This window comes from Ambystoma mexicanum, chromosome 3q (genome assembly GCF_040938575.1).
Source record: "Ambystoma mexicanum isolate Mex_15411 chromosome 3q, UKY_AmexF1_1, whole genome shotgun sequence".
NCBI classification, from domain to species: Eukaryota; Metazoa; Chordata; class Amphibia; order Caudata; family Ambystomatidae; genus Ambystoma; species Ambystoma mexicanum.
The window spans coordinates 437,099,642-437,171,730 of record NC_090926.1 but is presented as its reverse complement, the minus strand read 5'-3'; positions in this window follow the sequence as shown (position 1 = coordinate 437,171,730).

Below are 72,089 nucleotides of genomic sequence, written 5' to 3'. Positions count from 1 at the left end.
CGTTCCTAGTGGTGCTCGTCGACGGCGGAGCGTTGGCGTCCTGCAAGGAAGAGGCATGCGGGGCACCTCGCTGACGATAGTTCTGGACCGCAAAGAGAGGATGAAGAACTGTGGCCCAGCAAGGGCGTCGAGTCGTCGGCGTCTCTGTGGTCTCTTAGGTGGTCGGAAACCTACCGGCGGATGCTACTCGGCGCGTCGACGGTCGGGCCTTCTCCAGCCAGATAAAGCAGGTGACGATGCAGATGAGAGCGTCCGATGATCAAAGGAAGTGTTTAGGCAAACGGGAGCACGGCGGCTCCGGTCGGCGGCGGTGGTCATCGACAGTGGCGGACAACAGTCCGGGTGCTTCTCTTAGGGATTCCGCGGCAGTCCCCGTCTCCGGTCGGCAACCTGTCATATGTCTGTCTACCAGGGAGCTTTGGCAAAGATCAGCTGGTGCACAATTGTCCCTCGTAGCTCGGGAAGAGGGTACCTTACCAGGTCCTCTCTGAGTCAGTCCTTGGAGACACAGCAGCTTTCAGATTGTGAAGGAGAGCAACAGCAATTCTTCTCTTCCAGCAGGGCTTCAAGGTCAAGCTTCAGTTACTCCAGTTACTTGTCGTAGTGGACTTCAGCTTCTGAACAATTTCCAGTGGTGAGAGATTCTGTCTCCCATCCACACTGCTATGTCACACTCAGCAGCCAATCATCCAGAGGGGCATTCATGCAGTCAGTCAGCCAATCAGGCATGCAGTGCATTCAGGCCATCCTCCTCCCGCTCAGACACTCACAACAAGGAATGTGGATTGGGACAAGTACCCAGCCATTCAACACTACACACTGCATTCAGGCCAGTTTCAGGAAGGGCTGTCTCAGTCTTTGTCTCTCATACCAGAACCCAGACAACCACAACAAGAAGTGCATATTGGTCACACACTCCATTCACCCAGGTCCCACCCACAGGAGGTATCCACAACATACAGTCACTGGGAAGGCTCCAGCTAGTCTGGCCGGGCCTTCACAACAACACCATATATGGCACTTCCACCCAACAGCTAGTCAGGGGGAAGGGACAGAGTCAGGGCTTCCCAGGACTTTGGGAAAACAAAGTAATAAGTAATAGAAAGCAAGAGGCCACAGGGGCCATCCATCAGGAATCAACTGATCCCAATGGCAGGGCTGGGGTATCCCAAAATGGAGGATACTCTGCGCACCTGTCAAATTCAGTATGGAGCTGCCACCAGCCCATACCCTGCTCTGCGGGCCACCCACAGGTGCCCAAAAACATACACTAGGGGCACAGGGTTGTACCCCCCACCCATGGGTGCCATAAGGGTATCCCACGGGTCCGTTCACCAAACCAAAAGAGAGAGAGCTGCACCGCCAGGAGTCCCACATGAACTCCTGTGCAGAAAACACAACAGAACACACGATAAAAAGCAGTAAAGGACAAGGATACAGAGGTCCTGTCCCCCCGATGCATTTCCAGCATCACAGTACCTTCATCTGTGTACTGCATATCACATGGAAGTCAGTCTCTGTAGTCTGACTTCTACAACATAACATTCAAGAGCGCACATTAAATTGGCTCATAACTTGCGCAAGAGCTCTTAAAAAAATCTGTCTACACATGAAATGTATCAAATGCAGCTGATTTGGGGAAAAATATCTTTGTAAAGAGGTTCTTATTAATTAAACAGATGGTAAAGTATTTTGGTGCAGTTAACGACAGATTAAAAGGAAAATAATCCACCTGGCCACCATTGGACAATTTAGGACTCATCAAGAGGAGTACGTTTTCCAAAGGTGAGATAATTTCCGTTCATGTCAGAGACCTAATATCCTCAACTGTATTTATTTATGTATTTATTTTATTTGTATAGCTTGAAACAATGGCCCGGGGGAATAGAGGCGCTTAGACGAGACAACAGAAAACACTGAAGCAAGCAATAAGAAAGGGGCGAGTCTAACATGAGGAGTACAAGGCGATAATCAGTGAAACAGAACCATTTTTAGCCCACGTTTGAAGACAGCCAGTCTTGCAAAATATGGCGAGGAAGCAAAAGGTTAGCGACTGCACTTAGGAGAGTAGTAGAAGAGTGATCAGCGCACTTCATAGAAAGATGGCAGCCAAAGCAGAAGGGTAAATGGCGCTGAAGAGCTGCATACATTGTTCAGGAGGTCCACAACAATATTTTAGGCACCCAGCCAACTCCCAGGAATTTTCCAAAACATCAAGCATCAACATGTCAACATGTCTTATGTCTGATTCCTCCCCCTGCAGATACATTATCACATACCATACATTAGCGGAGACCATTCTCATTTGTGGATAAACAGGCTTCAGGTTTATTCATTATCATCAAAACAAAGATTTTAAATTTTCACTTCAAATTTTACTTTACATGATATTGCTGCAATCCGCACTCATATATCCTTTGTAACATTACATTGCCCAAATGTCTTAAGCGACCAGCTTACCGTGATAGTTCTTTCACCCTTTTCTTTAGTTCCATAATAGCCGCAACCCCCCAGCCTAGTGTATCATATGTCCTCCCCACCATCGCGTTTTCATGTGGGGTGATAGGAGTGCTGTTATTTGCTTTGCGGGGGAAGTCCAGTTTATTCCATCTCAGTCCATTTGGCACCCGCACCGTCCGGCCTACAGAGGGGCCCATAGTGCACAGTGGGTGATAACCCCCCTTCCCCTTTTAAAACCAGCGACTTTCCTTGGCTCTATTTTGGTTCTACTGCTTGCTTAAAACCTGCCACGCCAGCAATGGGGTATTTGCCCCATGTTGGTTTCCCCATCCTGTGATTTAACATCAGAGTTCGCTCAACATTGTTGGCAAGTTCCACAGAAACAGCTCCATGCCCTTCTCTGACAGGTGCACTCCCTCCTCCAGGTAGTATTTGGGCACTTCTACTTTTATGAGGCTGTGACGTATTCGGGTGAAGCCCATCCCCTTGCAAAATTTGGCCATGGCCTTGTTCAGCTTACTGCTTGTTTTCTCTATCGCTTGGTGTTAGAAGACCCCCTTTCAATTGTACCTTGGTATTATCCCAGACAATACAATTTCAGCATCTCCCATGCGTGCTGATAGCGTCTCAGTGATGCTATCATTTCCGTCAGCAGGTTCCTCCTCCCTAGGCTTGTTAAGTCATTGTCACCCAGGTGGACCCTCACTATCCCTGGTGTCTGGTTCAGCTGCAGAAACAACTCAACGTGTGTCTCCGACTCATCCCACCTCATGCCAGGCTTCCCCCCGACACTTTACCCATAAATTCTGTGCTGTTAGCTCTTCTCATTCCACGATCCATCTCTTGCAAGCCCTTTATACATAGGAGTGTCCCACCCCCCATACAGTCCTTTTTGCCTGCTTCCACCACCCTCTGGGAGTGGAGGGGGAAGAGACACATGACGCTAGCTGCTCACATCTTCCCTAGTCAGACGTAGCTTGTCTGATTTCAAACCTCCCACACCTTTTATCCCCCCCACGTCTAAGCCTGCCCATCATGCTGATGTGGCTGCTCCTGTTCTGAAGGAGTATGCACCAAATGCGTCGCTGTCCAGCCCAAGTCTACCCAAAGCCATTCTCATAACTGCAACTGAAAGCAGCTCAGCGCTGTGCCATCCCAGTGCACTAGCAATAGGGCATCTGTACTGCTCTGAGGCCTCTTCGCTAGATATTCAGCGAGCCCAAACACGGGTCAACATGGCTAGACAGGGTTGCAGTTTAGTGCTATTACCCTGCCTTTCCCCATTTAATCAGCCCTGGTGACTTTGGCATCACTCTTTGTTATGAAGCCTATTCTCCCAACTGCTCTGCGGCAGGGTACTAGCTCACTTACACTTAGTTCCACAAAGAACCCTAGCTAGAAACCTGCCCTGAGCAGGCTGACCTCATACTCTTTGGCATACGTCCTGCAGCACGTCAAGCATTGTCCTGAGCTTGCCACTCCTGCCTCACCCATGCTTTCATGGCCCTGCAGAGGTAATGCCCTCTGATGGAAGCATCTTTCCCTACTAACCTGTGATAAAGCAAAATGGCAGCCAAGTGAGCAGTTGTCCAGTACCTGTTCTTCTTGATGGGCGATGAAAGGTCTTACCAGTTGGTGTGCCTGCTGGTTCTCATCTACAACTTGAAGAAAATGCGTAAATATTTCCCAGCAAACTTTGTCCTTTTTTGCTATGCTGGGTGTGAAGGCCTTCTTGAGCAGCGTTCTTAGCTCTTCCAAACCATGTCCAATAGGTCATGCTGAAATAGTGTCATCTGTTCTTTGACTTTAGGCATCAGCTCCTTGAATTTCATCCACTGCAAATGAGAGAGTATGTCAGCATCGCCATTTTTTGGACCAGGATGTGCCTAGCCCTCACCTCAGCATTTATTGTAAGCAGCGTTGCCTTTAGCAGCCTGAGCACTCTCAGCATTCTTGGGCAAGTAGTGAGCCCTCTGTTGAGAACTTACACCACTGCCAAGTTATTGGACCAAAGAGTCATTGTCTTGTTTTTTAAATTGGCCTCCCACAACAATGAGCAACAATTCTAGTAGTGAGTTGTCGGCTTTGAGCCCTCCCTTGAACCAGCTTTCTGGCCATGGTTGCATTCACCACTCTTCCCCTAGCAATGCCCCGAAGCCAACCCTTTCCTGACGAATCTGTGAATAGTCGTATCTGTCGCTAGTAGCCCGTGGCTCTTTACACATTTGAATCCCATTAAAACCATATAGAAATGTGCTTCATATCCTCATATTCGCTATTACATCGGCCCCTAGATGCATGTGGTGGGTTGCATACTGCAAACCTACTGTTTTCAACACAAGCCTCCTTGTGAATACCTTTCATGCTGGGACCACCTTGCCAGCAAATTTAGCTTTCCGGTCACCGCCTGAATATATCTGAACATTTTATTCTCCATTTTCAGCATGTCTGCAATTGCTGTTTTGAGGGCCCTCAATTTTTAAGCTGGTATTCTAGTTATCCCTTCTACTGAGTCTAGCTCTAATCCTAGAAACATTTACTTGGTTTGTGGGCCAACTGTAGTTTTTTTTTTTTGTTTTTTTTGTCCTGAGCCAGCGGAACCCCCAGCTCTTTTGCAAGTTCTACAAATTCCTCCAACATTAAAATTAATTAATTGGTTCCTGTCCTGCCAATTAAACAGAACTTGTCCAAGTAATTCATGGCATTCCCTGCTGTTACCTTCTGTCTCGATGGCCATCCCATGGCACATCCCATGGGTAAGCATTTGCTGTAGTAGTATTTGTGTTCGAATTTGAAACCAAGTACGTAAAAAATACCCGGCTCTACCGGAAGAAGTCTGAGCACAGATTCAATGTCAGCTTTTGCCAGCATTACCCTGTTTCTGGCAAACCTCACAAAATCTACCAAATCATTAATTGAATCATAGTTCACAGTGCAATTCCCCTTGCAGAGCCAGTCATCGACTGACTCACCAGCCGGAAACTACAGGTGGTGCATAAGCCGAAATTGGCCCTGTTCCTTCTTGGGGACAACCCATGATGGTGATATAATGAGGTTTACAAGTGGAGGCTGCTCGTATGGTCCAGCTGCCCTACCTAGGCTCAACTCCTTCTCAAGGTTTTACCTCACTTCCTGAGGCTGCAGCTTGGCCGATTTTAGATTGTCAGCCTCCTTACTAGTGATGGGACCCCTGTAGATATGCAAAAAATATGGGGAAAACCTTCTCAAATGTACCTTGCACCTTCTCCATTGATCCATTGAGAGAGCTGTTAAGTAGTGCAAGCATTATATTTATTCTGATGGGGGAGGGGGTATGTCGAGCGTTATAACATGGAACATGTTTTGGCTGTTTGGTGGACTTCTTGTTCTAGGCCCTGCTCATTTGTGCTGTCTGTCACATGCTGCTGCACTATCCCCCCACCCCCGCAGTTGCAACTGGCATGCTTGTATCTGCACACCTTGCCAAATGGGCAAAACCCTTGTTCAAATTTCCAGCATTCGGCTTCATTCTTCTGTGTCTACATGTTCTCTCTTTTGCCTGGAAGGGATACTTGGAAGGTGCTTTTTGATTACATTAAGCATCATGTATCCTCTGTTCATTATCCCACAATGCCCCTGTGTCCCCGGGGTACTTCTCGATCATGATCAGTGCAAGCATTTTGAATCCCTATAACCAGTTGTCAGTCAGTCATCCTACTAATTTTCATTGGTGAGAGGACAACATCACTTCACCACCTAAAATTGTAGAATGGATGCTTACATAAATCATACAAAAGTGTATACAAAAGTATATGTGCATGTTCATGATATACTTTCCTGCATGGGCGAGCTGATATTCTCGTGGGTCTCACCTTCTCACATTTGCTTACCTTAAACTGGGACTGAATACTTCACAACCTGGTTTAGGCACTTTCTTCTAGAATTAAGGAATTCTAAGCAAGTGTGAAGTAGGCTCTTCAGCCACACTTTCACCCCATCTGTCTAGCAAGTAGTGATTGGAAAGATCCTGATCCATATGGGAAATCACGAGCAGAAGAGATGCTGATGCTTGTTGTGTGAACACCAATAAAGGGTCTGCAGGAGGGAGCAGATGTGTGACGAATCTAACTCCGGGGCACCAGTGATCCAGGGATGAATATCGGTTTCTAAACATCAATCAACCCACACCTCTAGTACACCACAAGGGATCCGAACAGATTGGAATACAAGTGATTTATAAGACCTTCTTTTCCAATATTGGTAACATGGACGGAACGGCAGACTGATCTCTGCAAGGTCGTGGATCGTTGGTTAGTTGCGCCACAGTGACAATACTATTATTACCCAATGATAAAAGGGACGGTCCCGTCAAGGTTGTATGACAAGATCTACTTTATTATTACTACAACAGACAGTTCAAGCACACTACAAAATACAACCCACCCTGTAAAGGAACACAGAGGACAGAAAGTTTCACGAAGGAAAGGGAAGGACTCTGGATACTGACAGGAGGGTAGTTGGTATTGTAATCAGTCTTACTGTTCAAGGTTATTGGTTTCAACCCCTATAGGTCAAAGGGCCGTAACTGTCTCTAGTGGCCTTCAGGGAAGGACCAGTGGGGCAGAACCACTATGTACCTGGTGCTGAAGAAGTTTGTGGTGCTCGATAGACTTGATGTGGTTCCAGGGCACTTTGCAGCCTTTGAGACAGAGTGTGTGGTGGGAGACAGTTGTGGGTATCAGGCGGCAGGCAGTCCAGCAAGCGAGGCTGGCCTACATGGCAGCTCAGGGAAAAGAATTGTCTCTGTGCTGGTTGATGGATTTGGAATGCTGCTTAAGGCATCTCGGATGGCGTTGGTGACTGCGGCATGACAACAGTCAGCAGTGCAGCTGGATGCAGTTCGAGAACTCAACTGTCTCAAAAATGTCCTTACAAGATGGACGCTGAATGATGCCTGTGTGAGCTCAGGAGAGTGTTTGCAGGCACATGCCTTGATGGGGTGCCTGGACAATTTGCTTAAATCTTTCAGGCTTTGGAAAAGATGTTTGGAGAATGCACTTAGAGCCTCCAGTACATGGGTGAGGTGATTGGGAATCCATTTAGAACTACCAGTCCTCTAGTGGAGTGTTAGGGTAATGCACTTAGATCCACCAGTCCTCCAGTGAGGTGGCTGAGAATCCACTTAGAACCATCGTGCTTTGCGAGTAGTATTTGGGCAAAATCATGTAGATACATCATGCCTTGAATTTGACAATTTGGTGTGCCTTTTTTTTTTTTTTTTTGTAGAAATCCTCCATGACTCAGCTGCGTTTTGCTGACTTGCAACACGTTTGAATTGTCAAATGGAAGTTGCTCACCCACAGAAGCGATACACCCATGGGTTCGGCCTTGTATTTCTTCATAAACCTACAATCACATAAAGAGGCAGCATTCATCCATTTTGCACTTCGCATTATAAACTACTGTACTTTAGAGCAGGAAAATGCGCATACTGTGCTCTAATTTTATGTATGTGCAGTGTCTGAAAACACACTTGTCAGGATGAGAAATGTGTGTTGAAGAGAATGAAACAGTAGAGTGGAAGAGAAGATCTCCTTTCAAAGGGGTTAGAAATAAAAGGAAACATGGACGCGAAGGAAAAGGCAGTGCGGTGCAGGATAAAAACTAATTTGAACTGTGCACAAAATGGCCATTAGCCATTTGGTTGCTCTTTTGACCCTGTCACCCACACACATGCAGTCTCTCTTTTCAGAAAGTCCCGCGGGACTGGGAGCTGATGTGGTGGATAAATGATGTCACCCTGGTCAGGAGGTAACCACTATAATTTAGGTGCAGTCTATTATACACTGCGGTTTGTGGCAGAGAGTTAATGTGTTGCTAATCACTGTAAAATCCGAGCTATCGATGCAAATGAACTTCGTGCCGTCTCCTAGGCACCAGACGCGTTATTGATATGACGGCTATAATTACCAGGCCGTCGCAGGGCTTGACCTGCCGAAGGTCTATGTGGTTCTTCTCTGCAATGATTGGCGAGGGTGGGGTGGGAGCTATTGATATGTCATCTCAGGAGCACCACTGGTAATTAGCCCCTTCTATCTCCTGTATATAGTTGGTGATATTTGTATAGGATGGTCAAAACTAAAGGGGGCATGTGGTGGGCCACAATAGCCTAGGAGGGGCGCAGTTCAGCTTGACATTGAATTCCATGGCTATCAATGAGAGGTGGCCTTCCTCAAGCAGCATCCTTGTGAGCTATGGCAGCTCAGCATCTACAGCAACTTCTCAGCCTCACTGTGTATGCTGATAACCCCTGGTTTGATAAAATTGGAGTACTCCGTAAAGTGGACTTGGAAATATTCACCTCTTAAGGTGGTTGTTACTATTATATCACACCTCTAAAGTCCTCACTTTTGCTTCCTACTTTATATTTCCTCAATCCTTCTTCAAATCCCCATTTAGCCATTAGGCCGGCTCGCAATATATGTATTCAACAGATTCCATTAAACATTCTTCTCACTAGGGTTCAAATCTGCCCATGACTCCCACTTTGCATAATTAGACTCCATCTGAATCCAGTTTATTCCCTAATCTCACAAACCAATTGTGTGTTCTCCTGTGTCCTGATGTGCATTGTTTCAAACCATTCACATCCACACCGACACAGAGGCTTTGGCACCACTTCTAAGGAGGAACCCACTCTAGTCAGGGAGAAGGTGTTTTAGCACAGATGTTCGTACACTGGTGAAAAACCTAGCATGATGGCATCCTAAAACCGCTGAATTAACCCATTGCCTCTGTGACAAACGTCAATGCCAAGAAAGCATGACATTGGTCAATGTTGTGCTTTACAAATTCTACTTAGTATGATAGCCCAGTCCATCCTCACCAGCTCTCCTCTGCAATTCATCGTTTTCTTAGCCATTCTGCTAGGTCTGCACAGCCCTGGTCCTAGGACCACAATCTAGGCAAGCCAAACAGGCAATAGAGGGCTGTCCTCTCTGCTAGATCCTGCAATGTAGCACCAACCGTTACTAACGAGCTATTATGTCAGCATGCAGATGCTATTAATGACATCGACCTAAGTCTCTCTCACTCTGGAACAGGTAAACTTATTTTGAGGATCTATCCACCAAGAGACCTTCAACCATCCTGAACCAGGGAATGATCACTTAACACCATTTTTAATATTTATTTGCAGCCCCAGGTGAAAGTGATACCTGTTTTTGAGACCATTTCCCCTCATTATTTGTTTATCTCTATAGTTCGGTTCTTCTTTTGTGTACTTGCTTAACGTTCCAGTGAGGAATTCGACCATTGGCACGGTGAGTGTGTGTGTGCCCCTTGGCTTTTTACATTTTGTAAATGAAATTGAATGATGTTAGATAAACCTCTGTGCAGGGATAATCTGTGCACATTCTTCCTAAACTCAGCACATGACATACGCATAGACCCATGTATTCTGGGTGGACACAGCCCAGAGACCCAGCCCCCACTGTCAAATTTAGTTGGGATCTGACAGGTGGAGTGCATGATGCATCTCCAGAAGGGGGTGGACCAAGACTTCTCCCTGCCCAGGCCAGTTTAATAAACTAGTAAAGGCTCCTTAGATCTGCCCTGTCCATTTATTGGGCCCTGTCGCTGGTGGCAGCTTTGCATACTAATCAGAAAGTAGTTCAAACAGGCCCACATGGGGCAACGCTACAGAGGATAACAAAGGAGACCAGAAACTCCCAACAACCTTTCATATGCAACTGTGTGAACCTGATGCCAGCTCCCGCCCTCAGTGTCGATTGAAAATGAAATGTAATGTTTGGGACTGCATGTTTACAGCAATCATCCCCACAGCAGGACCCTATTCAGAAGGTACAAGTATGTGGTATGACAGGAGCAGAAAGTCTGGTTTCGCTGCAACTTCAAGGGAAACCTGACACTTTAATCAGGAACAACAGAGAGATCCATGAACCATAGGGACCCTTTGATCCACAACAGACAGGGAGATGGGTGGGGCTTAGTGTTACCTGTTTCCGCCCTTTTACGTTTTCTGTTGCACAGCACTCTGGTTATGAACTCGCACATATTGGAGATTGTTTGAGGGGATTGGTTCATTAAGGTATGCTAGGCCTACACCAGTCACAGTGGGTGATTTTTTTTTTTTTTTTTTTTTAACGAGGGCTGAGACCCCCCTTTTGGTAGATCAACAGAAGACTTTGCAAGGAGTTGCAAGAAGAACTCATGATTAGATCCTGGGTGAAGGTACTGTCTGTCTTGCATCTTCCGCCAGGGAAGGAAGGCCAGGAAATCCTAAGCATTATCACTCCCCTAAACATCTCCCTAAGAACAGAGGGAAATACCAAATCCAGAGAACTCTCCATTAGCTCCCGAACTGATACCCAGCCAGCACACAGCATTCCCTGCTAGGCTCTGCAGCAAGCTTCCTAGGTGGGAAGTGCCAGAGAGTCTCTGAACCTGAAAGCAAGGACAAGGCAGCTGCCTGCAACACTCTCCTTAGCTTTGGGCCATACGCCTTAAAGGTCGACATGAGCCCAGTGAAGAAGCTAGAAGACGTGCATCAAAAAGCATCTAATGATGTCCACCATAAAAGACATTTTCGAGCCGGCCGAGCCAATCGAGCTGCTACTGACTGCACCGCTGACTTGTTACGCCTCAGTCGCTAAAGCCATCCGAGACGCCTCAACCAGTGCTTCAGAACCGCCAACCAGCAGTGAGACAATGATTCTTGACACCTACAAGCACAAGGTACATTGTGGTTATGCCACTCTTGTCCTTCTCCAAAGACCCCTAGTGACATTTTAGGACCCATTGCTCCCTTTGTGGTAAAACCAAGTATCCTAGACCTATGGTGATAATTTACTATTCTGTCTACACTGCTGTCAGTATCCAGAGTGCACCCCTTTTCCCTCTTTGAAACTTTCTACTCTGCATTCATCTACAGGGTGGGTTGTATTTCGTAGTGTGTTAGAAATGTCTGTTGAGATAACAATAAAGTAGATATTTGTATACAACCTTGACTGGAAAGTCCCTTTTATCCATTGGGTAATCATTGTATTTTCGCTGTGTTGCAACCAACCAAAGGTCCACAACCTTTCGGAGGTAAGCATGCCGTTCTGTCCATGTTACCAAAATTGGACAAGGAGGTTTTATAATTTGCTAGAGTTGCCAATTTGTTCAGATCCCTTCTAGTGTACTAGAGGTGTGGGGCTGCTTGGGCTTAGCAACCGATATTTATCCCTGGACCACTGGTGCCCTTGACATTGATTCATCACAGTGACATTGGCACTCTGCTGCTGATCCCCAGTCCTCTAGTGATGTCAGTCCATTATCAGTCTTTGCTGATATGTGTGCTCTGTAACTTCCATTGTGATCTCTACCGATTATTAATTCACCCCATTTTGCCAGATGTTAAAGACTGCAATACACCAATACCCCACAAAAAAGTCCATCAAGAAAGTAAGAGCTAAACTGGACATGAAATATCAATCATTCAAAACCTGGAAGGAGAGTGTAACAGTTGCCCCACTGTTCCAAACATTGCCACTGTTCAATGTGTTTCCGTGGTTCACTATTTCCCATTTTCTGTGAAAAACCACTCCAATAAATGTAAACGATGCCCATTGGTGCAATGCAATGCTTGTAAAGCTATGATACTCGTAAAGTATTCCACTGCCGTCTCTCTTTTCTACCCTTTTACCCTTCCGAATATCTGAAATGTGTGTGTGCACATTTTAGACCACTTTCATTTGTTTAGGAGAGTCACTACTGCAGAAAGCAATGGAACATCCTTTCATTCACTCACAATCTTCCTCTCCAACATACTGGTTTCTCCAATCAAAAATTTACAAATGGTCTCCTGTACTTTACACAGACCTTGATGCACTGTTTCCTAATGTGGGATGTCTTGACCCACTTTTGCTCTGCCATGCGGCATCCCTGTGTTCTGATGGTGCCAGAAATATCAAAATGGCAGCAAAACCCTTGTGCACGCCAAAACCCTTGAAAATTGCGCTTCGCAACACAAAAATATGGCGGCCCAATCTGCCATGCATTTTGTCAGTGGTAGAACAGAGATCTCACTCCTGAAACATGTCACTGGGCTTCACAACCAGTAAAAAAAAATGGAGCACAGAGTGAAAAACAGTTCTTTGCTGAAAGAAATCCAAAATCTTAATTTTAAATCATTTTTTTCTTGGTTGCTGAAACTGCAGGATACCGGTACAAGACACCCTCAAACATCCAATATTCTTGCTGGGAGCTACAATTTATTTAGTTCAAGAAATCATTGTGATATTACAATGTCCTGGAAAGCTGAATTTTTCATAAAAACATCCATAGCAAAAGTTGCCTGCCTGTGGAATCTGTCAAAATCTGGGTGCAGTACCCTCGGCCGCCTAAATGACAGCTGTCGGAAGCCTGCCAAATCAACCTTAAAAATGTATAAGCTGAAAGCAAATGTTTTCAATGTAAATGGCCTGTTACTGAGAGTAACCTATGTTATAATTGTTAATCCCATGGTTTAGAATCCAAAATAAATGTTCTAGCTGCTAGTTTGAAATCACAAGTTGTTTTTAAACCAAGAAAAATGAAACATAAATAACATTTAATTTAAGCCTGACAAATGCCACCCAAACCAGTATAGCAGCTTCCCCCAGAGAGGCTAGGCCTCTCCCTTCTGCTTCCCTCCACCAGGAAATCACACCCAAGTGATGATTATGCAGGGGGAACGAGACAATAGACTTCCTCCAGCTCAAAGGAGTGCCAAGTGTGAAGGGTCATACATGGCCTGGGCCCAGGAGGAACTGGGAGGAGACTGCTTCTGAACTGCAGAGAGACAGAAGGAGGCGGAGACAAACAACCATTTGTTGCTTAACAAGAACAAAAGTCACATTTTAACAAAACTGATAACTTACTGTGTAACATTGTTAAAAACACAAAAACAACAGCATTGTTAATGTAAATATTGGCTGCACATTTTAAAAGGTGCCAGAACTCTGTGACATGTTCTAGGAAGAAACAGTGGAAAATGTGATATTACACACAATGTATTTTTGATAGAAGCATGAAACTTCATATACTTATGACCATGTTCAATGTGCACATTTGTACAACTTTTCTGATAAACCGGACATTGTGTTCCTGATAAAAAGGCCAAAATTCGGTGGAAAGCTGACACAAGATCCTACAGTGATGGGGTTTTGTGGAGTAGCTGCTACTCAAAATATGTAATCTGTATAGGTGATTGTATTAGAGGTTGCATATGTGTAAATATGTATTGTGTCAAAAGTAGATTTTGTGTTCAAGAGGCTAGGGGTGAACTCTAGGCCTCATAAACTCACACTATTAAGGTGACATCCTGTTTCTCTCCTCCTATCAAGGTAGAGAGGAGACTCTGGCCAATCGCCTGGCCAAGGAGCACGCTTAGGCTGAACCAGCACCAGCACCCCTTTATCATAAGCATAAATAGAGACAGCTCAGGACTGGAAAAGGACACACAGATTCACCCACTAAACGATTGCTGGCGGAGCACCCTGCTAGAGAACCATCTATCTTCCTTGCCCCAGACTCCAGAAACTTGGCAAAGCAGAAATGCCCATTCCATTAGCTGAACCATTTTCAGCTAGGCTTTAAATTCCAGAACCAGAATCCCCCAACCTAAGGGGAACATCAAACAAACAGCCGGGCTGTGCTGCCTGCTGAAATAATTATCATCAGAACCAAGAGATCCAAACCAGTCCTGTGCCGAGCTGTGACCAGAACCCTTGCAGACCCGATCCATTCCTGTGCCATGCTGTTAACAGACCCAGTCCATTCCGGTGTGCCCAGCTGTCTATCTCAGACCCAGGTTCCCTTCCCTGACCAGAAATCTTGACGGACCAGAAGCCTGACAGTTCCATTTGAAACATATCTAGTGAGAATCTATAGATAGGACTGTGTCACTAGCATATGTACTGTACATAGTTAATCCCTATCTTAAACCCATCCTCTCTTGTATTCAGAACTGGTAGCGTTAGAAGTATTTTGAATTGTCAGAACTTTTCTTGCACTAAGTTTCTCTCATTTTTTTTCTAAAATCATAAATCATTAGTGTTGTGAACAAATAAATTGAATCCCAGAAAGAAAGTGAGTATCCACCAAGTGAAGGGTCCCTTGCCAGGACTGTGGAGATTTATATGTGGCATTCTCTTTTACTATAGTCATAATCTAGTGTAAGAAATCCCATTTATCATTTAAAAGTGCATTCCCGTTTCCATCTCTGCGCCTATCTTGAAAAAAATGACCTCCACTAAAACATCCATAACTTATTCAGTTTTTATGCTAGAAACAGAATTCCAACTTCCGCTTATAGCTAACATCCTCAGCTTTCCATGGAACGTTTATTTCAGTAATCGGGATTACCGTGCACAGAAAAGTTTGCAGGGAATTTTCATTTAGGGAATTTCTGACACATGTAAAACAGCTTTTGATTGCTCCCAACCTCAGTTTTAAGAGTTCACCTTGTTTCTTAGTATTAAATCATTGCTAGTGTTTGTGTGTAACTACCAAAAGCGGCTCCCATAAGAATTTAAACAATTTCAGCATTTTAAATCATATTTAGTGTTTTACCAATTCCATTCTCAAGATAACTCTAAAACCATTTTGACAGCTTGTCAATCAATTCCGTTTCTCTCTTGTGTTTGCTGGGGGGAAATTGGGATTGATATATTGTTTGAATTTTGCCATTCCTGAAACCTGTTCTCTCCTCCTATCTCTTTACATTGTCTATTGGGGGGTTGAGAGGTGTGCAGGGGGAAATAGTAACCACACTGCTATTTGATTTGAACACACACAAAAAAGTATTGTATTGCTCACTATTGCTCCTGGTGCATTAAAGAGATTGCTTAGTGTTACATGACCCCATTGGTGATTATTGTGTCCCTATTAAACATATTGTGATAGAATACATACATAAATATTTTAACTTTGCAAACCAGCCTGAATCCTGGTTCAGTGTAACCGGGGGGTGGGGGGGCTCCAAGAGAGGGCTGTGATATGAGTGGTACATCGTTCAGAATAAAATAACTTTTAGACACAAATAAATAAGGATTTCAGTTGTGCATTACACACTAGGTGTTGATTTAGGCTAAGTGCCGGATTGAAATCACTTACAGATTGGGGGCTCGTCGTGAGATCCTGAATTAGACATACCACTTGTGACAGTCTAACACAGCGTGCTAACTGACAGGGTACATACACCTTGTTGGGCTACCACACTGTGGTACACTGTAAAAACACCCTTACATAGAAACACTCAAAGGAGTTGGGCCTGTTTTGCAAAGGGAAATACAACCCTGATATAACACAGAAGGAAGTTAATATTTCCGGAATGGCGACCCCAGTGGAAATTAGTATGGCAAAAGAACACCTACTGCACAAACTGTTTGTCAGGAGCAGGATGAGAATGTTTGGCTGCTGGAAATCAAACAGAAAGCCACTGCCACAAAATTAGATAAATGGCAGGATCAGGGTCCATTACACCAGGCACTTAGTGAACTGTATATGGCCCCAAGGGTAAAAGAAGAGCAATGTAAAATTGCCGAAATAGCGGCGTACCTGTACCTTCATATTGGAGAAATACAGGAAAAATATGCCGAAAACCTAGACCTGGCAAAAAGGCAAGTACAATCCCTACAGAAGGCCCACACTGATCTGGACTCTGCAGAGCAAAGGCTACAAAAGAGCCAAGATTCAGAGAGTGAAACCAGACAGTATCTGGCAAAAGTAAAAGAAGATCTGGATCTCCTGCAATAAGAGAAGGTAGAGCAGGATTCCAAATTACTGACACTGCAAAAAGAGTGTCAGGAAAGATTGGACTCTCTACAACAGAGCCAACAAAAGCTGGAACAGCAATTACATTCTAATAGGGCCTGTGCAGGGCAGATAATCACCCTGGAAAATCAGATTGATGAGATAAAAGAAGAAAATAATAAATTAATTCTGAAAGACCTTGAATCCCAAACAGAATTTGATGAAGAGCACCAGAAAGCTGGTGCATTAAAAAGTGACGACCTGGCTGAACAGAAGGGCACTCTAATTCAGGAAAGGGACACCTTAGGCAGGAAGTCAGTTATTTAAAAACCAAGATGGAAGAAAATCACCTGGCCCTTTAGGGACTGGGTGAGCTGAAAATGGACTACGAAAAACTGTTAGAGCACACCAGTGAGGGCGGAAGATGCTCTAACAAAGAATGACCAGGCCAGAAAGGACAGAACTCAGGAGGTGAGCCTCCTGCAGCAAAAGGTGACCCAATGCTCCCAATCAGACAGGAAGCACAGAGAGACAATGAGGCTCTCTGTGAGAAAAATGACAGTCTCCATATACAAATAGCCATGCAGGAACAATTAATAGAGAACAGTAAGGCCTTAATCGAAGAGCAAAAGGGTCTGATTCTTGCATGCTAACAGGGTGTAGGGGCAGAGAAATGAGGTCAGATGGGAGAGGGACACCCCTGAGCATAACCTCAGGAACCCTTGCACCAGAGACTTTAATCTCTTCAATTCCATGGATCCTGCTACCCCCATGTCTACTGGCTCAAAGGAGCCAAGGGCTACAGAGATGGTAGACTTCAACCCAATGGGAAATATGGGGCTAATAGGTCAGCGCCTCCCAGAAATGGATGGGTGGGCAACTATGTATAGGTTCCCAAGTGCTAGGGCCATCTTCTCTGATCAGGGAGACTCCAGTGAGGGGGGAATCAGAGAAATGGATCCTCAGAAATATAACTTACCCAGAGATCAGACAGTAAAATGTGGTGGGGAATTCCATGAGATTAGGCACACTAAGAGCATATTAAAAACCTCTTCCCAGCTAGGACAATGAGGGGGTTACTCAGCCAATCCGGGGGGCAAGGAAGTGTCAGAATACTCTTCTGAGTGCCACAGGACCCAAGGAACTAGGCCCCCACATTCTGCCAGCCATTCTCAGGCTTGCAGAATCCGGGAGAGTCTAGAAGACCAGACAGCCACCTCTGGTAGCAGTGCCTCTGAGTCAGAGGATGAGTGGACCAGGGGACAAGTGGTAAAAAGGCTAACAAGGTCAAGGGGGTCTTTCTCAAGGATCCCCTGAAACAAATAAAAGCTATTAGGAGTGTCATTACACCCTACCACAAAAATGCAAAATATTCAGTTTGGGAGCACCTTGAATTATTTGAACAGATGATGGAAACTTTCCATCTGAAGGACAGCCAAAGCTGTATTCAATATGTAAAGTGGACATTTTCTCATGAGTACTCTAGCTTCTTTGCGGGGCTGGAGGATCAGAACCATTCTAGATGGTCCACCTATATGGCGGCCATCCTGAAACATTTTTCCATTCATAGGAACCCTCAAGAGGCTCGCAAGGCAGCCTACAACTTACAATGTGGGGAAGACCAGGCGCCACAAGAATTTGTTCAGGAATTAAAATGTGCCTTTGCACAGACCACTAGAAGGGTGCACACTGACAGAAAATAATTTGTGAACACCTTCTTTCATGCTCTCCCTATATTATATAAGAACCCAGCTAGTGAGGGACTTTCACGAGAAAAGATCACTAAACTGGGTCATTGAACAAGCAATGCACATCTGTGAGGTGCAGAAGCCATTGGGGAAATAAAAATAGTAGCAAAAGCCCCAAAATAACCAACACCCCTGCTGCTGCTAAGGTGGCAGAGGTGAAGGTTGCCTCCATTTTAGATCTGGAGATGGGGGGCCTAAAAACCTTTGTCACAGAGAATCCAAACAACCCCAAACCCAGAAGGCCCTCGGGCAAATCCCAAGCAGGGAGCCAGGGAGGTAACCTCTCAAATGGGACCCCTAACTCCCTTGACTACATCAGCCCATTCTACAAGGGAAATAGACCCATCCTGGGTTATGTGTGGACTCCTCCAGCCCAAAGGGGTTGAGGGGGTTCAACCAGACAGCAGGAAACCCAGGGAACATCCCACCTTACTTTCCCAAGGAGGGCATCAATCCCCCAAATGCCGACCAAATTTCATTCCCAGGTACCCGCCAAGCTTCAACCCACAAAACAACCCATCCTTTTTCCCCCAATTTCCTGAGCCCAGACAGCCCAATCCGGGAGAGGGGAGGCAAAGGGTGGAGAGGTAGACAAACTTCCCTAACCCAGGGTATTTTACGAGAAGGGATAGTAACCCTTCCCGGGATCAACCCAGGGTAGATCTGAGGACCCCGTACCAGCCAGGGTGGGTGTCCCAACTAGAGTGCCAGGTCCAGAACATGGCACAGGATCTGGGTCGCATGCTGAGGGCTCAACAGAACCCTCAGATGAGCATGGCAGCTCAGAATGCCTCAAATCCAGGGTCTGGTGCTCCAGAACAATGATGGGGGAAGAACCATGACAAACCACCGGTTCCCAGGGAGAAGGCACAATGGGAAGGGGGCGTAAAGCCTTAGAGGAAGCTTCCTTGCCCACTTGTGGAAAGCCCCTGTAAACCCAGGAACCGGAACCAAAATCTCCTGCACCCGAAAGTCTGCAACCCAAGGAGCAGAGGGTGGGTAGGAGAAATAAAGACCATAAAAAGACCCATTTTGAGGAGGAGGTGAAAATCTTCCAGTTTGAAGGAGAGGGATCCTCAGAGGATTGAGGGGAAAGGATCTTCTCCTTTAGGGATGGGGGAACTCCTCCCAAAGAAAAATGGGTCCCAAAGGATCCAAATCCAGACTGGGTAGATGTGGGGACCGAGTTAGAACCTCCCATCATCAAACGCCAGAATGACCAGCACGAAAATCCACTGGTTCAAACCCATGCTGGTGACTGCCTCCAAAAAGGGGGGGCAACCCAGAATCAGAACCAGGGGAACCCAAAACGTCCCCCATAGTTGTCACCCTTTTCTTACAGGTTCCCAAACAAAACCATGCCCAAAAAACATCTCTGTCAGCAAGGAAATTAACCCACCAGTTGGCCAAAAATGTTCATTATCCTTGCCCCCTTCAGGAAAAGGAGGGAAGATTGTATGCCCCGGTCCAAATACAGGGGCAATGTGCTATTTTGGCAATGGTGGACACTGGATCCCAAGCCCCCTTCTGTCAAAAAAGGCCTTTGATCAACTGAATTCGGGAAAGGGGAAGAAATACCAAACTCCTCTCACCTCTCTTCCTGGACAACTTCAGAACTTTGACGGGAAGGAAATTCTGCGGATTTGGACATTTAAGTTGGGCGACACAAGGTGAAGCACCCGGTCATAGTTGTGACTCCAGAGGGCACACCGTGTTTACTAGGGAATGACATCCTGTGTAGGTTGTCTTCCCTCATAGATTATGTAAACATGGTCCTCTGGACCCAGACTAGCCGACCAATAAAATTGAAACAGAGTGTCAACCATGTTAGTTTAAACGGCACATGCCACATGGTTGAACAAAAACCTGACCAAATAGAATTTCACTTCCAGAATAATCAAATCCCAGACGTGACAGTAATTGCAGTAGGACAACAAACTGGTGATGGGGAGTCCTCTCTATTTCTGAAAATCAACCTTCCTTCCAGTCTAAGGTGGCATTCCACACTGGAAGGAAACACTCTGAAATTCTATACAAATTCACAATCAAAAAATCCCATTCCTATATTCGAAAATGATGAGAAATCAGCTCAAAGACTGGCTGGTATTCAGAAAATTGGAGCGCAGTTGTTCATCCCTTTTCAGTTAAATGAAGGGAAGGACTCTGTTCTTGCCCGAGTATGTGTGAGCAACGGTAAGAGCTTCATCAGTGAGGCCATGTTCTGCAAACTCCCAAAAGATCCAGCCATTCCCACATTTAAACTGTTAGAAAAATGGTAAATGGACCTGGAAACACCCAATTCAAACATCTCCTCCCTAGCAGGTGTATGCTCAAAATTTCCATAGGCGACAAGAGCATAGTCCATAATTGTTAGGTTGTGCAAGATGTCCCTGCTGCATTTTATTTAGGAAGTGACATTCTCAATTGCTTTGCCATTAGTTTGGACCTAATAAACTTCAAAGCTTGGTCCCGATTAGTGGGTAATCCCATGGACTTTGATGACCCAGAGAAAGCATTTCGGTTAGCTCAACTGCTGCCATATGCAGTTGAAATTCAGATTGGAGATGAAGTCACCATCCGAGAACGGACACAACAATTCTCACAAAGTAAAAATTAAAAGAGGACTGAAACTGAAAAACCCTGACACCTATGTCCATCTCAATGCACATTTCCAACAGCAAGGGTTGGGGGTAAACCCCACACCACTAGTCAATATAGAACACAACACCATTCCAACAGAGGTGAACAATAGCGACCTAAAGAGTATCACTCTGGCCGCAGGCACCATTATTGGAATGGCGGTTGATGACCGACATTTTTCCATAGATCTAGGTAATGAACTGTTAGGACCAATCCCCATGGACTGTTTTGACAGTGATAGCGATGATAACACAACACCAGACAGGATCTTCACCCGGCATTGGGGGAATTTCCTGGTGTACTCTTGCTGCTCTTATGGTAAGGAAGATGTGACCTGTGACTTCAGGAGGGATGAGGTGATCTTTCAATTCCACGAGGACCGCCTTCCCAACCTTAAGCCATCATTCCAAATCAGCACTCTGACTCGGGACGTCTCCACCCAGCTGGAGGAGGCCGCTGAGATAGCCAAACCAGAAGTCTTTCGAGGCTTCAGGCAGATGGTTGAAGAGCGAGTCAACCTAGCTGATGACTGTGAGACTCTGGAGCAAAAGCAAAAATTTAAACAAGTTTTCTTAGATTTTCAAGATCTCTTTGCGGTGGACTCATATGACTGTGGTCGCACCAACATCCACACAACAATTCCCACGGACCTGGCATGACTTCAGTGTTTGTGAAGCAATATCGCTTGCCTCTCGTATCAATGGAGTCCCTTACTGAAATAATTAAGAACCTTGAGTCCCGTGGGATAATTCGTCCAGTCCACAGCACCTTCAATAATCCGGTGCTGGGGGTTTTGAAACCAAACGGCCAGTGGAGTCTCTGTGCTGATCTAAGGGAGCATTGACCAAGGGCTGGCCCAGATCCAAGGGTCAAAGGTATTCACTGCAATTGACCTGACCAGTGGGTAATGGACAGTACCTGTCAGTAGGATGGACCAAAGCAAGATGGCCTTTACATTTGAGGGGCAGCAGTACACGTGGACCCGGACTCCCTTCAGATACATCAACTCCGGCAATGAATTCAACATTTTTGTACACAAGGCCATGCCTGAACTGGATGAAAGGGTTAACCTGGCCTATGTGGATGATGTTGTAGTCAAACGCTCAACTGTGGAGGAACACATAGCAGAGATCCCTTATGCCCTGACACAGTTGAGGACTGCCGGAGCAAAACTCTCCTTTCAAAAGGCACAGTGGTGCAGAACCTGTGTCAATTTATTGGGGCATGAGATAACTCCTCAGGGTCTCTGTCCCCAGGAAAACAAAGTGGAAGCACTCCAGAAATTAAAAGACCCCACAACCCTGTGGGAACTAAGGAGCCTCCTCGGACTAACTAATTACAGCAGAAAGTTCATTGAGGGCTACGCAGAGATCACAAGACCCCTCATCTACCTTTTGAAGGGGGGGTCAAGTGGGAGTGGGGTCCAGAACAAGCTGAGGCAGTAAGACATCTCAAAATAAGCCTCTCACAAGCGCCTTGCCTAGCTTACCCTGTCAAAAACAAGGAGTTATTCTTGGAGACAGGGTTCTCAAATACATGCTTGATTGCAGTATAATATCAAAAGTATGACAAGGTCAATAAATTAATCTCCTATGCGAGTAAGACTTTATCCTCGGTGGAGGAAAAATTCAACGATTGTGAGAAGGCACCCCTGGCAACAGTGTGGGCATTGAAGAATTACTGCCCGTTTATCCAGGGGGAACACATCCTAGTGGAGACTCCACACCAACCTTTGCAAAATCTTCAGAGTGACAGAATCCAGTCCGGAAATGTGATTAATTCCTGAATTACTTCCTGGATTCTGTCAATGCAAGGCTTTCCTGTGGAGGTCAGATATGGATAGAACAAGAAGAGTCCCCTCACGCAAGGTCTGGTTGACTTGCATGATTGTGCCAGAGAAAACACTGTCTGTGTGGATGGATTCTCCTACCATGTTGACAACAATGGGGAAAAAGAACTTGTGGTCAGAGTATGGAATGGGTGGGTGAATGATGCCCCAGAAACCTCTGCTGGGTATAAAATCGGTCCTCGAAGTAGTCAAGTGGCAGAGTTGATGGCTGTGCATCAAGCCATCCTCACTGCTGTCCAACACCAACTCCACGAAGTGGCAATAATCGCAGATTCGCATTATGTATGGAACGGGTTCGTGTAGCACAGGGTTAACTGGAAAACCAGAGACATGCTATGTGCTAATAATAAACCATTGAAACGTGGAAAATTAATCTAAAATATTGATGATCTGATCACCTCGAATGGGATGACCATCTACTGGAAAAAGATTAAGGGTCATTCTAAAGTAGAGGGACCAGAAAAAACTGCAAATGACCTAGCTGATCAGCTGGCCAAAACCAGAGCCATCCAAGGGGATCTACTTGAGATCGAGTCCTTGTTGGGGGAAATCCAGGTCACTGCTATCACTAGGTCCCAGACAAATGCTCACAATGAACTCTCAACTGCACAATGGAATAAGGAGACCCCAGATGCTGATTTGATTGTGGCTCAAAAAGGGGATCCAATAATTGGTAAGTTTTATCAACACATTGAGGACCCTGAGAACTTTCCACTGACGGATACCGATTACATAGGGAAAGAGGACCTCAGAGTGTTGATGAAATGTCAAAACATTTTCAGAATCCAAGACGGTTTGTTGGTGAGGAGTACCATAGCTGGCCATGACCAGTGGGTGGTCCCCACCTCATTCCAAAGCCTGATTTTAAGTCAAACCCATGATGCGGCCACAGCCGGTCATCGGGGGTTTGATACAACACTATACATTTTGCGAGAGGTTGCATACTGGCCACACATGGGACAGGACCTCAACCAATACTTGAAGGGGTGTCTTGTATGTGCACAATTTCAGCCAACATCACTCACACACCATGCGCCCCTCCAAAAGAGGGGGATGACACTACCTTGGTCAGATGTACACGTCGATTTTATTGGGCCCATGATTTGCTCCTCTAGGGGGAACAAGTACATGTTGACCGTGACATGCTTGTTCACTAAATGGGTGGAATGTCTCCCGGCCCCAAGTTGGGAGATACAACAAGACAAGTGTGAGCATATTAAAAAAGTGTGTGGCAGATTCTGGACCAAGTTGGGACATTCGATTACCTCTTGTCCTGATGGCCATCAGATCTACCCCTTCTTCTGCAAAAAAAATGTCTCCTTTTGGGCTGATGACTGGACGAAGGATGGTGCTTTCCCAGCATCTGCTCTACAGAACCCCAGAGCAGACCTTGATAAATGCCTCCACAACTCATGAGTATGTTGATAATCTGAGAAAACACCTTCAACATGCTTTTGCCTATGCTCAGCAGAATCTAGAAAGATCTGCAGACAGTATGAAGACCCACTATGACCTTAAGACAATTAAAAAAGAATACCAAGTAGGAGACCAGGTCTAATTGTACAATTTTCAAAGAAACCAGGCCAAACAGCACAAATTCCTTCTTAGCTGGCAGGGTCCTTTTATAATTGTGGACAGAATCTCACGAGTCGCCTACAAAATCCATATCCCCAAAGGCAGTTTGGCAGAAGGGGAAGACAAGTGGGTCCACATCAACCAGCTGAAGTGTTGCCATCCTAGGCATATTCTGCGGCAAATAGAGGAGCCATCCGAAAACCCAGAGGGGGACATTCCAGATCCCTTGAAAATTCCAACTGTTAAAACGATTCCACCTGTTAAAATCAATAGGACTTACAGGCGGGAAATATTGTTAATGGTATGTCAAATGTATGCATCTGCCCCACTACATGAATAGTGGTGGGCAAATGTTCATAACCATGCTCTTTTCTGTTTTATAGTACTGAAACCATATATTCTAAGCACCAAGAAGGACCACTCGGGGACCGGGAGGTAAGACCCAAGGGGACCGGAGGATCGCTGCATGCTCCCATCTGGAACTGGCGAGGAGAACCTGTCGATCCAGCACTGATGGAGAAGCAGAACACTTTCTCCATCGGGACCAAGAAGAAAGAAAGAACATCCCAATGTCGCGACTTCCCCTTGACGGGCGCTCAAACTTAAGTCGGCAGGGGGGGCTCTGTGGGATGTCTTGACCCACTTTTGCTCTGCCATGCGGCATCCCTGTGTTCTGATGGTGTCAGAAATATCAAAAAGGCCGCAAAATCCTTGTGAGCACCAAAACCTTTGAAAATCGTGCTTTGCAACACAAAAAGATGGCGGCCCAATCTGCCAAACATGTTGTCAGTGGTAGAATAGAAATCTCACTCCTGATACATGTCACTGAGCTTCACAACAAGTAAAAATGGAGCAAAGAGGGAAAAGCAGTGCTTTGCTGAAAGAAAACCCAAAATCCTACTTTTAAATCCTTTTTTTCTTGGTTGCTAAATCTGCAGCAGGCTGGTATAAGACACCCTCAAACATCCAATATTCTTGCGGGGTGCTACAATTCATTTAGTTCAAGAAATCATTGTGATATTACAATGTCCTGGAAAGCTGAATTTGTCATAAAAACATCCACAGCAAAAGTTGCCTGCCTGTGGAATCTGTCAAAATCTGGGCACAGTACCCTCGGCCGTCTGAATGACAGCTGCCAGAAGCCTGCCTGATCAACCTTGAAAATGTATAAGCTGAAAGCACATGTTTGCAATGTAAATGGCCTGTTACTGAGAGTAAACTTTGTAATAATTGTTAATCCCATGGTTTAGAATCGGAAATAAGTGTTCCAGCTGCTAGTTTAAAATCACAAGTTGTTTTTAAACCAAGAAAAATGCAACAGAAATAACACTTAATTTAAGCCTGATCAAAGCCACCCAAACCAGTATAACAGCTTCCCCCAGAGAGGCTAGGTCTCTCCCTTCTGCTTCCTTCCACCAGGAAATCACACCTAAGTGGTGATTATGCAGGGGGAAGGAGACAATGGACTTCCTCCTGCTCAAAGGAGTGCAAAGTGTGAAGGGTTGTAAATGGTCTGGGCCCAGGAGGAACTGGGAGGAGACTGCTTCTGAACTGTAGAGAGACAGAAGGAGGCGGAGACAAACAACCATTTGTTGCTTAACAAGAACAAAAGACACATTTTAACAAGACTGATAACTTACTGTGTAAAATTGTTAAAAACACAAAAACAACAGCATTGCTGATGTAAATATTGGCTGCACATTTTAAAAGGTGCCAGAACTCAGTGACATGTTTTAGGAAGAAACAGTGGAAAATGTGATATTACAGAAAATGTATTTTTGATAGAAGCATGAAACTTCATATACTTATGACCATGTTCAATGCACACATTTGTACACATTTGCTGATAAACTGGACATTGTGTTCTAATGAAAAGTGTGAAATTCAGTGGAAAGCACACACAAGATCCTACAGCGACAGGGTGTTGAGTAGCTGCTACTCAAAATATGTGATCTATATATGTGATTGTAATAGATGTTGCATATGTGTAAATATGTATTGTGTCAAAAGTAGATTTTGTGTTCAAGAGGCTAGGGATGGACTCTAGGGCTCATAAACTCACATCATTAAGGTGACACCCTGTTTCTCTCCTCCTATCTAGGTAGAGAGGAGACTCTGGCCAATCGCCTGTCCAAGGGGCAAGCTTAGGCTGAACCAGCACCCACACCCCTTTATCATAAGCATAAATAGAGACAGCTCAGGACTGGAAAAGGTGTCATGATGCCTACCTCCAAGGAGCCGAGTCCAACCCAGCAACCCCAGAGGCAGGCATCATTCCCCCCAGGGAAGTGCCAGCGGGCCCAAGTTGGGGCCCTTTGGACACAGTCCTGGCGCCTTAGGCGCCAGGCTCATGTTGGACTCCTGTCCTGGCACCTTAGGCGCCAGGCTTATAAAGCTAGACATGTGTTCAAGTGTTTCAATGTGCACTTACCTGATGCAGACCATGCTGCTACATCCAGGCCCTCTTGAGGCCTGAATGGAACTACTTTACCTGTGGGACTACTTTCCACCTGGGTGTGGTCGGGGAAGGATACATACCTGATCGGTGGAAGGATACATACCTGGAACTTCTTCCAAAGCTATTTAAACCACGCCCGATCAGCAACTCTTGCTTCGCGTTGTTCTGCTCCTCGCAGCTGGACGCTCACCGTGTCAGCTCCTGCATCTGGACTTCAGCCACGCCTGTCAGCATCCAGGGTCACCTGCAAAGGGAGATAAGAGAGAATTGGGGAGAAAGAAGACCTTACCTGCTAAAGCTGTATCACGGAGACATCACACCGACGATCCTGAAAGGGAAGACATCATTTTTAAAAGCATTTTGTTTTGATCGCTGCAGCGCTGCATTTCACTCAACTTTCCTGGGCACCTCCATCTTCAGCAGCGAATATCCGGATCCGCAGCCCCTTCCCAGTGCCTAGAGAGAAAGGGTCAAGAACACAAGGTGAGAGAAGGAAGGGAATAGGAAAAGCTCAGTTTCCTTCTAAGACTTACCAGTTGGGTCATTCCCATTTCATTTCGGGTCCTGCCACTTCCTGGCATTCCTGACCCCGGCCCCTATGGGGAAAAAAAACAAAGACATTGAATGAGCGAATGCAAAGACATTACCCGAACGCTCATCCAGAACTTACCTGTCATTTATTGGAACTGCACGTTTCACTTCGGGTCGGCACCATATCTCGGCATTCCGAACCCCGGCCCCTAAGGGGAAAAAGACATAAGCGTTAGCGCTTGCTGCAGTAAGACAATGAACATTATTATTAATCTTGAACTTTTGAACTTGCAACAGAACTCTTACAGCGCCTTACCAGAATAGTCGAGCTTATTTGAACTTCCATCAAACCTCAATCCAGTGAAGTAACTGGGTTTCAACGCGCCCCTGCATCAGAAGCAGGATGGAGAACTCATCCTTCCAGACCCTAAGGTGAGACTTCACAGGGAATCGTTGAAGGGTATCGTGGAGGGTTGGAAGGAAGTGGGAGGCTTGAGCATTATTCTGTCAGTAGGTAATACTCCCTTTTCACGCACAGGGGAATATTCCTATGAGCCAGAGAAGCCAGAGTAGAGGGGCCCTACCTGTCCATCTTCAGAGTCCTGCGCTTCACCATTGAAGAAGCATCAGCACTCGAAGCCAGACCTGCGCCTCCGTGGGAATCAGGTGAGCGTGACAAAAGGACACACAGATTCACCCACTAACCGATTGCTGGCGGAGCACCCTGCTAGAGAACCATCCATCTTCCTTGCTCCAGACTCAAGATCTTAGCAAAGCAGAAAGGCCCATTCCATTAGCTGAACCATTTTAAGCTAGGCCTTAAATTCCAGAACCAAAATCCCCCAACCTAAGGGGAACATCAAACAAACATCCGGGTTGTGCTGTACTGCTGCCTGGTGAAATAATTATCATCAGAACCAAGAGATCCAATTCAGTCCTGTGCCGAGCTGTGACCAGAGCCATTGCAGACCAGATCCAGTCCTCTGCCATGCTGTGAACAGACCCAGTCCAGTCCAGTGTGCCCAGCGGTCTATCCCAGACCCAGGTTCCCTTCTCTGACCAGAAATCTAGACGGACAAGAATCCTGACAGCTCCATTTGAAACATATCTAGTGAGTATCTATAGATAGGACTGTGTCACTAGCATATGCACTGTCCATAGTTAATCCCTATCTTAAACCAATCCTCTCTTGTATTCATAACTGGTAGTGTTAGGAGTATTTTGAATTGTCAGAACCTTTCTTGTGCTAAGTTTCTCTCATTTGTTTTCTAAAATCATAAATCATTAGTGTTGTGAACAAATAAATTGAATCCCAGAAAGAAAGTGAGTATCCACCACGTGAAGGGTCCCTTGCCAGGACTGTGGAGATTCATGTGTGGCATTCTCTTGTTCTATAACCATAATCTAGTGTAAGAAATCCCATTTATCATTTAAAAGTGCATTCCCGTTTTCCACCTCTGCGCCTATCTCGGAAAAAATGACCTCCACTAAAATATCCTTAACTTCTTCAGTGTTTATGCTAGAAACACAATTTCAACTTCTACTTGTAGCGAACATTCTCAGATTTCCATAGAACCTAAAACAGCATCCCATATCCATATGTTTTTTCCGTAATCACGATTACTGCGCACAGAAAAGTGTAAAACAGCTTTTGATGGCTCCCGACCTCAGTTTTAAGATTTCACTTCTTAGTATTACATCATTGCTAGTGTTTGTGTGTAACTACCTAAAGTGGCTCCCATAAGAATTTAAACAATTTCAGCATTTTAAACCATAGTGTTTTACCCATTCCATTCTCAGGATAACTTTAAAACCATTTTGACAGCTTGACAATCAATTCTGTTTCTCTCTTGTGTTTGCTGGGGGGAAATTGGGATTGATATATTGTTTGAATTGTGCCATTCCTGAAACCTGTTCTCTCCTCCTATCTCTTTACATTATCTATTGGGGTGTTGAGGAGTGTGCAGGGGGAAATAGTAACCACACTGCTTTTTGATTTGAACACACACACAAAAGTATTATTTCTGTGCTGAATTCTTTTGCTCATTATTGCTCCTGGTGCATTAAAGAGATTTCTTGGTGTTGGATCACCCCATTGGTTTTTATTGTTTCCCATTAAACATATTGTGATAAATTTAAAATACATCAATAAATATTTTAACTTTGAAAACCAGCCTGATTCCTGGTTCAGTGTAACCGCGGGGGTTCCAAGACAGGTGCGTGATATGAGTGGTACATCGTTTGGAATAAAATAACTTTTAGACACAAATAAATAAGGATTTCAGTTATGCATTACACACTAGGCGTTGACTTAGGTGAAGTGCCGGATTGAAATCCCTTACACTAATGTCTTGCTATATAAATGAATTCACATTACACCTCATTTTTCTAGGTAGAGCCTGGTAGAGCCAGGTGGGGGCGAGGGAGAGACTTGCTATGTGTGCCCGCTGCTATGGGGAGAGCCCTACCCAAGTATTAGAACATACCTCATTGTAAACACACCATTATAGAGGAAATGGGTTGTCTAGCCATGCACATTAAAAGAAACGCTGCCACGAAGGCAAGATTTTAGAGTAACCTCTTTAGCCCCATCTCACTGAATGGTTGGAGGTGCCCAAGCCCAGGGAAGCCACCCTTGGCAGAGAGGGAATGGAGGTCTGGGGCAAAGAACAACATATTCTCAAGAGTAAAATACCTCATTATGGATGTTGCTACTTTATGTGTATGTGTAACTCAAGCGTGCAGTTATTCCCTCGTTCCTTATGCAGGTACGTTTACTGACTGCATATGTGACTTGTGTTGTGACTTTTAGGAAGTTGATGAGGAAGATGGTGGTGGAATTCACAAGGGAAGGGCTTTGCACCAGGCAAGGAGGGTGAGGAGGCACACTGAAGCGGTTTGACCAAAGCCGGACTGGTGGAATAAGGTCCTTGGGAGCTTTCTAACAGCTCAGGTGTTTGGGCAAAAATGAAGTGGCATATGGGTCAGGAGAGAGGTTTTTCTCTGGTTGCTCTCCTCCAGCAGTCCCCTGTGTGACTTCTTTGAAGGTGGGGTAGGTAGCCAGCATAAGGTCCAACAGTTTGGAATCTGGAGCAGGAAACTGAAGAGGAAATGAATGCATCAATAGTAAGCTCACATGTTTTTAGTTTGTGGTTCTACATTAAAAACAATTAAGGCTACTCTGGTGTCTTGTTGTTATTGTGACTTGATGATTGTAATGGGAACTCGGTAGGCAGCTCATCTCCCGTCATGAAGATTACATCTGAAAGTTCAGATTAATTAACACCGCTTGTCTTACAACTGGACTGTGAAGGAGAGGGGCGTAGTGTGGCCCCTTGCGGGACTAGTGATGATGGCTAAGACAGTGGGCCAGGGCACAATGACTCCTGGTCTACATATGGTTATACTACTTATCAATTGACCTATTTCATTTGTGGGATTTCAGCCTACTGCTGGTTACCTATGGATTGGCGTGGAACTTTGTATATGGGAGATGTCCTGCCTGCCACCAGACACTCCCTAACTTGCCCTCAGCTGCAAGAAAGACAACATAATCTGGTAGGGAAGCTTTCATTGAGGGCATGGAACATATAATGCCTGCAACAGGAGACACATGATAAAATGCTGGAATAATCCGTCTTGCTGGAGAGAGTGCCAGATGGCCCACTAACATTGTCGTTTATAACACATACGCATGTAGCTATAGGTACCACGGTAAATGATTGGCATTAGACAGTATCCTGACCTCACAATGAAGTGTTTGGTCTTTTGTGGGATCAAAATGTTGTGCATTTATCCTAAATTATGATGATAACATTACTGAAAGTAGTTCCCACATTTGAATATCTGTGTCTGTACTACACGAGGTGAATAATTACACTCAGTGGTCTCATTTGGTCCTGACTGACCCCATCAGTTGGCTTATTAGGGGACTCCTTAATTATGGAGTTCAGATGATTGTGTTTTTTTCCATTTGTTCCTTAATTAAAAGTTGTTTTTTTAAAACTCTTTTGGAAAATAGGGCATTTTTGAGTTGATAATCCACATCTTTAGAAGTGTGAGTCTAGTGGTTTTTATCCTCGAATGGGGAGCAGGGGATTTCCTGTGAAGTTGTATGTAAATGAGGGCTTTAAAGAAAGAATATGGGACATTACATTGCAAGTGAATTTAAACATAAATGAGAAAAGTATAATGAGGAAAGGGAACTAGCCGTTATTCAGCAGTCATACCTGGTATAGACTAGAGAAAATACCTTTTGAATCGTGCAGGCTTGTTGTCAGAAGGGAGAAAAAAACTTGGCACACTGAAGCAATATGTACCTTTCACACTAGCTATTCACACTTGTTCCTCTGCCAGGAATGTATGTACTAACTGAAAGTGATTCGAATGAATAGTGGTAATAATGCAACAATTTATTGAACTATGAATGTGCATCTCTTTTGATATCTCCCGAAGGCAGCAGGTTGAACTTGGAAGGCCAGCGTTTTCTGTATCCTCCTTGAAGCCCATCGAGCCATTTTGAAGGAGTCAAATCCTCCGTAATGACGTCATAAAACGATACCTAGCTGCATTGTAGTCTAAGTACTAAGGAACCTATTAGATTTGTTGTACAAGGTGCTGGGACATATATTTTTTTCAGGATTGTTTGGGAATAATGTGCTGTCCAGCTCTGTGGTCACCCTGCAGGAATGCTATGGAAGATTTAAATCTCACCCATGATTTCATTTCTCCCAAATTTGATAGTACCCAGATTGTGTGTGCCATTCAGAATGCATGCACCATTCTCTTCTGCAAGGATCAGTCACAGATGTGGGCAAATTAACAACTACAAATTAGAAAAGTTCATGGCACATAGGTTAGTCACAAAGGGTGATGAGGACTCCCTTCTTCCAGATCTCCTCTGAGACCCTGTTATGATGCAAAGCGTTTCTCTTCTTCCTGTAACATAAACGCTGTTGGCATGACTTCACGGCACACCTTGATGCATTACACAACCCCTAAAGGTAGCAGATCTTTTTCTGACTAATATACCACCCTCTCAGTTTGCATCCACGACAGAAGCCCTAAAGCCCTCTGGTGTTCTGCTTATACAGTAGAGTGAAGCAACACCAACCGAATATATGGTGCAGCAAAATATAAAGGGATTGTACAATACACCTCTATTGAGAGGTCACATCCATACTTGGTACCAGCCCGATATCTGATTCTGTTTCAGATAAACCACTGCGATCACTATATTTTAATCAGGTATCAAAGTTACAAGGACATCAGTCCCCACAATAAAACAGCAAGAAATGAATGAGATGTTCATCAAAAACCGAACCTTCCATTGCATCTCTGTAATTGATAGACCACCAATCAATGGCAGCACATTGGAAGATGAAGAAGTCAACTTTGGTACGATTCTTTTCAAATTCTCATTGTTTGTGTCGGCAAAGGGAGGCTTTGACCCCACTACAGAGATATAGGCACTGTAAGGAGACCTCAGTGAAGATAAGATCTAACCGGAAGAGAAAGCGTGAAGAAGCTTTGGAAATATCGTGTAAATTAAAAGGCACTCCCTGAGCAGCAATTCATTAGTACCCCTCGAATAATGTAAACAAATTCAGAACTTCATCAGCAGCAACATGAATATTGGGAATATATGTCTACACACCATTTGACTTCAAACGAAAGGCGTCTGAACAAATGACAATAACACAAATAGCCCAGTAACCCTGCTGCATGTTTGTATGCAAAGTTCTTACAGCATACATTATTAGCTTCTGGGCACTTTTTGACAGATTCCATAGGTAGTTCCTGTTGGGGTGGAAGGCCCCAAATAATATACAGGACACCAGCGGAGTAGTCTACAACCTCTTTATTTCACTTACATATCGGAAGTGCCTCCTGGGCACTCCTCCTCCCCTTTCCACGTCACATCCGTCTGTGACGTACACCCCACGAGTGAGATGTCTTAAAGGGCACTTGCCCGTGACAACACCCCCGGACAAATGTCCTTTCAAGTAACTTTCGCGAAAACCGCTTCACATAACATAATTTGGCCATGTGGCAATACAGTTAACACTCCTCCACTAACCTGGGAGGTCTCCTCACATTTATGTCTGCCTCGCGGCTCTGGGTCAAAGCCGCCGCCAGTGTCTTCATCAGGGTACACCTGGCGCTGGACCTGCGGTCCGAGGGGAACACATGCATCATCTTGACTGTCTCTTTCTACTGGGTCATCTTCCTCTTGCGGTGATCTCTCTTCTGTCTCTTGCACGACATGCTTGAACCTTGAGCTGTTGCGGGTCAATTCCTGCTCTCCATTCGTCGCAGTGATCATTGTTCCTTTGATTGCCACTACTTGGAGCGGTTCAGGTGCGAACTGCAAATCAGTTTTTTTTTGTTATGGCCCTTTGTATCCACACTTCATCTCCAATTTGGAATTCCTTGTAAGGTGCTCTCCTTCTCCTATCGGTCTGTTCACGAGCTTTCTCCTTCATCGCTTCATCTCTTCTGATGATTTCATGGTCGACTCTGGGCTTCCTTGCTGGGTTGTTGATGACCCTGGTTCTCACTTGATATTTCATCATGAGCTCTGCTGGAGTTCTGTTGGTGGCTTCATGAGGCGTGTTGCGATAATCACGCAACATTCTACATAGCGCTTGATGGGAGTCAGTTCCTTCCAGGCGTGCATCTTGCATGGTCTTCTTAATAGATGCCATGAACCTTTCTGCCATTCCGTTGGCTTGCGGCCATCTTGGTGTTACTCTTTGGTGACGGAATCCCATGTGCTTTGCGAATACTCCGAATTCATGACCACTGAACGGGGCCCCGTTGTCTGATTTAAGGGTCTCTGGTATTCCCCACTCACTGAAGACTTCATCAAATGTTGCTGCCACATGAGCAAATGCTGTTGACTTGACACGTTTTACAATGGGGAACTGTGAATGTTCGTCGATGAATAGGTAGTCTCCTTCCTCTCGTGGCCCATAAAAGTCGACTGCCACTCTTTCCCAGGGATGTTCAGGGATTGAAGTGATTCTGAGTGGTACCGGCGGTTCAGGTTTGGCTGTGCACTGGCATGCTGTGCAATTCTTTACCCACCGGTCAACCATATCGTCCATGAAGGGGAACCACACATTGCAACTCAGCTGGCGTTTTGTGTTCTCCGCTCCTCGATGTCCTTCATGCGCCGTCTTGATGACTTCTGCTCGCAGTGTGGTAGGAACGACTATCTTACATCCTCGTAGCAAGATGGACTTGTCCTGAACTGCTAGCTCAACGTGTATTCTCGCCAAACGCTCCATCTCATCTCGACATGCTCCTGGGTGGCTCTGGACTGCTCTGCGAAAGTCTTTCCATTTGTTATTTTCTGTCAAACTGATCGCTAGTGCCATCGTCGGATCTGCAGCTGACGCGGTAGCAATGGTTTCAATGGACATGGCGGGCGGTAGTGCAGTGGCAGTGATGTAACTTATGCATTCCGCATCGCCCTGTCTTGGAGTGTGGTTTCCTGCTGGGTGTCTGGAGAGATAGTCTGCAGGGTTGTGCTCACCCCCCGGTCGATGAATGATGTCAAAATCATACTCTTGTAGACAGATGCCCCATCTTTCAATCCTGGGGGGCATTTTCGTGCGAGGATTACCAAACAGCGATAACACGGCTTGATGGTCCGTAATTAGTGTGAATTTTTTGCCAATGATGAAATTATGGAAATGTTCGCACGCCCAGACGGCTGCCAGGCTTTCTTTTTCTGCCTGGGAATATGCAGATTCTGGCGGAGCTAGAGCTCTGCTGGCGTATGCCACAATGTGTCTCGGGTGAGTGTCTTGTCCACTGGTTTGTGCCAAAATTGCACCTAGGCCTACCGGACTCGCGTCCACCACTATCTCGGTATGCCATTCAGGGTCAAAGTATGCCAGCTTCCTTGCCTCCATCAGAGAGTGTTTGATGGTATCAAATGTCACCTGACATTCCGCAGACCATATGAACGGAGTGTCTTTTTGGAGTAAACACCTGAGGGGTTCAGTGATGGAATCAAAATGTTGGATGTACCGAGCACAGTATCCTGCCATCCCTAGAAATGACCTGACATCGGCAATCTGGGAAGGCTTGTCAAGGTGGAAAATGGTAGCCACTTTGTCTGGGTCCGGAGTCATGCCATCTGCTGAGAAGATGTGGCCAAAGAACTTCAGCTTTGTTTTGCTGAACCGACACTTATCGATATTGAGGGTCAGTCCTGCATCCTGTACTGCTCGGCATGCTGCACGGAGCGATTTGTCGTGTTCACTGCGAGACTTCCCAAAGACCAAAATGTCGTCGCTGTAATTAAGAGTTCCTTTTATGGGACGTATGACTTGTCGAATAGTTTCGTGAAAAATTCCGGCCGCCGAGCAGATACCGAAATTTAGCCTCTTGTAGCGGAATAGTCTGTCATGCGATGCACATGTGGTTTTTGGCCGTGACACGAGGTGAAGTACTAACTGATGGTATACCTGATTTAAGTCCAATTTGGAGAAAAGGACAGACTTGTTTAGTTGGACTATCATGTCTTCAATCTTGGGTCCAGGGTGTCGCTCCCGTTGTATGGCGGTGTTGGCTACTTGCATGTCTACACATATTCTCAGGCGGCCACCTTCTTTTGGGACAATTACAAGAGTGGACACCCACAGCGTCGGCCCTGTGGCAGGCTCAATGATGTCATCTCTGAGTAGCTGGTTTAGTTCTTTGGACACTGCTTCCTGCAGGTGAAATCCTACCCTGCATGGGTGTTGTGGAACCGGTTTTACTGCAGAGTCTATGTGTAACTTTATCAAAGGGCCTTTCAGCTTTCCTAGACCTTGACACAGTTGCGGAAATTCTCGGGCGATGTCATCCTTGGTGATGGCAGAGGTGTCACGGGACGTCACGGCACGAATCTGACCTTGCTGTGTGACTTGACCATCTGACGATCTGACCACGTCCCCCTCCCGAACCAGAATGTTAATTAATCCTAGACAGAATGCCGTTTTGTAACTTAGCAGGCATCGACCCTTGGTGGGGCTTCTGATGACATGGATCAAGGTATCGGCGGTTTTGTTAGCGAACGTTAGTCTTCTTATTAACGACCCGACACTCTGCAGCGGATTGTCTGCCCTCCATTGGTAGATCTTGGACATTGACGAGTTTAGCGTCGGTTTATGACAGAGTGTTAGGAATTCCTTTTCACCCATGACATTTACTGTCGCTCCAGAGTCAATCAGAAAACAGAATTGTTTGTCACAAATGTCTATGGCTATTCTGGGTGCCTCCTGGGCTTCCTGTTCGTCCATTATGAGATTGACAAACTCATGCGCATGCGGGTTATATGCGATGTCATAGTCATGGTCTCTCTGCACTTCAGCTAACGACTCGCGGCGTGTTACTGGCGGTCCATCATATTCATCAATAATATGTGCAATTTGTCCTTGTGGCATGTATTCTTGACTGTCATCTTCTGGGTATACTTCCTCTACCACGCGCACATATCTCCTTGGGCTCTGTTGGTAGAACTGTGGCTGTTGAGGTGGGCTTGTGTAGAACCTTTGAACTGGCCTGACTTGCGAGCTGGTCGTTCCACGTGGGGTGGGAAACGGCTTACCTTCCCTGCATACAGATTGGAAGTGACCTTCCCTACCGCAGTTGCCACACTATGAGAGAGAGCTGGGCAGGATCCTGCGTGCGGAAATGCCATCCCAGACCTGTAGCATTGTCGTTGCATGCGTGGAGTCGACGTGTTGCTTGGATTGACATTTTTATTTCCAGCGTGAATTGCAGCTATCACGTCACTTTTGTCCTGTTTCATGGCGACGTTGCTGGCTATGTTTGTGGCTTGTTTTTCCACCCTTTTGAGTATACGTGCCATTTCACTCACTTCTTTGATGGTGACTGGTTTCTTTAGGAGTTGTTTCTATAGTGTCGCCGACACACAGCCCTCAATTACCCTGAGTCGAAGTGGTTCATCAAGCGAAAAAGCATTAAATTGGCAATGTGCACCTTTGACGCGGACCCTCGTGAGGAATTTGTCCACTGTTTCATCACTGCGCTGGGAGCACTGGTTAAAAACATATCTTTCATAGTCTCTGTTGGGGCGATGACGAGGCGTTTGTTCAGGGCCGCGATGAGGGCACCAAAATCAGCCATTTCCGTTGGCGGAATGGTTTTGATTAGTGTTTTTATCTCTCCCCCTGCCGTATTTATAAACATGCTGCGCAGACGAGGGGAGTTTTCTTCCCCAGCGGCATCAATGAAGTTATTGAAGTCTTCTAACCATTCCACAAATCTTGCTCCTTTGCCTGCTTGAGGCGTCATGGAAAACGGCGGTGGCATGCGCCATGCTGTGGCGGTGGATCTTGTGACAGTTGGCGCAGGTGGCGGCTGCAAGCTGGATGTTGCCTGAACAGCTGCTGTACTCATGGTGATGTGCAGGACGAGGCCGCAGCGGCGAGTGGGGTGCTGAGGGTCGTCCTGCGGGCAGGTTTGCTCCAACTGAAAGTGGTACTGGGACGAGGAAGAAGGCCGCTGCAGAATGAGGAGTAGTAACGTGAGGAAAAAAAATATATATCTTTTCCCACATGTCTGTCAGGTACCTGATGGAATATGGGTGCCTCGTGGTAGCACTCCCATTGAAGGATGGCAGCGGGCGCCGTGTGCAGTGGATCCTTTGTTGCACGGCAGCCACACACGTGTCTTTCCGAGGTCCAGGACATGTGGGCACAGCGGGATCGCGTGTGCCCTGAAGGAAAATCCAAACGGGCTGCAGGTATGGGAACGGGGCGCTGTGGGATCGCGTGCGCGGGAGGAGGAGAGAATGGAAAGGGAGGCGCGTCTCCAGTCGCGCGCCATCCGTAGTAGCGGGGATCCGCTCGTCGGTGGAATCTCCGGCATAGTTGCGTTGACGCACACGGTGGGGGGAATCCCCGACATGGTGAGAAGGAGGACCGCTGGCGAAATGGAGAGTCCTTGTTGCCAAATGTTGGGGTGGAAGGCCCCAAATAATATACAGGACACCAGCGGAGTGGTCTACAACCTCTTTATTTCACTTACATATCGGAAGTGCCTCCTGGGCACTCCTCCTCCCCTTTCCACGTCACATCCGTCTGTGACATACACCCCACGAGTGAGATGTCTTAAAGGGCACTCACCCATGACAGTTCCTTTCATTCCCTTATTAGTACAGAAGGGTGTAGTCCTTACAGTAATTCTCTTCTCCCAGCTGCAGGTTGTGGGTTAGGATGTGGGTTGGGATGCAATTCTTTCCTCATTTTCCTTATGACGAGTTTACCCAAAAGGAGCTTTGCAAGCCACAATGGCCATCAGAGCATTGAACATACACAGAAGGGCAAATGGAGTACAATTCCGGTTTGGCAAGTCGAACCCTGCCCGCTTTACCACAAGCGTCCATCCCTTAGTGTTATGGCATGAACACGTAACACAGTTGCCTCCCAAATTAACATTTTTGTCAGCAGCCTGTTCATGAGGGTCACTGTTCCAGATTGATTAAGGCAGTAGTGGGTGACCCTGCTCTGGCGCCATCCTGCCCGGCTAGCTATATTCAGATTCCCATCATGCTGACCCTACTCCGCCACCTTCCTGCCCGACTAGCTATATTCAGATTCCCATCATGCTGACCCTGCTCCAGTGCCATCCTGGCCAGCTAGCTATATTCAGATTCCCATCATACTAACCTTGCTCCGGCTACATCCTGCCTGGCTAGATATATTCAGATTCCCATCATGCTGACCCTGCTCCAGCGCCATCCTGCCCGGCTAGCTATACTCAGATCCCCATCATGCTGACCCTGCTCCAGTACCATCCTGCCCAGCTAGCTATATTCAGATTCCCATCATGCTGACCCTGCTCCGACGCCATCCTGCCCGGCTAGCTATACTCAGATCCCCATCATGCTGACCCTGCACCAGTGCCATCCTGCCCAGCTAGCTATATTCAGATTCCCATCATGCTGACCCTGCTCCGGTGCCATCCTGCCCGGCTAGCTATATTCAAATTCGCATCATGCTGACCCTGCTCCGGCGCCATCCTGCCAGGCTAGCTATATTCAGATTCCCATCATGCTGACACTGCTCCAGTGCCATCCTGCCGACTAGCTGTATTTAAATTCCCATCCTGCTTGTTGTCACACAGATTCTTTAGAAGGCAGTTAGTACACAACCATGGACACATCTGGGAGTCGCTTGTCTCCTAGGAGATTGGTAGACGTGCTTTAGGCTCGTCGATGTGTAGAAAAGCTCTTCCAGAGTTTAACAAACCACTAAGGGCCTGATTCGTGGATTTTTTTACACAGCTCAAAGTGACTTTGCACTGATGGAAAGTGACTTTGAACTGCTGACACAAACCCTGATTCATTGAACTGTACAAAGTGTAATTTTGCAGTCTAAATCCGTGCAAAGTCATTGGGGGTCATTACTTGTTTGGAGGCAGCCATGGTGCTAATAGCACCATGGCTGCCTCCAAACCCGTGTCCAGGTCTGTGGTATCGGAATGGGGACTTACCGGGACATTCTGACCCTTGCGGACCCAATAAATCCCCATTTCGAAAAACCATTACCCATTCGGGCCCCCATAGGGCTCAACGGGAATGGGGAAAGAGCTAATAATGGGCACGCAAATTGTGGGCCCCTTATTAGCTCCCTGGTCCCTTAACGGGCCCCGCTAAGAGCAGCTGGTAAAACCAGCTGGCCCTGGTGGGATCCGCTAACGGACCTCGGAATGCGGTGGTAGGGGGTTAACGGCCCCAGCATCCTTACTGGTGCCGTTAACCCCCTACCGCCATACTCGTAATGACCCCCCATTGTGTGCTGCAAAAATGACTATGGACTGACTATGCATACACTTTGCACGGTTCCATGAATTAGGGTTTGTGTCGACAGTGCAACGTCATTTTCCAGCGGTGCAAGGTCACTTTGAACCCAGGAAAGAATTCCAAGAATCGGGCCCTGAATATGCAAGTTATTAAATGCCTCATTCTGCGTCTTAAGATGATTTCGGGTGCTACAGATTCGTCATATCCTGCAAGCGAGGGATTTCAAGTTTGATGTTGGTGTTCTACTGGCACCACATATCATCTCAGAATGCATGGTACCACACAGCTCTGCTCCGGTTTCACCACTTCTGTTCAGCAAGCACTATCCGCCCATATCAAACTCTCCTCAGTGTAGAATTCCTAAGGTTTGCAGCTTCCATGCAGGCCTTTGCTCTTTATCTCAATGCTCTCTGTCAATTCAATCACCATCTGTGAGCACTTCACATCCACTTAGAAATTGACTGCTACCAACCGGATTTTATTTAACGACGAAACCCACACATGTGGCTTATATTTATATGTAAAGGATTACAATTCTAAATTGCTGTATTTGTACATCAAACTTAGAAATACTTTTATTTAAAAAAAAACAACAACATATTTGCAAGAAAGTGCCTGTACATTGCATGTAACAATGGTAAATTACAGAAACTTTGCACTGGTGGAAGTGCATTGGCGAACAGTATTAATACTGGGGAAAAAATGTCCTGGTGTAAAAAAACATATTCTTTTAATGCATTTTGTGTACAAGGGGAAAGTCTGCCCCAATGCGATGCTATGCTGTTCAGTATTAGCACGACGGCAAACTTTGCTCTAGAACGAAAATGCAAGGAACAAATAGATCATTGTGTTTGCCCCACCAGGGCACATTCTGCCCTAGTGCAAACTGTGCACAATTGCACTTGACTGGGACACAGTTTCTGTAATCTAGCCCCAACTCTTCTTGAAGGAAATGAAGAGCAGTAGTTGCTTGATGAACTCTACATTTAAACATAGATCACTTTCACACATTCTGTCTAGGTATCCCTAGGGGAATGGTTGGTTGGTTAAAATTCTTGCAAAATACACATGCCACGTTTGAACACATTTCCCCAGTGGCAGCCAGATTCAAGCCTAAGGCAAATTCAATTATCCTCCGGACTCTGTGGTGTGTGTTTTATTATGTTAAATACTTGTGAACTACAAGAGTATCCTTGGTGTCAATAAATTAGTTAGGCGATCGTACTGGAAGAGAGGATTTAAAAACAAAAAACATGAAAACACGTTTTTGAGAATTTTCCGAAATGCAAAAAGGATTTGAGGGATGTCCTGTGGCACAGGCATGCCACAGCTAGAGGCAATGCAGTCGCCGCTGAATATTGTGTGAAATGCGGGATGCTCCAGCAGCCTGGCATTGGCTCATATCAAGGGATAATGAGTTGCATACATGTGGAAATTAGAAGTACGAAATATGAAGTCAAACTCATTTCATGAATAATGAACAATACAGCGTTCCTTAAAACGGATGCTTCTCTCAACAGGCACCAATTGCACCTGTTTCTGCACAGTGGAAATTGGACCTTGTTGGGATGCTCCTGATGACATGTGAACAGCTGTGTTTGGAGCACTGTTCAATCTCCTGGCAAGATACCTCTGACAGCCCAAATAGAGCTACTTATCATAATTCAATCTCTTTATAGCAGTGGCTGAGATGGGGACGGTAGTCACAAAAGGCGGCCACTTGAGAACAATCTTCACATGGGGAAAGCAGGGTTTACCTGTGGCATTCATATGTGCGGCTAGTGATGAAGCTGATCCAAGGAGTAGCCCCAGATGCCTCATCCATGTTACAGGACAGGAACTCACAGTGTCAGAAGTTGGGACTCCTGCACCCACCAGCACCTAAGCCACACCCACCTTTAGCATACATCCATTCACTGACTGTGCTGTGCAGGCTTTGAGTTTGGAAACAGTGGCTGAAGAGACGCAGTATCACCAGGCCAGGCTCATCATATGCATAAAACATAAAGGCCAAGAACCCAGACAAGCAAGTGGGTGAACATAAAGCTTCTGTAGACTGTGGACTTAAGATGCTCTCTAAAGGATGCCACAGATCAGGGGCACAGGCCATGAGGTGCAAGAGAGAAAACTAAGATCCTGGGTCTGTTCTAGTCTCAGCCCCACCTTTCCAGCACTCAGGAAAGGAAGATAGCACGCCTTATAGAAAAGGAGCTGAGATTGAAAATGACTCTCAATTGGAACAGAGAGAGAAGAAATACACAATTACGCGTTCTGAGAAGAAAAAACAAGTTATTAATGTATGTAACCTTGGATCTTGTTTCATTTACGTGTTTTGCTGCTAGGTATTGATGCACATGCCACAATTGCTGGCAAGTCTTCAAATGTCAAGCAACATAAATGGACAACATCAACAAGCCAGTGAATAGGTATGATCGGCCTCCATATGCTCTCTGTGAAAGAAGTGACGATTTGAAAACATGACCAACAAAGTAAAGTTAACCTTCATTTTTGTTTTTCAAGTTTCTTAACAGATGTCAGATCTGACACTTGTGAATTCGGGTTTGACATGTCACCGAGACACCCTTTTCAAGTGCTTCAGAATCGCGACTCCAGGTTCTAGGATGCATTGTATTCAATGTAGGTTACTTTCTTGGGATGTTTCAAGGATGTTGACTCTTGTTTCCAGTAGCCTTTGTCTTCCTGTAGCACCTCTTTCTGTTATTTTAGGATAATGCCATTTGTAGAGTGCAAGAAAAACACTAGAGTGATCATTCACCACTCAAGTAATATCTTGGCACTAAGGATGAGGGTAACAGAAGAAGCGGAGGGACTAGTGAGGGGAGAAGAGCAGGTGCATTTTTCCAGTATGTGCAGTGCCACACATTTTAGGGAGCAAAGATAAAAGGACAGGCATGTCCATTCCCCGGGGCAAGTGCAATGAAGTCACTACCTCTCTTGCTGGCAAGCTGGAATCAGGGGACTTTCTTAAGGATGAGTTTACAAGAATGGAAACAGACATGTTTGAGCGACGATGAAAGAGAAAAGAGGGAGAATAGGAGTGAAATCAGTGATGGACAATGCTGAGAACCTTGAAAAGCATCCGCAGTGGATGGGCAGCCTGTGAAGCCAGCCAAGAACAGGGTTCAAGTGATCATAATGTTTAATACTGGTGACATTTTTCATAAATTGAATGTCAGAAAGACACCGATTTAGAAGTCCATGGTAGAGGGCAATACTATAGTCAAGTCTGGATTATCCTAAAGCAGCCACAGTAGAATTGTGAGCAGGAACACTGAGGAAAGGCACATGCTGATGAAGAAGGCTCATGGTGAAAACGGGTGTAGGACAATTTAACAATTTGGGAAAGGAGGGGCTTGTATTTGACTTTAATGTTTATCTCCAATGTATGGAATGTTGTGTGAGCAAAACACACACATTTCAGACATAAGAGACGTGGTGAGAGCAAGGCACGTGTGAGGAAGGCCACAAGACTGTGAACCAGATGGGAGTTGGAAACCCCACTACCACGAGCTTCATTTTGTTGAAGGTATGTTTAAGGGTGTTGGATGAGGCCTAATTGTATAGAGTAATTGCAGATATGTGTGGAACACCAGTAGCAGTGGATCTGTGCACAATTGAGTGATCGGTTTGAGTGATTACAGATCATTGTTGATCTACTGGCCATTCAGACAGTTATTGGGATGGCTTAACATCTGGACTTTACTGTGATTGTGAAGAACTGACAAACATGCTGGAAGTCTCTGATTGCCCCTATGCTTTCTGCTAACGGTCACTGGCAACTGCCTGGTGCACTGCTCCTCTGGGCCCCTTCAAGCAGGAAACTTTTTGGAGTGCATGCTGTGTTCATGATGTGGCCGTGGGTGCTTTTGTGGTGAATCGCCCCAACATTGCTGAGATTGAGAAGAACAGACACCTATGCTGGAAGTGTCTGAGTGATGTATGTGCTCCGTCTGCAATGCTGCTTGGCCACCTGACTCTGGATTCCCGAATAGAATCACTGTGCACACCTTTGTAAAGCAGAAGTTTCAGCAATGGTCAAACCCGGCACTTTTTTAACTGACGGGTAACTATCGGCAAACTGAGATGTCTTGTGCACCTGACTTGTCTGCAACTGACTTGCTGATAGGACACCTGGTGCGTTTGTCATATATGGTGAAGTTTTTCCATGCATTGCATGTTCTCTGTCTCTCTCTCTCTCTCTACCCATTTCCAGCTCTCTGCTCACTCCCTCCATGGTGCTCTACATCTCTCCTATTCACTCTAACTGCTACTTTATAACCCATCCTACCTCTCTCTCGAAGCCTGGAAGGAAAAGGTTAACAAAATATCTTATGGTCTACAATACAGGCCTGCCCATCTCTGACAGCTACGTCAATGCTTCTACCAGGCAGATTGTCAGACATCTTCTTTGCCGCTCCCCCTACGGACCTATGCATTATCCACATGGTGGCTGTCACCTCCCCTTTCTCTTCGCCGCCCATTAATGGTGGCATCAGATGGGAAGTACTCTTGGCGTCAGAAAGGCACTGTCATGGCTCAGGGCTCTTAGCCCAACCTCCATGTTCTTGATAGGCGTCTTCCATGTCTCATCAACTTACTCCATTCTCATCCCATTCTTCCTCCCTCTTCCTCCTTCCCACACCATACCACATCTCTGTACCCCACCTTGGAAGACTTTCAAAGGTGGCAATTAGCTTCACCTAGCTACCCTCAACACTCACTCTGCTTGTTACAAAAGCCTTACCCAGAGTCTTTAGCTCACTATCTTTCACAGAGAAGAAATATCCCAAACATATCAGTCTTTGTCCTGCCCTGGGGCAGTCCAGCTCCGAAAATGCTAGGCAATTCTCCTCTGAACAAGAGTACCAACAGCAACCCCAGACACATGTTTCAGTCTGGTTGAACCTCATCAGTAGGGTGTAGCTGTCCCTCTCTAAGAATAGTAAGCAAGGGGTCCCCGTCTGGATTACCCTAGTAACTTAGGGTGAGACCCAAAGTTAAATGAAATATGCAAATAACAAGGGGGGTCCTGGGAGACTCTCTGCCAGACATGAGTCCTGGTTACAAGAGCCTTACCCAGAGTCTTTAGCTCACTATCTTTCACAGAGAAGAAATATCCCGAACATATCAGTCTTTGTCCTGCCCTGGGCAGTCCAGCACCGAAATGCTAGGCAATTCTCCTTTGAACAAGAGTACCAACAGCAACCCCAGAAATGTGTTTCGGTCTGGTTGAACCTCATCAGCAGGGTTTAGCTGTGCCTCTCTAAGAATAATGAGCAAGGGGTCCACGTCTGGATTACCCTAGTAACTTCGGGTGAGACCCAAAGTTAAATGAAATATGCAAATAACAAGGGGGGTCCTGGGAGACTCTCTGCCAGACATGAGTCTTGGTTACAAGAGCCTGACCCAGAGTCTTTAGCTCACTATCTTTCACAGAGAAGAAATATCCCAAACATAGCAGTCTTTGTCCTGCCCTGGGGCAGTCCAGCACCGAAATGCTAGGCAATTCTCCTCTGAACAAGAGTACCAACAGCAACCCCAGACAAGTGTTTCGGTCTGGTTGAACCTCATCAGTAGGCTGTAGCTGCGCCTCTCTAAGAATAGTGAGCAAGGGGTTCACGTCTGGCTTACCCTAGTAATTTAGAGTGAGACCCAAAGTTACTTGAAATATGCAAATAACGAGGGGGGTGTTGGGAGACTCTCTGCCAGACATGAGTCCTGGTTACAAGAGCCTTACCCAGGACTCTGACCTAGCCTCTCTGAAACACAAGTGTGGAGTTGCTGAGCGGGAAGTGGCAGACATCAGGTACATCCTCTGACAGACGGCCTGCCTCCTGCTCCAAAGGCTATATAAACTCTCCATCCGCTTGAAGAAGATGGCCCATATCCAAGCCTGCATCTCTAGGGCCAGTAAAAACACAGGAAAGCCATTTAAAATCTTCAGCAGACTCACCAATCCTACTGCAGTCTCCACTTCTCCTCTGCCATCAATGCCCCTCTGTACTTCACTGGCCTCCTACCTCTTAACCAAAACTCAAGACATCCTGTCCTCACTCTCCCCTACTCCCCTTACATTTCCCTCCCCAGCTCTCAGGCCTCACCTGGCTCTCCTCTCCCCTTCCCTCCTACTGTCCTCTTTCTCGCCCATAGCACAGGATGAGGTCTCTAGACAAGTCTTCTCTATGAAAATCCCATCCAGTCAGGCACTCCCCTGCTCCTCCAGATCTATCAATGACAACAGTGCCTCCCTCGAGCCAACCCTGGCCGATTTCTGTAATCCTTCCTTTGCCACTGGTTCCTTCCTGCTACACATCAAGCACTTCCTCTCCTCAAAAAGACCTCTGCCAAACCCCTGCTGCACAGCTAACTACCACCATTACCCCCTTCCTGGTCAAATTCCTGGAGAAGCTGGTCATCTGCCAACTGATCTAACATACTGAATCAGTTAGTTGTCTCCATGACCACCAGCCTGGCTTCAGAGCAGTCAGAGGCATGGAGACTGCTCTACTAAAAACCTGTGAAGACTTGCTCTCAGATCTCGATTCCAACTATCCATCCATTCTTATCCTTCTTGATCTTTTCTCTGCCTTCCAGGCAGTCAGTCATGCCTCCCTGACATAACAGTTACATGACACCCTTAGCATGACAGACCTGGCACTGGACTGGTTGACCTCATTTCTCTCAGAGCAACCTTCCCAGGTTCAACTGAGCCCTTTCCTCTCCACTATCACACTCTCCACCTCTGGTGTACCTCAGGGCTCCATCCTCTCGCCATGGCTCTTCAACATATACCTTGCCTCTCTACCCCACCTGATTGCCTCCTTCTCTCCTCGCTTCCAGTGTTATGATGACAACATGCAGCTCTCCTTCAAGTTTCCCTCTACGGCCACCTCTTCCTCCTCTCTCACACTTGACTGTTGAACTGATATTCAGGCATTATGTGCTGCCAATCATATCTGCCTTAATGCCAGTAAGACTGAGATCCTTCTCATTGGGACCCCAGCTACCTCCTTACCTCCTACCCTCTGGCCAGTCTTCATTTGGCCCCTCCCCTCACTCTCTCGTGAGGCAAAAAGTCTTGGTGTCATCTTTGACTCCTCTCTCTCTTTCTCTCCTCACATTGCAGACCTTCCAAAGAATGCCCACTATCAGATGCACCCCGTCAGAGGCATTCTCCCTTTCCTCACCTCCCCTAGGAACACAATGGGGGTCATTACGAGGTTGGAGGTAATGGAAAAACAATGCCAGTAAGGGATTACTGGCACCGCTTACTGCTACAGGCTATTCCGACCAACAACCCGGTATTAGCGCCACTGCTGATACCATGCTCCCCGTACCAGCATGCGCGCGGGCATGCAGCCCTTCGGTCTGGCAATACCGGGATGGCGCTAACAGGAGGACATCACAAGTCATGCAGACATGCAAATACCGGCATCATGAAGGCGGTAATAAGGGATACCGGGGTGCCAGCAATACCGGCATCGCAAACCACCCACAAACAGCAATGTGCAGTGTTCCCAACTGCCACAGGTGGAGGCAATGGAGTCTGGCCCAGCACAAAAGGAGCACACTCTCATACCACACCCCTTTCCACACCAAAATGATTCCACTTGTAGTAGCAATACTGGGGCTGGAGGACATGCTTGCATTGCTACACCAGCAACAACAACAGGCACCACAGAGGAGACGCAGGAGGAGAAGGAGGGTAAGACAGGCCCAGCAAGCCCCACCAGTGCAGCCAGTGGTACCGCACAGGCAGCCTCCAATCCCTCGCATCAGAGCCAGTCCATTCAACCTAACCTCTGAGCAGATCCACACCCTGTACCGTCTGGACTGGGACACCATCACCACCATTGTGGACATGATACACAATGACATTGTCAGCCTGATTGAAATATGCACCACCATCCCCCCTCTACTGAAGATAGTGTCTGTGCTCCACTTCCTGGCCACAGGCACCTACCAGCACAAAGTGGGGCACATGCATGGCATACCACAACCCTTATTTTCTCGCATGCTGAACCAAGTGCTGGATGCCCTCCTGAAGCACTCAAGGAACTACATAACCCTACCATGGACTGTGCGGCATGCCAAATTGACACATTTGACACAAATTTGGCTTCCATGCACTGGCAGGCATGCCAAATTGTATTGGTGCACTTGACTGCATCCATGTAGAATTGGTGGCCCCGCATGCCACGGAGGCGGTGTACCGCAATCGTAAGCTATATCACTCCATCAATGTACAGATGGTATGTGACTCCAGAAAGATCATCACACATTGTTGTGCCTGATTTCCTCGATCAACTCATGACTCAATGGTCCTGCGGAACTCCACGCTACATGGAGCGACATTCAGGATGATGTGCCTGGCGGCTTGGTAAGTCACATAAGATGCACATGACAGTGTAATGGGGGGAGAGATGCACACACCACCATGGCGCCATTGTTGTGGAGACAGCACAAAGTCCACATCGCAAAACACTGTGCCCCAAAGCATCACTAATTGAACATGACTACCAATCCCCATAGCAATGATGGAAGCTGCACACCAATTACAGCATGCCTAACTTACAACCAGCCCACATCCCACAACATGTCCACCATCAGACCTCACCCTCTGTAACTCAAGCCAGCAACATGCTGTGAGTATGTACAATGTAAATGTCCACAGCAATTCACAACACAGGACAAGCATCCATGAGAGTGCACACATAAATTCCACCAAGGGTATACACTGCTTGTCACAGGGCCATCAGCACAGTAGCACTGCATCTCAGCATGGAAATGATAAGCGCTGAATGCCAAATAATGCTGAGACTTCTGGCAGCGCTGCCAGTAACAACATTATACTAATCACTACACATCACATAATGACAACAAACACAGCATAATACATCCACAGTGGATGCAGAACATCAAGGGAGTGTACACCCTGTATTAACTGGAAGACACAACCCACATCATAAGACCATGGCACAGCACACATTTTAGCAAGGTAAAATGTGTGCTTACAACCAGGGACATGTGCATGTGAACAACAGAAATCTGCAGGCATGATTGATAAGTACAGGTATCCATCAGGAATTGACTTACACATGCCTTTTTTTGCACCCATGCAGCTGACAGTGGCTATCCCTTGAAGACGTGGCTCCTCACCCTTGACCGGGACCCGCAGAACAGGCACGAAGAGGACTACCATCGTTCCCATATCCATACCCGTGTGGTCATCAAGCAGACATTTGTCCTGTTGAAGGCATGTTTTACCTGTCTTAACCGGTTGGGTGGGGCACTCCTCTACAGGCATGAGAAGGTGGCCAAGATCATCATGGCAAGTGTCATGCTGCACAACATGGGCATCCAACGGAACGTGCCTCTGCCCCCTGACATTGAACAGCAACCACCAGGTGATGATGAAGAAGATGTGGTTGTACATCATCGTGGTGGCGATGCACAGGAGGGACGTGCTGTGCGCCAGTCAGTGATTGACCAATACTTCTAAGAGACATGGGAGCTGAGGGTGCCATGAATGTGGGACTGAGGGCACTGTGTGTGGGAGTACATTGACACTATGCACTGTAAACCAATACATGACACATACACAATAAGTAATGTCCAGGCTAGTATTTTTTCAGGTACACAACGGGTGTATTTAACAGTAAGAAGTAACAAGTGCTCATACCCTCCACCTCACACACACACCCTCCCCCCTCCCCCTACCCCCACAACTCCCCCACACACCCTCTCGCTCCTCCCCCGCCCCCTCCCCCACAACTCCCCCACACACCATCTCCCCTCTCCCTCTCCCCCCCAACTTCCCTGCATATCCTTGCCCCTACCCCCCAACTCCCCCACACACCCTCTGCCCCTACCCCTCCCTCTTCCCCCACAACTCCCTCACACATGGTGTGCAATTGAATGCTGCAGGTGTCTGCATGAATTGCCATATTCAGGCTGCCTCTGCTACTTTTGGCCAATTCCCGACTCTGGTGGCTGCTTGTCTGAGCGCCGCAAGGCGTGCGCACTCCTGAGCAGGGGGATGATCTGTGTAGAGCTCGAAGAGGAGTCCGTGCCCTCTTGCTCCAGTCTTGAGGCAGGATGCTGTGCCTCCAAGGCATCCACAATTCGGCTAAGGACCTGCAGACAACTCCTCACAGAGCGAGTTGTGCTCGCCTTAATGGCCACTTTCATGCACGCTGTGTTGTCCCGGCCCTCCTGCCTTGTCAGGGCACTATCAGGTACAAACTGTCTGACTAGCCCTGTCAGCTCCTCCTGGCGTTGCTCCATCAGTGGCATTCGCTGCCCCCCATCCCGGACACCAGTGAAGGTGGATGCTGCATGTGGCAAGGGTCCCAATTCATGAGGGTCCTCTGTGGGGGTCCAGCTCCCAGTCCCTGGCTCCCCTGCAGACTGTTCCTGCGTGCTGCCATTGGGGGTGCTGATTGGGGTGATCTGGGGTGATGGCGGGGGGCTGGTTGTGCCAGGTAGGTCTGATGAAACGTCCTCCACAGGGACAAACACCTGGCCTCGGCTCTGTACCTCGTTGTCACTCTGTGGTGCCGTGGCAGCTGCCTCCCCGACAGAGCTGTTGGCAGCAGACACTGGCTCCTGTGCAGTGGATACAGTTGTAGGCACTGTTGCTGTGGCAGTGGCCCTTAGCGCCCCTTGTGACTTTACATCCTGTGGCAGATGTGCCTTGGCTGGGCCTTTTGACGTAGAAGGCCTGTTGCCATGTTCCCTGCCCCTGGCTATCTTTCTAGGAGTCATTGTCTGCACGATAGAGTCCCGGGCTCGCTGTCAGTATCTGTGCCTGTGGGGGACCGACAGAGGGACGGCATCAGTGATGGTTCTACATGCATCATGCATACATTGGTATTTTTGCAGTTTTGCACATTTGAGGGGATTCGGTATTGGAGTTGTGACATTCAGGCTGCTTGCTATATGGGGGGAGCATACAGGCATATGTCAGGTTCACACATGTATGAGGTGGTGTATGCTGTGTGACATGCCTTTCTGTTGTGGACTGCGTGCAGAGTGACACATGCTGTTTCCATGTTTGTGGGGTGTGTCTTGGGTATGGCATTGGCATGCTGCATGCATGTGGATATGTCAGTGGTGAGGACGGCATCTAGGCAGGAATGTGTCCATGTGTGTGTAATGGGCCATGCATTGCCTCATGGCACAGTCACATTGGTGCAGGTTTCTTCCCAGCGGCTTAGTTTTATTGGCGAGTTAGATCCACTGCCAGTAGCCAGGCCCTGGCTCCGGTTGGCCGACAAGATATTGCGCACTCTGAGGCACAGGGCGTCCCAATGTTTTCGGACATCCTTTACTGTGCGGGGGGGGGGCTGTTCCCAACCACACTCACTTTCTGGGATACTAGCTCCCAAATCTCTTTTTTTTTTAGCTGTGCTGCTCTTTTCAGGTAATTTGCAAAGACCACCTCTGCATGTTCAGCCAGAGTGTCAGCAAGCATTGCCAGTTCATCCTCAGAGAACCAATCCTTCTGCTGCCAGGATGCCCCTTTCTTAATTGCCTTTGGCATGATGCTGGTGGAGTAGAAGATGTTCTTGTGTCGGATTGAGGCTCCAGGTCCTGTGTTTCAAGGATGGCAATGGATTGTGTTTTTCAAGAGGGCCGCTGTGCTATTTCCCGTTCCGGCGCGGTGACGCTACTTCTGGTTCCGCTATTAGCGGTGGCCAGCAAACTAAAATCACCTCATATTTGCAGGGCTTTGAATAGCCACTATTCCACATCCTTCAGTTGCACAATTACCTTCAGTGGAGGGTGCCTCTCTATCCATTGTTAGCAATTTTCAGGCATCCGCCACTGAAGTTAGGGTGGAAGATCCATTGCAGTTAACATCTATTAACCACAATACAGGGAGGGAAATGTGCAAATGCTTTGAGGAATGGACCTTCTCTCGTCCATTCTGTCAGCTGTGAGATCAAAATTATAGGGTGGATGAGTGACCCCTTGATTAATGGCAATACACGTTTGAACAGATCTAAAGTTTTGGATATTGTTCATCAGATTTCTCCTCTAAGATTTCTCCACTAAGATGACATTGACTTAATATCTCTTCCTCTTCTTAACAGCAACAGTATGGCTTGCTATTTTCATTTGCCCATGGTGTCTAGAATGGTGTGTGACCAATGTTTAAATGTACAATCTCTGTCCTATGAACGAGTTGAAATTAGTTATGACAGTGGAGGATGTTAAGTCCTTTGTATCTACTCCTCAACAAGGAGTGTTAATGGGGCCGCCTGACAGTTTTAATAGGTCTGCATTACAGGAAAATGTCCCAAGAATGGTACAACAGGACTGGTCATTAGTGGAACGTGCTATAAAATCTCTGGCAGGTTTACAGGAGGGGCCACCGCAACCCTAATTCCCCTCCCTGATTAAGGTTCTATCGTAGAAAGCTTGTGGACTTTAACATTATTATGGTACAGGAAACCATGACTATCTCCCACTTCGATCTCCAGGAGTATCATACTTAAACCAGCCAGGCCACTTGAGCTGACTTGGGTCGACCGAGTGGCGGACACGCTACTGCTATAGATAACTCTCTCAATTTATTTACAGACTTGATCTACTCGTCAGATTTTCTTTTGCCAGTGGGTTCTTGTCTGGTGTATTATGACCTCTATGATACTGATACTAAATTTGCATTGGAATCCCTCTAGAAAAAGACTTCACACTCTTCCTTTGGCATTAAAATCATTGTTGGAGGACGGTTTGGTAAAAGGACATCCTCATTCCATTAAACTAGGAAGAGATTTTGACTCTAATTGTGCAGACGGTTTAATGTTGAACGCCCAAATGATTAAATCACAATCCTCCCAGGACAGTATCACTAGAGGAGTTGAGTGGGATTTATTTCAAAGAGGTTGGGAGCTGACTCATCTTCAGTGTATGAGGGATATATCCAAGTGGCGGACTGGCTACTGCTATAGATAACTCTGTCAATTTATCAACAGACTTGATCTACTAGTCAGATTTTCTCTTGTCAGTGGGAATCTCATCTCTTGGTATGTCCTCTTAGGTACTGATACTAAATTTGCATTGGAATCCCGCTAGACAAAGACTTTGCTAGGTCCATTTGGCATTAAAATCATTGTTTGAGGACTGGTTGGTAACAGGACATCCTCATTCCATTAAATTAGGAAGGGATTTTGATTCTAATTGTGTGGAGGGTTTCATGTTGAACGCCCAAAGGATTAAATCACAATCCTTCCAGGACAGTGTCACTAGAGGAGTTCAGTGGGATTTATTTCAACAAGGTTGGGAGGTTACTCAGCTTCCGTCTATGAGAGATATATCTAAGCACACATGGCCTAGAGGCTTGCATAGCTCACAGATCGACTATGTCCACTCATTTACTATTAAATTGTGCACATTTAAACCTCTTTGACCTCAAAGTGGGGGATCATCTTGTTTTGTATTTTTCATGTGGTCTCTTACACGATAGACAGCTACAGCATCAAGGATGGATGGCTCTAAGAGGTTTGCACACAAGAACATCAGAGGGATTTTGAGATTACATGGCAATATGTATTAGATGGAGAAAAAAGTCATCTGCCAGCACCATAGGAATTTGGTTAAATCTTTCAAGTTCAACCTGTTTATGGAGGATACCAAAATATACTAAAACAATTGATGCAGGGAAATAGTGGACAATTTTGGATTAGTGTCAATAAATTCACAGGCAATTAATTCCCTTCAATGAATTGTCCTATTGCAGAGGGTGTTTGGGTTGAATTCTATAGGGACACATTTCATTTGCCCTCTGTTTTTTGTGGATTACAGGACCCGATGATCAGCACCATGATTTCTAGGGCCCCTGGCCCAGACTGTATTCTGCCCTTTGTCATAAAGAATGTTCCATCTCTTTGGATTCCCTTCTTAAAAGCCCAATTTGATTATATTATTGAGACTCATTATATTTCTCCCTCAAGTTCTCAATCCATTGTTATTCCTGTCTAAAAGAAGGGTGATCCAAGTTCTCCAAACAACTACAGACCAATTGCCTTAATTGATTCCTTTAGCAAGGTTTCTGCCATTCTTCTATTGAGAGATTAAATTTTGTCATACAAAAATTATCCATCCTCTCAAAATATCATTTTGGCTTTTACCAAAATATGGGAATAGTTCTGAATGCGACAGTGTTAGCCAATTTATTTCACATTGTCAAAAAGTGTAATACAGGACCTGTTTATATGGCATCATTGACATGCCTTCTGCCTTTGACTGTGTGGTACGTGAAAATCTTTGGGCCAAATTGTTAAGGTGAAATCTTCATCTTAATCTGGTGCAGTTCATTGCCCTCTTACCTAGGCACTCATCAATAAAGATCTGCCTGACCGAGGAGGGTCCTCTCTCTCGATCTATCCCCTCTCGGGTTGGTTTTAAGCAGGGCTGCATTATAGCCCCCACAATATTCAATTTGTACTTGACTGACATTGACGAGTTTTGGTAAGTGGACAACATCTACCCTGCTTGAATGTGCAAGTTGAAGCTGCATTGGCTTGCCTTTGGAGACAATTTCATCTTTTTCAATTGTAAGCCTATCAGCCTGCAGCTTAAGCTAAACATATTTTGTCAATATGCAAGCAAGAACAATCATCTGGAAAATGTCTCAAATTCCAAAGAATTTCCAGCATTACTTCCCCTAAGGTAATGACTTGGACTTTGGAAGATGAAAGGATAGAGCATGTACCTTCCATTAGGTATTTGGTATATAATCTCACTAATGCCTCTTCTCTACTGATTTGGAGGAATATTTTGAAGGTTAAGATACGCCCTCTCATCTTGCATATGAAACACTTGATGTCTTGTGTATGCATATTTTCTATTCTTCCTGTCATACGCTACTACAAAAGCTAGTTCTATTCTATGTGCTTGATCTATCCCTCCTGGACTTAGCAACCACTTGAATGGTCTCTAGGGGCCGTTGTGGAAGGAGACACTCTGCCTTGCCATGTCCATTCCCAATGTAGTTCTCTGGCATATTGTTGCCCTTAGGTCATTATAAGCTTGCTATCGCTGGAGAAATTTGTTAAATTACTCAGAATTTCTTGCTCCAGAGGAAAATTCACTTTATTGCGAATTGAGCATGGTGACTAGGGAAAAATCATCACAATGCATAAATACCTATGTTCTAAGGATGCAGGATTTTATTTTATTGATTAGCTCCTCAGAGGAGGAATTTCTTAATTGCCCAGGAAAGGTGAAATTGAATCTTTTTAGGCAGGATTGGCTGCAGACAATTGACCCTATTAATACATATTCCTCATACATTTAGTACCCAAAATGTGTGTTAAAGTGAGCACCTTCATCTATATCTGATCCGCTTTCCTAATAGTAAATATCGCTCACTTTGTATGCGATTCAAATTAAACCAGCTTCCTACTAGATCACGGATGAAGAACTGGGGGTCCCTGGATAACCCTCACTCCTCCATGAATTGTCATTTTTGTAATCAGCCAAGTCTTACGTCACTGGGTTTTGGATTTCCCAACTCTCCAGCAGAGTAGAGTCTGATTTTTCCGGCATCACAAATGTTTTGATACCGATTTTTCTAGATAAATGTTGCTGACTTGATTCATGTGGGGGGAAAATGTGTCTTTAATTATTGTGCTATGTCATTTTCTTACTTATGTTGTAAATTGTTTGGATTCATTGCATGTGTTTTGTCATTTTTGGTGATGAATTTTGTTTTATCTTGTATACGTTAAAAGAAAATCACAATAAATAAAAGAGAATGAGGCCGTTGTAAGCAATGGGACAAGTACCTGACCCAGTGAAACACCATAACAGGGAAAGGGGAGACGTGATATTAGAAGCATTGAACAGTGGGACAGCAATAGTGAACAGTATGGCCCTCATTACAAGTCAGGCGTTAAGGGTTTAACGGCGCCGTCGGCGCCGTTACCCTTAACGCCTGATTCACACTTTAACGCCTGCTTTTTGCAGGCGTTAAAGTCCAAGGCGCTAAGCAACCTTCTTGCTAATTACGGCGCCGTAATTAGCGCCTTCCCCATCCCCATTTTGCCCTATGGGGCAAAAATGGGAATGGGGAAGGTCAAATGGCGAATGGGAAATTACCGCCCCACTCACCTTGGAATGGGGCGGTAATTCCGCCATCCACCATGGCGGAATCCGGCATGGACCATGGTGCTAATAGCGCCATGGTCCACCGCCTGACTTGTAATGAGGGCCTGTGTATATTACAGGCATTTAGATAAGGTGAATACATTTGCATCAGATCTTAGTCGAACGACCACCAACCACATTGACGTGGTGACACTATAGACAGAATTGGGGAGACTTTAAAACAGATATATGTAGAGTGGTACATACCACATTGAAATGTAATGTCACACCTTTCAACAAAAAAAAAATGCAGGATGTATAGAAAGGGAACATAGGGCAGTTGGTGGATTTCCAGGCATTTCAGCACTGAACAAGTGGGAGAGGGTGGTTTACAGAGTAGGGTGACTTGCAATTTGTGAAGTTTACATTCCTTCTATCTGCTAGAAGGGGGCTGAGGGATCTGAATATAATTCTGCATATACCAGTACGGAATGACCAGGAAGAGAAGGTGACTATGCTGAGGCATTTCTGTGTGTGGGACAGGGGCAAACAAGTGTTTTGGAGAAGTCAGTAAGACACCCTGCACAGGCTAGAGTGCTGAAGAAACTAAGACATTTACGAGTCCTGTTGTACATTTTCAAAACGAAGGTACCTGTGTTCTTGCTCTTCAGATTATGAAGTAGACTCAGTGCAGAACTGGATGAAGGTGTATATGTTGATCGCCCCATCAATAAGGAACAGTGCTGGTCAATTAAAGAATACAGTTTGCATTCAGAGGTACACAGGGGCCCAAGTGAATGAGATTGGCCCCTTTACACAGTGAAGGAGAAACGAGTACATGTACAGCACACTATGATTCTCCAAGAGGCACCTATTATATAATAACTATTGATCTTCTCCAGTAGAGTTATAATGAGGAAGGTTTTCCACCAGGAAGAATCACGTCAACGATTTTCTCGAACTCCACAAATCTGTCTTAAAAGTGAAAAAAAGAGCATCAGCAAACAAGGAAATCATCATAGGGGCCCATAGGTTATTAGAGGATAGTAATGAAGTTTATGTTATTACAGTTGTCGATGCTTATAATAGTATTTTGAGTTGGGTGTACAGCCCTTAAAAGGCACATTATGCTAATGTTTAGATGAAATCAAGTTCCATAATGTTGTTTGTGTTAGATAGAATTACCCTAGTGATTTACATTTACATTATCAGGTTATTTAAAATGTCTGTAAAACCTAATAAGGAAATCAAAGCAAGACACTGCGACTTAACAAAGGTTTACATTGGCACAAATGAGGGACAAAGGAGAATTGGATCCATTCTTTCCCATTTCCTTAGGGCATGGATCTGATATGGAAGGGTGAGAACAGCTGGAGCAAATTATGTTATTTTTAGGCACTCGATTGTCTGATGGTTAATACTTCAGTGATAGGAACGCTAATAGGGCCAGGTCATAATGCTCTTTGTTTGAATGAAGACATGGATGTGAAGACAAAGGCAGGGTGATGAGGAATTATACCAAGGCCACATCCCAAAAGTTCGATCGTGGCCATTAAATGTCACCTCTAAACGGTTATTGTAGTGGTGATGAGTATATATAAAAGGAAAAAATGAAAAAAAGAACAAAGAAAAGCATCCTTCACACGTGTGAGTGGTTATAGAGAGCCTGAAAGGCTTTGCATATAAGAGGATAAGGCTTGGGGGAGAAGTAGGGGGGTGATTATCTAGGAAGTCCTCTTTCAGAGACCGGGTTCAATACCAGCCGTGGCGCGTGCCGGAAGGGGGGTAAGAAAGTGGGGTAAGGATTTTTTCCAGCTGCTCTGAGAAGAGAAAAAAGAATAAGCAATGTTGATTGAGGCATACTTGGAATTTTGATTGTATATAATGAGTGCAACACGAGTAGCAGTGAATCCGTGCACAATTGGTAAAGAATTAGCAAAGAAGCTGCTGATCCAGCAGATAGACAGTGACCTCGACGATTAGGAATATTCTAATTTGGGATTGTCTTTGTATCCTATTATTTGCGAAACAGTCTTATCTTTAAGTTTTCTCGCGAGCACGGACACAAGCAGAATCAGCTGATTGTGCATCGCACCTACCTGCCGGGGTCTTCGACAGATTGCACTATTTGTGCCTCCTCTCAGAGAAGTATGTACTATGACTTCCTCGGATAACAGCTCACCATGAAATATGTGCCTGAAGCCTCTGCAATTGGTTGAATGCTTTGGATTGTGATTTGGACCTTTGAAGAGTACATTTAGCAAAAAGAGGAGGGGCTGACAGCATATCATTTCACCCATGGTTGCAGAATGCTGCTCAATGTGTTATTTCTGAAAAATAGCCTTGACTATACCTAACACTGCATGGGCTCCTATTGAAAAGGGTGATGTAAGTCAGGGTGTTCTGGACCAGATCATTATCAGGCACTAACATGTGTGTGAGGAATTTGACCATCGGCACGGGGAGAGGGCATTAGCCTGGGCTTTTTTGATTTTTGATAAATGAAAATGAATGATGAAGGATCAACATCCGAGAAATTTGTGAGGCCATTCCACATATATTTCATCTGCTTCCCGCATTAAATGCATAGTCACTGTTAAGATGGATTTCTGAACTCTGTCCTGGAGGGGCAGAGGTTCAGAAGGCCAGCCTAGTTTCTTGGAACAGGGTAACCTCTGGACAAGCCAGACCAATCAGGGTAGCGATCGCGGCGGTCAAGACTAGGTCTCAAGAGCGGTGAGGGTGACTGAAAGCCCGCAATGAGCACACAAAGCAAGGACACTTACAAATTACTCCAAGCAGGTGTGATATTAAAAATGTATACACATTTATTGCAAGGCCTTTGTAACATTGACCGTAGCGAGAAATCACAATAAAACTCTAGTAAACCAACACACACAAATCTAATACAATATATATACAAATGCAAACGAGTCTAACGAGTTAGACGCACAAAATGGGTAGACCACCTAGATTGGGAGGAAAACAGGCAGTGCGAATAATAACTAGACCCAGACCGCCTTCAGAGGCACCTAACTAAAAGGAAGTCCAAGCCCTACGAAGAGTGGAGCCTTGTGCTCAAAAGTACCTGCACACGCTGGTGCCAACAGGCAAAAGGAGAGTTTCTTCGAGGGAATCAGGCTGTTAAGTTCGATGAACAAATGAAGATGAACAGACCTCCGCGACTCAAGTGCAGCCTCCACTGGGGGCAGAAGCAGAGCGCGAATACGGAAAGGCGTGCTGTTAGACACAGCGGGGAAAAGCGATGGGCTACTGCAGGAGGGCGACCAGTTCCTAGCGATGCTACTCACCGGTCCCCGATGCAGGCAGACCCAGGCTTCTCTGCGTCAGTTTCAATGCTGGCAGGTTCAGATACGAGCAGGGGACGTCTCGGCGTTGTGTAGATTCCGCAGCAGCAGAAGTTGAGTTGAGGATGTCCCAAACGCAGTGAACCCGCACAGTTTGTTACCACAGCAGGGCAATGGAGCGGCCGTGTGTATTTCAGCCCAATGTACACTACTCACTTCAGACCTGGGAATGCCAAGTGTACGAATCGTGTGAGAGTAACAAGGACTCGTAATACAACACAACCTGACGGCAGTTACAGAGCAAGACTCCTGGGTAGGCTGGTCAGTCTGCTGGATGACCCAGAGACACTTCCGAAGGTTTACGTGCAGGAGATGGTGAAGGTGCAGAGAATAGTTGTTCCCACTATTCCAAGGGTCGAAGTACCAGTACAGGCCTTCTCGTTCGATCAGAGGTAGAAATGGTTTCACAAAGCGACAGCAGTGCAGAGGAGCAGTCCTTCAGCGGGTCACCAGCGATTCCTCGGTCCAGCCTCGTAGTTGCAGGATACTTGGCTCCTGTATTCCTTTGTTCGTGAGAACTCAGGAGATCGACATGGTAGTGGTGTTTCCAGCACCCTCTTATCCATGGTTCCCTTTGCGCCAAAATGGAGGGGACCCAATGGGAGATCTGCTCATAAAACACTCAAACCATACGTGGGACTATCACGGACCACGGGGGTCCCAGGCATTTACGACACCCTAGACTCTCTGGCGCCCAGGATGTGTATTGGGACCAGACATCCCAGCCCACATCCTGGAGGCACACACAAGGCCTGTAGAAGCCCATGAAAGCATCTGTGTTTCGCGGGACAGTACATGCCCAAATAAGGAAGGCCCCGGGTCGGCTCGACCTGGGGGAGGTGAAGGGGGCAAGATGTTCAGCGGACAGGACAAAGAGCCTCGTGGTCTGGCCATTTTGGGAGCCAGGCCACCATTTTGGGCTAAGCGCGAGAAACGCGCTTAAACGCCAAAAGGAGCTCAAAAACACAAAGAAACGATCGCTGCCACCAGTCCCATCCGTGATTCACTTGCACCATTAGTTAACAATCCAACAAGAGTATCTAGGGCCTGTAGAAGACTAGAGACCCAAGAGAGCAGTAACTTAGCTTACAGTGCCCTTTTGTGCCATGTTGCGCGAAAGCTGCAACATGATAAAAGAACTACAGAAAACAACATTTTCCGGTACTGACTGTCTTAAGGGCATGTCAGTTTCCCCGTAAGAATGGAGCTAAAGCCCAGAGGAGTGTGGCAGAAGGCTGCACGTCTCTGGCAAAGTCTAGATCCTGGTGAATACAACAGCAAAAAGTTTAGGGGTTGCCACATGGAAGGAAAATGACCCACAATTAAGAAATCTTTCCTAACACTCGCCCGACCCAGACTATGAACAGGGGGAACTAATCCACCCCTGGATGAGTCTCTTGTTCAGGTCGGTTAAACATTGTGGACAACCCATCAGCATTGCTATGTTGGACACCTGGCCTATGCTCAATAGTGAAGTCGAAACCTTGTAGACTTATGGACCACCTAAGCAACTTTGGATTCTCTCCCTTCATGTTCATTAGCCACTTTAAGGGCTTATTGTCAGTTTGCACAGTGAAGTGGGTCCAATAGAGGTAGGGCCTCAGCTTCTGTAGGGCCCACACAACAGAGAAACATTCTTTCTCCACTGTTGACCATCTGAGCTCTCTGTCCTTAAACTGGCGGCTAATAAAACCAATAGGGTGTTCCTTACCCTTCTCATCTACTTGCGATAGTACAGCTCCTATCCCAGTGTCGGAGGCGTCCGTCTGCACAATACAAGTTCTTTGATAATCAGGGGCCCTGAGGACAGGGGCCTGGCACAAGGATTCTTTTAAGCTGTTGAAGGCCTTCTCACACTCGTCGGTCCAAGTTACCTCTTGGGTTTCTTCGGAGTAGTGAGGGCAGTCAGAGGGGCAGCTATGGTGCCATAGTCTGCCATGAAGTTGCGGTAATATCCTGTGAGTCCTAAGAAGGCTCTCACTTGGGTCTGTGTAGTGGGGGTAGGCCAGTCTTGTACTGCTTGTACTTTACTGGGAAGAGGCTGTATCCTTCCTCCACCTACTTCATGTCCAAGGTAAACCACTGAGCCTTGTCCAATCTGGCATTTACTAGCCTTTATGGTCAAGTGTGCTTTCTGAAGAGCCTGGAGCACAATCCCGAGGTGTTTCACATGGTCTTCCCAGGTGGCACTGAAAACTGCTATATCGTCCAGATATGCAAGACAGAATTCGTCCAACCCATTCAACACATGATTCACAAGCCTCTGGAAAGTGGCAGGTGCATTCTTCAACCGGAACGGCATTACCCTGAATTGGTAAAGGCCGTCTGGAGTAGAAAACGCTGTCTTCTCCTACGCATGTTCTGCTAAAGCTATTTACCAATAGCCAGCAGTGAGGTCAAACGTGCTGAGGTACTTGGAGGCACCCAAACTATCCACCTGCTCATCTGTTCGAGGCAAGGGGTGTGCATCTGTCCTGGTGACAGCATTCAGAGCCCTGTAATCCATGCAGAACCTCTATTCAGAAGTGCCTGCCTTTGGAACCAAAACCACAGGGCTGGACCAAGGATTACTAGCGGGTTCAATCACCCCAAGGTCTAACATCTTGTTGACCTCAGTCTTAATGTAAGACCGTACTTTGTCTGACATCCTGTATCCCCTACTCTTGGTAGGTGCTCTGTCTCCTGTGTCTATGTAATGTTTTCACCAAGGTGTCAAACCAGGCGACTGTGAAAATAGGGGGGGAAACTGCCTAAGCAAACTTTTCACCTCATCCTGCTGATCAGAAGTCAGGTGAGGGGCCACTCGGACACCCTCAAAGGAGCTATCTGAAGGACCGCTTTGGAACAGGTTGGGGAGAGGGTCAGGCACCTCTTCCTCAACATCTGAAGCCAGTAGCAGTGCTGCGATTTTGACTCTTGGGACGAAAGCCTTCAGCCTATTTATGTGGAACACTTTTGGCATTTGGAGCCTGTCCAGGCCTTCCAAGGTCCACTAAATAGTTAACCTCACCCAGGGGCTCCACCACTGTGTAAGGGCCTGACCATTTGTCCTGTAAAGCTCAAGGCCTTATGGGGTTCATGATCAGGACTTGCTGACCAGGTGTAAAGTTGATGAGGGAAGCTTTCTGGTCGTACATATGTTTCACCAGCGCTTGTCCTGCCTTCAATTTATCACTAGCCAAGCCCATCAGAAGTACCATCCATTTTCTGAGCCCCAGCACATAATCTACTATCTCCCATGCCAGTGGGCATCTCCAATCCCACTTTGACTATGGCTAAGGGTCCCCGTACAGGATGACCGAACAGAAGTTCGAAGGGGCTGAAGCCAACACCCTCCTGTGGTAACTCTCGGTAGGCAAACAGTAAGCATGGTAAAAGAAGATCCCATTTATTTTCTTCTCTGAGGCTCTTCCAGAGCCCCAATCATGCTCTTTAACGTTCTGTTGAAACGTTCCACCAGACCATTGGTCTGGGGATGGTAGGCAGAAGAGAACTTGTAGGTGACCCCACATTCTTTCCACATAGCCTTGACATAAAGTTGCTGCCTCTGTCAGACACAACTTCTTTAGGGAAGCCAACCCTAGTAAAGATGCCAAGTAACGCTTTTGCAACTGACTTGGCAGCTACAGTTTTTAATGGGATGACCTCAGGATATCTGGTTGCATAGTCGACTAGCACCAAGATAAACCTATTGCCTGAGGATGTCTGTGGGTCAAGGGGACCAATGATGTCGATCCCTACCCTTTCGAATGGTATTCCCTCAACTGGGAGTGGTACCAATGGAGCTTGGATTGTTGAGCCACTCTTACCAGATAACTGGCAGGAGGCACAACTCCTGCAGTGACTTTCTACTTGCACCGCCATCTTGGGCCAGTAGAAGTACATGGATAACCTTTGCTTGGTCCTCTTAATACCAAGGTGACCAGCAAGGGGCACTTCATGCACCAACTGCAGGAGGAAGGGTCTTACAGCAAGGGGAACCACCAACCTCCAATGGTCTCCTTCTGTAGACTCTGTGGGCTCACTATACAGGAGTCCACCTTCCCAATGAATCTGATGCGTCCCAGGAGGTTCACCCTCAAGCTGGGAACAGGCCTGTCTCCTTAGGCCTTCAAGAGATGGGCACTCACAATGGCCTTTACTGAATTCTTCCCTGTCAGGACCACCTTCTACTAACAAGTCTTTTAGTTCAGGATGGTCGTTGGGGTCAAATACTTCAGGCATCGCCACCTCCTCGTCAGGTCTGGGCGATTGACCAACTTCCTCCACCACAGTGGTAGGCAAATTCGGGGGAAGGTTCTCTTTCCCTCGTCTTGACTTGCTTACTCCTTTTGCCTTGGGTTTCCCCTTCGGCTGGGTCGGCGTATTGGTCTTGGCCAATGCTGCCAATGTTTGAGACTGTGTGCAGGGTCTGTCGGCAGTGTCCCCTACGAGCCCTAAAGCTCTGAGATCATTGCCTAACAAGACCTTTCCTGGGATGTTTCTCTGAATGCTCACTGGAATCCTGACTGCTGTACCATTTAAAGTAAGGTTTACAGGTATTACTGGAAACATGCGAGGAGGGCCGTCAGCCAATTTAGTGGGCATCAGAGTAGCTCTGGCAACTTCCTCTGAGTCTACCAAGGTAGAATCCACTACAGTTCGACTGCACCCACTATTCCTAAGAGCTGGAGTATCCACTCCATTGATCAGCACCCTGTCTTTAAAGTAGTGTTTGGTATTATCTGGAATCCTAGCTTAAGCCTCTGCGACTTTAGGCTCCCAGGAACCCAGGGAAACTAAAACTACCTTGGCTTCTATCCCACTGGGGAAGGAGTCTGAGGAGAAGGATGCTCCTGTAATGTCTTCTTCCTCGTAGGAGGAGAAGGCCAGATTAGCGGAGTGGTCCCCCAAAGGTTTAACCTTATAGCGGGGATCCCCCTTCACGTGGTCAGTTGCTCCACAAGCAAAACAAAATCCATTGCGTCTGTTTACATAGGGAGGCTTACTGTAACCAGAGTTCTGTTTCGGAGGCTGACCTCCACTCCCCTGTGAGTTCTCTTGTGTCTTACCCTTATTTTTCTTTTTGTGGCCCTTCTGAGAAGAAGATTTATCAGATTCTCCACTCTCCTTATCTTTGGACTTTTTCCCTTCCTCCTGCTTACCAGGATGAGTTTTGTCCTTATGGGACCCTCGTTGTGACACCCATAAATCTGTGGCAATGGCCAGCTTCTTAGGATCTATCTCCTTTGAATCGGCCAAATGCTGCTTAAGCTCCGGGGAAAATGATGCAAAAATATGTTCCAGCATGACAAGACTTATCATGCCTTCAAAGGTAGAAACCTTATAACCTTCGACCCAGCCAGTCAAGTTTTTTAAGGATTCGATTACATAAGATACCCAAGTACCACCTTCTTTTTTCTTATACTCTTGGAATCTTTTTAAATATTGGGCAGGAGTCTTTCCAAACTTTAAAATGAGAGTTTGCTTTAACATTGCGAAATTTGCTTGCTTAGCCTTCGACATTTCCATAATGGCACTACAGCCAGAATGGGGCAGTCTGCTGAGTAACCAGGCAATCTTATGAGCATTGTCAACTTGTTGAACTTCGCATGCATACTCAAACATATTCAGCCAGTCCATAATGTCATTCTTTTCCTCATACACAGTGAGCAGATCTTTTGGAAAACGTGGATGAGAGGAGGCCCCAGACCCATGTTCAGGACCCTTAGATCCATTTGCAACCTGAAGCTTGGCCAGTTCCAACTGGTGATCCCTGTCTTTCTGTTTTTCGGCCTGTTCGATTCTTAGTTTGGTTATGTTGAAATCAAACTCCTTCTGCCTAAACAGCAGCTCTTGCTTCTTGAATTCAAGCATGGCCTCCCCATCGACACTGGCAGAGGAAACATTAAACATCTCATCCTCCCTTTCCTCGTGGTCGCGGTGGGCCAGTGCAGCGGCAGAACCGTCGGTTCTACCAGTGAGAGCAGCCCCACCTCCTTCCGCACTGTCCTCGGAAGTTATAGCGTCAAGCTGCGCTTCTTGCCACGCCACGATTCTTTGGATCATATCCATTTTGGTGCCTTGAGAGGAGACACCTCTCTCCGCACACATCTTTTTTAATGTTTCGGATTTAGAAGCATTTAAAGTTAACAAGGTATTTGTTTCCATACTGATAGATAGGACTATGGCCTTTTAAAAATTATACTACGACAATTCACTACGTGTCCTGGTAGGAATAACTTGAAATGCATTTGCTCGTGCGCAACACTGGATACCTTCAGTCGTATCCCACCGCTGTACACCAATTTGTTAAGATGGATTTCTGAACTCTGTCCTGGAGGGGCAGAGGTTCAGAAGGCCAGCCTAGTTTCTTGGAACAGGGTAACCTCTGGACAAGCCAGACCAATCAGGGTAGCGATCGCGGCGGTCAAGACTAGGTCTCAAGAGGGGTGAGGGTGACTGAAAGCCCGCAATGAGCACACAAAGCAAGGACACTTACAAATTACTCCAAGCAGGTGTGATATTAAAAATATATACACATTTATTACAAGGCCTTTGTAACATTGACCGTAGCAAGAAGTCACAATAAAACTCTAGTAAACCAATACATACAAATCTAATACAATATATATACAAATACAAACGAGTCTAACGAGTTAGACGCACGAAATGTGTAGACCACCTAGATGGGGAGGAAAACAGACAGTGCGAATAATAATTAGACCCGGTCCACCTTCAGAGGCAGCTAACTAAAAGGAAGTCCAAGCCCTACGAAGAGTGGAGCCTTGTGCTCAAAAGTACCTGCACACACTGGTGCCAACAGGCAAAAGGGGAGTCTCTTCGAGGGAATCAGGCAGTTTAGTTCGATGAACAAATGAAGATGAACAGAGCTCCGCGACTCAAGCACAGCCTCCACTGGGGGCAGAAGCAGAGCGCGAGTACGGAAAGGCGTGCTGTTAGACACAGCGGGGAAAAGCGATGGGCTACTGCAGGAGGTTGACCAGTTCCTTGCGATGCTACTCACCGGTCCCAGATGCAGGCAGACCCAGGCTTCTCCGCATCAGTTTCAGTGCTGGCAGGTTCAGATACGAGCAGGGGATGTCTTGGCGTCGTGTAGATTCCGCAGCAGCAGAAGTTGAGTTGAGGATGTCCCAAACGCAGTGAACCTGCACAGTTTGTTGCCACAGCAGGGCAACAGAGCGGCCGTGTGTATTTCAGCCCAATGTACACTACTCACTTCAGACCTGGGAATGCCAAGTGTATGAATCGTGTGAGAGTGACAAGGACTCGTAATACAACACAACCTGACGGCGGTTACAGAGCAAGACTCCTGGGTATGTGTCAGTTGAAGCTAGTTCCCACATCTCTATATCAAAGGCAGTGAATGGCCTGTCTGGGTCCAGCAGTTACAGCAGGTGTCCCTGCCTAACAGACCCCTTTCAGAGGGTTGAAGGATGTGATTTTAAGGAGACAGGAAGTCTGCTCCCATCACAAACTTCAAGGGAGACTTGCACTTTAATCAAGAGTCACAGAGGGCTCAGTTGACCAGAGAGACACTTTCATCTACAACACACAGGGAGACGGGTGTGACTTGGGTATATGTTGTCACTCCTTGTCTGTTCTGTTACAGAGCACTCTGGTCCTGACCTCATGCATAATAGAAGATTGTTGTTGGGGATCCAGGTTTGGTTCATTAAGGTGGTCTTAGCCTGCACCAATCACTGGGGCCCATTTGGCTTTAAGAGAGGGTTGCACCCCTCACTTGACAGATCATCCAACGACTGGATGGCCCAGAAACACTTCCGAAGGCTTACGTGCAGGAGATGGTGAAGATGCCGAGAATAGTTGTTCCCACTATTCCAAGGGGTCGAAGTACCAGTACAGGCCTTCTCGTTCGATCAGAGGTAGAAAGGGTTTCACAAAGCGACAGCAGTGCAGAGGAGCAGTCCTTCAGCGGGTCACCAGCGATTCCTCAGTTCAGCCTCGTGGTTGCAGGATACTTGGCTCCTGTATTCCTTTGTTCGTGAGAACTCAGGAGATCGACACGGTAGTGGTGTTTCCAGCCCCCTCTTATCCACGGTTCCCTTCGTGCCAAAACAGAGGGGACCCAATGGGAGATCTGCTCATAAAACACTAACACCATACGTGGGCCTATCACGGACCACGAGGGTCCCAGGAATTTAAGACACCCTAGACACTCTGGAGCCCAGGATGTGTATTGGGACCAGACATCCCAGCCCACATCCTGGAGGCACACACAAGGCCTGTAGAAGCCTGCGAAAGCATCTGTGTTTCGCGGGAAAGTACATGCCCAAATAAGGAGGGCCCCGGGTCGGCTCGACCTGGGGGAGATGAAGGGGGCAAGACGGTCAGCAGACAGGACAAAGAGCGTCGTGGTCTGGCCATTTTGGGAGCCAGGCCACCATTTTGGGCTAAGCGCAAGAAACGCGCTTATGCGCCAAAAGGAGCTCAAAAACACAAAGAAACGATCGCTGCCACCAGCCCCGTCTGTGATTCACTTGCACCGTTCGTTAAGAATCCAACGAGAGTATCTAGGGCCTGTAGAAGACTAGAGACCCAAGAGAGCAGTAACTTAGCTTACAGTGCCCTCTTGTGCCATGTTGCGCGAAAGCTGCAACATGATTAAAGAACTACGGAAAACAACGTTTCCCGGTACTGACTGTCTTAAGGCCATGTCAGTTTCCCCGTAAGAATGGAGCAAAAGCCCAGAGGAGTGCGGCAGAAGGCTGCACTTCTCTGGCAAAGTCTAGATCCTGGTGAAAACAACAGCAAAACGTTTAGGGGTTGCCACATGGAAGGAAAATGACCCACAATTAAGAAATCTTTCCTAACAGTCACTTGTACCCTGGGAAGACACAGCCTACAGGCGCTGTCTTCCCCTGTCATGTTCAGCTGGAATGTGACAGCCATGGATACATCAAAGCATCTCAAGAAGGGGGAAGGCACACTATCCTCCATGAGCCATGGGCAGCCTCATTTACATATCAAAGGCTCCACAGATCTGCTTCCCTGTTGTGTTAATTAGGCGGGGGGCAGTGCATTCTAATGAGATAATTGAGGCAAGCCTAAATGGGGCTTGTTTGCTGAACAAGACAACAGGAAAGCAGGGCTAATACCCCCTTGGTATGCAATGTGTCAGTTGAAGCTAGTTCCCACATCTCTGTATCAAAGGCAGTGAATGGCCTGTCTGGGTCCAGCAGTTACAGCAGGTGTCCCTGCCTAACAGACCCCTTTCAGAGGGATGAAGGATGTGATTTTAAGGAGAAAGGAAGTCTGCTCCCATCAGGGCTCAGTTGACCAGAGAGACATTTTCATCTACAACACACAGGGAGATGGGTGTGACTTGGGTATATGTTGTCACTCCTTGTTTGTTCTGTTACAGAGCACTCTGGTCCTGACCTCATGCATAATAGAAGATTGTTGTTGGGGATCCAGGTTTGGATCATTAAGGTGGGCTTAGCCTGCACCAATCACTGGGGCCCATTTGGATTTAAGAGAGGGCTGCACCCCTCACTTGACAGATCATCCAACGACTTCAAAAGGAGTAAGAAGAAGGACCCAGTCTATCTTACATCTTCCACCAGTGATGGAAGGCCAGGTGTTCCAAGTGGGAAGCAGGATCTCTCCCCTAAATATCTCCTACTGAACAGAGGGATATACTAAACTCAGAGGACCCATCCAGCAGCTCCAGAACTGGTACCCAGCCAGCACACAGCGCGCCCTGCTAGGTTCTGCCAGCATGCTTCCTAGGTAAGAAGTGCCGGAGAGTATCTGAAGGACATGGCCGTTGCCTGCAAACACTCTCCTGAGCTGTGGGCCATCTGCCTTGAAAGGACGGCATGAGCCCTGTGAAGAAGCTAGAAGAAGTGCCACACAAGCATCATCCAGCGTCCATCTTATAACGACATTTTTGAGACTGTCGAGTCCTCAAAACCGCATTCGGCTGCACCACTGACTGTTGTCATGCTGCAGTCACCAGAGCCATCTGAGATGCCTTTACCAGCATCCCAGATCTGACAACCAGCACAGAGACCGCAATTATTGGCCCTGAGCCTCCAGGCTGGCCAGCCTGAAGATGTCCATCCAGCATTGCTTTCCTAACTGCCTGCTGCCTGATACACGCAGCTTTCTTCCACCACACACCCTGTCTCAAGGGCTGCAAAGCACCATGGAACTGCCTTGACGCTGTCGAGCACCAATAACCTCTTCAGCACCAGGTACATTGTGGTTCTGACCCCTTGGTCATTCTCCAAAGGCCCCTAGAGACAGTTATAACCCCTTCCCCCCTTGGTGCTGGAACCGAATATCCTTGAACCTTAAGACTGATTACTTTACCAGCTACCCTCCTGTCAGTATCCAGAGTGCATCCCTTTCCTTCGTGAAACTGTCTGTCCTCAGTGTTCCTTTACATGGTGGATAGTGTTGTGCAGTGTCTAGAACTGTCTGTTGTAGTAATAATAAAGTGTATATTTTTAATACAACCCTGACTGGGCAGTCCCTTTTATCATTGGCTAATAATTGTATTGTCGCTGAGTTGCAACTAACCAATGATCCACGACCGTGCAGAGATAAGCCTGCTGTTCCATCCACGTTACCAACATTTCCCATAATTCACTCGTATTCCAATCTGTTTGGATCCCTTCTTGTGTACTAGAGGTGTGGGGCTGATTGAAGGTTTAGAAACAAATATTCATCCATGCACCACTGGAGCCCAGAAAGTTGTGCTTCACAATGGGAATACAAGTCCACCCAGCTAGGAATGGTGGACAGGCTGGCCTGGGAATGGTTGAATGAGTATCTCAGATCCCTGTCCAGACAAATAAGAAACTGGCCTCATCTGAGCAGGAAAAACAATGAAAGCCATAGGACTCAAAGGAGACAGAGATGAGTCTGGAGTAACCATAAATGTGAGGAGGTGAAAGGAAGAAGTAAAGAGGGGGATAGGCCACCCTGATAGTTATCTGTGAAAAAAGGTAAAAATCTTGTCCCTGGAAGAGTCAACAATGCCCACAGCAATCAGATAGATGATCGCGATAGAATGATAGGTGAAATCAAATATGAAAGGGATTTCGAGATTGGCAAGGGTAGTGTGGCTAACATGGCCTGAGGCAAGGGGAAGATCATCCAAAACAGCCACAAGGAAGGATTCAGAGACACGACAAGGATGACATCTGTGGAGGGATATATAGAAGAGAATAGGTCTTTTGAGCACTGACAAACAGCCTGATTCATGGAATTTTGTGCGCCGTAAACAGGGATTTGTGCACCATTCTGCCCGCAAATCCCTGTTAAACAAATGGGGATTTGCGGGCAGAATGGCGCACAAATCCCTATTTTCAGTGCAAATAATTCCATGAATCAGGCAGATAGTTGGGTGGTAACAACGGCTTTAGAATTGTAGTGGTGTGGAGAGAACAGAAATAACACAGACATTATAAGGTAAGCAGAGTTGAGAACGTTAGCTTTTTGAAAGGTGCCTGGAGCAATGACTTTGGGAATAGCAGGGTTAACAGTGTGCAAAAGCCTCAAAGTAATGGTGGCCTATATATATATATATATATATATATATATATATATATATATATATATATATATATAGGACACAAGCATGTAGTGGCTAGCCAGGTTAAGTGAGATGTTTGGAGGAGGAAAGATTCAAAGAGAGGTGGAAAGAAACAAGAAGATGATTGCAGGGAGCCAGGGGGGAGAGTTAGGTGAGAGACAAAAAGATGTACCAAATATCTATTTCTTAAGGCAGTTCAGAAGTTTTGGCACCTGTTTCAAGCTTGAGATGTAATCCATTAATGCATGTTCAGAACGTCGTAGTAGACTTCAGATTCCAGCATACAACGTATTCCTTTTTTTCAAATGTCCAATGTTCAAAGTTTTCTAGGAATCCGTGATCCAAGTACCAGCCTCTGATGTTTCTTTTCAATGCAGTTTCTTTGATGCCTTGTAGCATGAAGGGGTAGCTCCAGTGAAATTGTCCCTGTATCAAGGCCTCCACCCTGTCTGTTCCCTCTTGTATCTGTAGCCTATTCCTGTTGCGGATGTTCTCTCCTCCTCATCTCCATATCTGCTCTCTGGTTTGAGTCCATACTTCAGAGCTCGATCTGATGGCTTTGTATGTTCTCAGTGGTCTAAGTCACTTCGTTTCATCCCACTCTCGCCATCTCTTTGAACTACCAATGCCTTCTCCTCTTCTCCCATGCTGTTGTCTTCTTTGGGTGCGCACACCAGGAGTCCCTCTCATGTTTTCTCTTGGCCTGAGAAGTTGGAATCTGACTTTTGCTCCAGCTCTCGCTGTCCTGCGCTGCTCTGGCAGTTGTTAAATTCTTCACCTTCTTCTGCTTAATGGTTTCAGTTGACTCTCCAAAGCTCTGCCCCTCGCACTGGACCCTTCATAGCTCCTCTGCGCAGAAGACAGACTCTGGACTTGACCTTCCACTCTCGGGTGTGGATGCCAGTTCTACAGACCAGGAACAAATGCCCAGAAACAGATAATAATAATGATAACTTGTATATATCACTTTTTTTCCCAAAACGCTTTACATACAACATTTTCTTAATACAAATTATCACCCAAACGAAATCAGCACTAATTTTATCCACCACTGATAGATTAAAGACTTAGTTGACCTTCCGTGATTCAAACCTGAAACCTCCAGATCACACACAGACCACAGCAGAAAGGACTTAAGCCGCTGAGCTATCTGACATGATGTACCCAGAT